General features: G+C 40.5%; 1 protein-coding gene across 3 annotated transcripts; it reads right to left on the reverse strand.

Moving 5' to 3' along the window:
- Positions 1-35,118: 35,118 nt before the first annotated feature.
- On the reverse strand, positions 35,119-60,093 carry MAT2B (methionine adenosyltransferase 2 non-catalytic beta subunit). 3 transcript variants are annotated; one of them, XM_089532006.1, is made up of 8 exons: positions 59,914-60,093; positions 55,592-55,786; positions 53,774-53,888; positions 53,332-53,484; positions 51,263-51,456; positions 43,823-43,936; positions 41,058-41,245; positions 35,119-35,212 (listed from the first exon to the last, which is right to left on the reverse strand). In XM_089532006.1, the coding sequence occupies exons 1-7, from the start codon at positions 59,974-59,976 to the stop codon at positions 41,075-41,077; spliced, it is 1,005 nt and encodes a 334-aa protein (XP_089388132.1). In that variant the 5' UTR covers positions 59,977-60,093; the 3' UTR covers positions 35,119-35,212; positions 41,058-41,074. The 3 variants fall into 3 exon arrangements, with proteins under 3 accessions (XP_089388132.1, XP_089388139.1, XP_089388147.1); XM_089532013.1 differs by lacking the exon at positions 35,119-35,212 and adding an exon at positions 39,785-40,502; XM_089532021.1 differs by lacking the exons at positions 35,119-35,212; positions 59,914-60,093 and adding an exon at positions 59,412-59,583 and having other exon boundaries at positions 40,511-41,245.
- Between the last annotated feature and the right edge of the window lie 1,566 nt (positions 60,094-61,659).

The raw sequence follows: 61,659 nt of genomic DNA on the forward strand, positions 1-61,659 counted from the left end.
GGCTGAGGTTGTGGCTGCCAACTCAGATGGCTTAAAAAGGGCATAAATTTATGAAGGTTAGGGGCATCAATGGCTTCTAGGTAGGGTGACTGTATATTGCCTCCAGTATCAGAGGTAATATCCCTCTGTATATCTGTTGCTGAGGAATTGTAGATGGAAAGTGCAACTCTACTCTTGTCCCACTGGTGAGCATCCCATAGGCATCTGGTTGGTCACTATGTGGAGAGAAGTTTGGATTAGGAGGACTTTCATCTGATCCAACAAAGTTCTTCTGTTCTTATGCATCCCAGCATCAGAAATTCCTGGATGAAATGGATTATGCAGATCGATTTCAGTCTGGCTTCAGGCCTGGTTATATAACACAGATAGCTCTGGTTACCTTGGTAGCTAACCTATGCAGGGAACTAGATAGAGGAGTGAAGTTGAAGGCTTTCATGGCCGGCATCCATAGTGTTTTGTGGGGCTATTCTTAGATTGTATGCCATAGGCAGGCTTTTTCTTATATATTTATTGTTTTATGTACAGCACTGTGCAAATCTACAATGCTATATAAATAAATAAATAAATAAATAATATTTAGTCATTTCTAGAAGAGGAGTGATTTCCATATTAATCTGTGTATTGTTCTGTTGTTGGATGGCAAGGTCTCAGGGTGGGAGGATGTGCAAAGTGAATTAGTGTCTGTTTAATTAGTGATCATTGTCTGCTGGGAAAACTCCTAACCCTGGGTGGTTTTTTGCATTTGCATTTTTCTGGGTCTTGATTTTAGTGTTTTTCAAGACTAGTCGCCAAACTTTGCTAACTTTAAGGATTTCTTCTTTTCCGTTGAAGTTGTCTTGGTGTTTGTGGATTTCAGTGGCTTCCCTGTGTATTCTGACCTGATAGCTGTTGACATGGTCCAGAATTTCAGTGTTTTCAAATAGCATTTATACCCAGGATGATTTATAACATGTTCTGCTACTGCTGATTTTTCTGGCTGGCCCAGTCTGCAGTGTCTCTTGTGTTCCTTGATTCATGTTTAATCACTGCATTTGGTGGTCCCTATGTAGACTTGTCCACAGCTGCATGGTATGCAGTAAACTCCTGCGGTTGTGAGAGGGTCTCTCCTGTCCTTTGCTGAGTGCAGCATTTGCTGGATTTTCTTGATCAGTTTGTAAAATATTTGGAGGTTGTGTTTCCTCACCAGTTTCCCTATCCTTTCTGTGACTCCTTTGATATATAGTAAAAAATACCTTCCCTTTGGGTGGTTGTTTATCTTCGCTCCTCTGGGTTTTTCTGGGTCTGGCAGACCTTCTGATGTATGATCTGGAATAACTATTAGCCTGTAGAGCCCAGTCTAGGTGCTTCAATTCATCTTCCAAGATGTTGGGTTCACAGATCCGTTTTGTCCGGTCTACCAGTGTTCTTACTGTGCTTCTTTTTTGTCCTGGGTAATGGTTGGAGTTCGTGTGCAGGTACCTGTCCATGTGTGTAGGTTTTCTGTATATTGTGTGGGCCAATTTGCGGATGACCAGGATAACCAAGAATGGTAATGTTCCTTCCTTTTCTTTTTCTATTGTGAATTGGATGTTTGGGTGGATGTTGATCAGATGTTTAAGAAACACAGCCAGATCTTCTTCTCCATGGCTACAAATGGTGAAAGTGTTCATGTTTCCACATATCAGAACGGTGTTGTGGGCTTTTTGGTGCTGTTTCCAGGGCTTGTTTTTCAAAGTGTTCCATGTACAAGTTTACTATCACAGGGCTCAGAGGGCTTCCCATGGCATCAAGGACTCAGCTCACTTCATAGGAAAACTCAATAACCTTGAACTTAAACCCAGAGATATACTACTCAGCTTTGATATGGTCTCCTTGTTCACCAAAATCCCCATAAGAGAGACCATGGCTCTCATCCAGCAATTTTTTTCTGGAAGACATCACAGCCCTATTCGAACATTGTGTCACCACAAGCAACTTTCAGTGGGACAGTGGATTCTACAAGCAGAGAGCCATTACATTTTCAGTGTTTACAAACTGTTTTTAACATTAAAAAAAACATTATTGTTAATTACTTTTTAACTTTTGTAAACTGTTTTAGCTTAATCTTTTTAAAATTATAGTAAACTTTCTTGAATGTTGGGAGAAGAGTGGGATATAAATTCAGTAAATACATAAATAAATACACAAAGCATATCCTGAAATTCTTGAAGAAGAAGAAGACAAAAATGGAGAACCACATTAATGAGAAATCAATATGTTCTTGGTGGGAAGAAAAACAGGACTAAAAGGGAAGGGTGAGGTAGGGACATTGTTCTGATAGCAAGGAGAGAATAGAGCAGCTGAATATTAATTTGAGAAAACTAATTAAATATTTGTTGTTTTTTGAAGATTTTTTGAAGAAACTAATTTTCTTGAGAAACCACCAGTAACTAAATCAACACTTCTGCTACCTTTAGATGCACTTGTGCATCTATGGAATCTACTTATTAAAAAGTGTCACTCATGATGTTTTAAATCATGCTAATGACAATTATAATTACTGTTTCATGATGGGGTAGGAATAATTATGCTAGAAGCTCAAAACTCAGTATGGATATTGTGCTGACAGAGCTTGATTTCAGTTTGGCTTGTTTCTTCATGAACTGGCTATGGTCCTAACTTTTACAAATCAATTAAAGAAGAATTAATATAAAACCACCATCATGTTCAAGTGAAACAAGAATTATTGAATTCCCCATTGTAGCATAGCCATTTCCATAAAGAACCTCTTCTGAAGGTATAGCATGTCTGACATTTTAAATACAGAGACTCTGATTTGCTGCTATTGAAATGTCATTTTCTTAGATGCACCAACCCTGAGGCAATATTGCTAGAAATATAATTGAACATATATTCAGTGGCTGAGAAGATTGCTAATGAGAAAAGAGTTTTTAATCGCTAGGTCACCAGTTCAAATCCAGACCAAATGAATCATCTCAAGTCAGTGGGATATCCACTAATAATCATCACTTAGTAATGTGTCTAATACTGGAGGCCTGCATTTCAAAATGTCAGTTGAGGTATTTAATCAGAATGTATGTTGAATAAGTACTGTTTTCAGAAGGGATATTATGATTCTTAAATGGTTGATATAAAAGATGGCATCTGCATTACTTTGGTGATAAGTAATTAGACTGTTTACATCTATTTAACGAGCTTTGCGGCCTCAGTCCAGATCATAATTATAGTATTTCTTCATGTGCCAAGCATCAAGGCAAAAAGACTAATAATAGATACCATTACACTTGTTAAGGACATTGAATTTCCTTAAGATGTGATGAAGGTCACTATTCAAAAAATCTAGGGGAGCATGCCCTAACAACTCTAGGGTTGCATTTGGGGCTTTCTCAAGACTCCCTTTCCTTATTGGTTCCTACTATCCTAGTTCCCCAGTCTTTGGCATGGTTATTTCAGAAGTAAAAAGCCCTTGAACCCAAGGATTAAAGAAGTAGGATCACCACTCTGACTGACATAATAGCCAACAATGCCTCCAGAAAACCCCAAAGCAGGACATGAAGGTGATGACTTTGCCTTTTTCCCTCCCAGCAGCAGGAATTCATCCTCTTTTTCGCCATGGGTGTTGCATATACACATGAGAGCAAAAATCCATTGACAGTCTTTTTGCTGTATGGATTTATCTCTCTCACACTCCTTTCTTTAAAGCCATCTAAGCTTGTGGCAATCACTTCTTGCTGAAGTGAATTTCATAAATTTTATTTTTCAGTTGTATGAGGAAGTAGTTCTGGATCCCATACAGTCACTTAGCAGAATGAAACGACCATTCTGCTACCCTTTCCTACTTATGATTACTGTCAAAGAACTAACACTTTATGCGGGGGGGGGGGGGGGGTGTCTATAAGCATCTAAATGACAGAGGAAACCATTTCTATTGTAATATCAGTTTAAGGCTGATCTGTTTGGGAGTCATGAAACATTCAGAAATATATTAACTGCTGAGCGAATGAAAGTGTCAACTACATAATAGTTTAGCTTCTCTGAGTGAAGTGAAAAGGTCAGTTTGGCTAGAGAAAACACAGGGCAAAAGAGCAGGAGAAATAAAGTGGTGAGGGACAGAGCTGCATAGAAATGGGTCCCAGGAGGCAGAGCTAAGCTAACCAGGCTCCCAGATTCTGATTTAGCCATGATCTAAAAGGCTAATATGGCAGAATGCCTCACTGAACCAGCTATGACCATCACCATTGTGCAATGATACCAAGGGGAAATGGAAGAGAAGAAAGAGGGTAGCTTGTGCCATTTAGTTAGTTAGTTAGTTATATCCTGCCTTTTCCTCAAGGCTGGGAAACAAGGTGGTCTGCAACATTAAAACACATTATGTGGTGGAAATTCCTTGTTGAAATAAAAAAAAAACTATAGAAAGATGGAGTCACCTTTGTCAGCCAGAGAGATGGTTTTTGAAATAAAGGCTTGGAGTTTAGAAAAACTAGAGCAAAGGAATAATGAGTGCATCTTGACCTGGATGGAAGCTGGCACCAGTAAAAAGACATAACATAAACTACTGAGATAAGGATACATTGTTGATGTTCAGAAGCAAGGTTAGGAGGAAAGCTACTAAATTCCTACAGGAGGGGGTAAGGAGTGATGATGCAGTTTTAATGTATGCATGTATTTCTGTTCTGATTGTAAGAATTCTGTATGTTTAAATTGTAATTAGCCAATCAGGTGTATAGAAGAAGCTTCTTTGTCTTGAATAATATAAAAAGAGCCATTTTGTCTTGTTCGGGGTCTCAGCTTTTGGAACTTGAATTCCACTGAGTTCATTGTTTTCCTTTGTCGACAACTGGAAATAAACTTACGGATTTTCAATTACAGTGCTACCTCGGGTTACGAAATTAATTCGTTCCGCAGCGCCGTTTGTAACCCGATACATTTCGCAACCCGAAAAGGCTTTCCGTTAGCGCTGGAAAGCCGCTAGCCGCGCTTCGGATTTGAATTTCGCGCCGAAATGAATTTCGTAACCCGAAAAATCTTTCGTTACCCGGAACAGTTTTTTCCAATCTAACTTTTTCGTACCCCGGAAATTTCGTAACGCGATCAATTCGTATCCCAGGGTACCACTGTACTAGGTCCTCTTGCCAATTCTATTGCTCTGTCAGTCCTAGAAATTTAAGTTTCCTGAAATTTCTGTTACAGTTAGAATGACACCATAGGTTATAAATATTAAAATACATACTAAATTAAAACATCACATTATTATTTTTTTAAAAAAAGATGTCTAGCACCTCCATTTAAATCCTGTTAGTTACTACATAGCCACCTGAATAAAAAGGTCTTTCTCTGCCAGGAGAAGGGCAACTGGAAGAAGACTGGCTTTATCTCCCTGGAAAGGGCATCCCATAGTCTAGAAGCAGCCACTGGGAAGACCCTCTCTTATACAATACAAACCATATAATAGCCATATCTGCAACTGTATGCTACAGAATACTAAGGCTGCATGTATTTAGTGCTATGAAAATCTGGAATTTTTGGTTTTGTAACATTTTTAGCCTTCTCTGTCAGAGAGTCTGCTGCCACAACAAACTACAAATCCTAAGATTCCATAGGATGGAGCCATGACAGTTAAAGTAGTGTCAAACAGCAACAATTTTGCAGTGTGATCGCAACTTCATAATTGCAATCAGTGCAGAAGAACCTTTCACATTACATCATTTTACTTTAAGTGTCATAACAGCATCCAATGGATTCTTGGGATTTGCAGTTTAAGTAGATGTATTTAGAATTCTCAGCCCAATGATTCTAATGCCTTACCAAAGTACAAATCCTAGGCTACCATAGGATGTAACCATGACAGCTAAAGTGGAATCTAAGTACTATAACCGTGGAGTGTAAAGGGGCCAAGAGACCAGTGGTTCCCAAGTTTGATTTGCAACTCCCAGCTATTGACTTATGTTTGGATGATGGAAGTTGTATTCCAACAATTTAGCTGCCTTGGATTGTATGCTGGGAGAAAGCAAGGATATAAATTAAATAAACAAGCATACATTTTGGGTACAAGTCTGAGGATACAACCAATGGCATAGATCCATGAGACTTGCCTTAATTTCATTTATCTCTTTTGCAAAGGATGTGAACAGTTTATTTGTGAAAGAGATAGAAGTGGTGAATTTTAATACAAATTAGCATTTTAATGGTTGGATTTTATCCCCTAAGTAACAAACTACTGAAGTAAGACATGCTTCAAGCATCATGTGTGAAATAAAAACCCCACACCCTTGTAACACAGAGAAATAGCTAAGTCTGACAAACAACTGTTGCCACTCCACTGGCTAATGGGGTAATCTGTTTCCAGTGTTGTCAAAACTAAACCTTTTGATAATTTAAAAACCCTTTAATTTATTTTTTACAAGAAGGAAGAGGACAGCATCTATGGTTAAGCAAGCACTTCATTACCTCCCTATCTTTGGTCATAAATTACTGTTTACCTGTCAGATGAAATCAGAACACCCACAAGGTACACTTTGAAGTTAACCTATTGGATATAAAGAGCTGTTTAAAGAGCTGTTAAAGAGCAGCTTGATCATCAGGAGAGGCCCTTTGAAGTTGTGAGCTAATGGCAGATTATTTCTATTCCGAGTGATCAAGCAATTAATGAGATAAAATAGTGGGAAGACAGACTTAATAGAATTATTGTGACTCAATCACAGGCTAAACCTTCCATCAAGTGCTAAGAAAGGGAGCTGAAAACAAGCAAGAAATTGGGTTGCATAAGTTCAAGGCAGAAAGAAAATAAAGTGGAAGAAAGAAGCCTTCAATTTAGAAAAAAAGCGGCAGCTCTTTGTTAACCTTCTATGGCAGAACTAAAAATATTTAATGCCTGTCTTTTGCATTCCATTTCCAGTAAAGAAAACAGAAAGTTTTCTTCAGAAACACTGGGTATACATGTTTTATACACATGGACAGAAAGAACAATTTTATAAAGTACAGCTACACTGCAGACATAGATGATAGTTGCTTCATGCACCATGGAAAAGTGGACACACATGAAACAAGATGAACAAGAAAGATATGCCTGAGCGCATGCTATTTGTAGGTGCTGTAAATAAACTTGATGAGAATGGATACATTTACTGTTTGAGCAGTATTGACTCAGGAAACAGCAGAATATAGGATGTAAAGGCCAGAGCATCATTTTAGTATATCAGCCTGGTTTAGTGGTTTGAGTGATGAACTCTGGAAAAAAAGGTTCAGTTCCCCGCTTAGGCATGAAATCCACTGGGTGACATTGGGCAAGTCACAAACTCTCAGTCTTAGGGGAAGGCAATGGCTAAGCTTCCTTGAACAAATCTTGCAAAAAACAAACACACACACACACACACACACACACACACACAGGTTCATCCTCCTGTCTCGTCATCATTCTCTCCTAATGACTTTGCTAATTATTTCATCTCTAAGATCACCACTATTCGCTCTGAGATAGTCCCTCCCGATTCTTCTTCTGCTCATAATCTTCTATCGCCCTTGCCTAACAAATTTTCTGCGTTTCCTCCTGCTTCTTTGGATGAAGTCTCTACACTTCTGAACTCTTGCAAACCTGTAACTTGTTCTCTTGACCCAATTCCTACTCGTCTTCTAATCTCTATAGCTCCTTCTTTTCTGCCCTCGCTTCTCCATATCTTCAATCTTTCTCTCTCTACAGGCTCCTTCCCTTCGGACTTCAAACATGCTCTCATTTCCCCTATTCTGAAAAAACCTTCTCTTGATCCCTCCTCTTTGTCTAGCTATCGTCCGATTTCTCTTCTTCCCTTTCTTTCTAAAGTTTTGGAATGGGTTGTTTATTCTCGCTGTCTTGAGTTTCTTGAAGCCAACTCCATTCTCGATCCCTTTCAGTCTGGCTTCTGCTCACAGCACTCTACAGAGACAGCCCTCACCAAGATCTCAAACGATCTTTTACTGGCCATGGCAAATGGCCTTCACTCTGTTCTCATCCTTCTTGATCTGTCTGCAGCCTTTGACACTGTTGATCACTCTCTTCTAGTTAATATACTTTCTGACCTTGGGTTCTCAGACTCTGTTCTCGACTGGTTTCGATCTTATTTGTCTGGCAGATCTTTTGCAGTGGTTGCTGGTGGTCAGACTTCTTCTCCTGTTCCCTTATCTGTTGAAGTTCCCCAGGGCTCTGTTCTGGATCCCCTTCTGTTTTCTCTCTACACACTGTCCTTAGGTAAACTCATTAGCTCTTTTGGTTTTTCCTACCATCTGTATGCCAATGACACCCAGTTGTATCTTTCCACCCCCGACCTTTCTCCAAGGCTTGAACAGCAAGTTTCATCATGTCTCACAGCTGTCTCGCAGTGGATGCGCCATCGGCGTTTGAAGCTCAACATGTCCAAGACGGAGCTTCTTGTCTTTCCTCCTAAGTCCACCCTTCAACACTCTTTTTCTGTCTCTGTGGACAACATTTCTATTCAACCAGTCTAGCAAGCCCGCAGTCTTGGTTTTATCTTTGATACTTCTCTGTCGTGTATCCCTCAGATCCAGACCACAGCCAAGGCTTGTAGATTCTTTTTATACAATATTGCCAAAATCCGACCATATCTCTCCGCCTCTACTGCCAAGATCCTGGTCCATGCCCTAGTGATCTCACGCCTTGATTACTATAACGTCCTCCTGGCTGGGCTTCCTCTTTCTCACCTCCGTCCTTTAATTTCTGTCCAGCATTCAGCTGCACGCATTATCACATCCGCCCACCACTCTGACCACATCTCTCCTGTGTTGGCATCCCTTCACGGGCTCCCCCTCCCTTTTCGTATTCAGTATAAGCTCCTGCTGTCCACGTTTAAAGCCCTCCATGGGCTGGCCCCTCCTTACTTATCAGACCTTATTTCCCCTCACCTTCCCACTAGGGCCCTCCGTTCTGGTAGTCAAGGTCTGCTGTCCCAGCCCAGGATTTCCTCTGCCCCATCTCGGATTTGCCCCTTTTCACTCGCTGCCCCTCACTCCTGGAACCTTCTTCCCCCGCGAGCAAGGGCCATCATTTCTTTAACCAGCTTCAAAACCGAGTTGAAGACCATCCTGTTCAGAGAAGCGTTCCCAGGCATTGCATAATTGTCGCTTGTTATTTGATGTTCTTTTGATGCCTGTTTTATCGAACCATTTCCTGTATTGCTATGTACTTTATATGTATTAGCCTACTAGCCCCACCACCTTTCCCTTCTCCTTTTATGTCGTGTCTCTTTAGATTGTAAGCCTGAGGGCAGGGAACCGTCTAATTAAAAAGATTGTATGTACAGCGCTGTGTAAATTTACAGCACTTTATAAATAAAGGTTAATAATAATAATAATAATAATCTTAGGGTTGCTACAGGTCAGAAATGACTTGAAGGCACACAACAACAACAACAACGTCTCCTTTATTTGAAATGCTTGGAACTAGAGGTGTTTTGGATTTCAAATATTTTTGGATTTTGGAATACCTGTATTTGCATATATATACATATTGAGATATCTTGGAGATGTGACCCAAATTTAAATACAGAATTCCTTGATGTTTCATATATACCTCACACTCATAGCCTGAAGGTAATTTTATGCAATATTTTAATAATTTTGTGCATGAAACAAAGTTCATGTAGATTGAACCATCAGAAAGCAAAGGTGTCACTATCTCAGCCACACATGAAAAAAGTTTTGGTTTTTGGAATATTATGAATTTCTGAATTCCAGAGAAGGGCAACCTGTTTCTACTGCAAGAAACTGTTTGCACTAAGATGTATTAAGTGTTCCAGCAGAATAAGAATCTTCAGTGGCATATGTATGGCACACTTGCAAATGCAATGGTTCAGTTGATATGATTTAGACCAGTCATCCCCCAACTTGGTACCTTCCAAATGTGTTGTCTACAACGTCTGCTATCCCCAGCCAGCATGGGCATTAATATTTGGAGGATATTCAGTAAGGCTGGTTCAGGATATCAGAAACAGGTTCTCAGCTGTCTCAAGTGTAGGTGACCCTCCCCACCTTTTTGCATGTAAAGGAGGAAAGTAAAACGTTCTGCTTCCATTTTAAGAATAATCCATAGTTCCACAGTATGCTGAAACTCAGTAAACTATGGTTTGTTCTAATCAAATTTAGTTTAGAAACCAGGATCATGCTTTGATTTTGGATTCTTGGTTGTTAACAAAAAGAAAGAAAGAAAGAAAGAAAGAAAATAACAAAGTATCTTTTAATTAACCTTAAGAAAGTTGTAGCTCTTGTGGTTATCTCCTCTTTTTCCCCTTCTTTTTTGCTGCTGTTGTTGCTGCTGCTGTATTTTATTGGACCAATTTCTGGGCTATTCAATTCACTAGTATTTAGCACTGGAGAGCTGGCTGAAGTCAGTATTGTTAATAGAACAAGACAGTAGACATTCCTTGAAAATCTGCAGGCTGTTTTGCACACACAAAAGCACATGCATGTTTACAACTAAAGCATTAAAATTGGAGGTCGGTGGGATCTTGTAGCAAACATGCTGCAAAATCTGACAGAAATTGTATTTATTTTAAATCTTTTGAAATGTCCATCATGTTCACACAGGAATGAGTCCAAACGGTTAGGAGTGGCTGCTATTCCTTTGCCTAGATTTCATTTATGTGGCATGGATAAAATCCTAGTTCCTCTACATAACATGGGAGTATAGATGTAACTATGGGAGTATAGATGTAACTATGAGGAGGCAAAAGTGGGGTGGTGTTCCCTAAAAAAAATTCTGCCCCCAATGAAGTTTTCCTTCACTTCCCAAATGTCTAGCATTGCAGTAACCTGAACTACAGTTGATCTTTCAGAAATACAGTTGAGGCATCCAAAGAAAAGGGGGCAGGCAACATTATCAAAGGAATGAAAACAGAAACCAAATGATAGATAAATGTGAAAGATGTTCAGTGTTTCACTCTTTGCAATGCAATGCTACAAATTTGGAGGCTGAAGGAAAATTACACTGGGAGCATATGTGTGTGAAGGGAGGGAAGATATTTTATGGGGAGGTAAACCCCTTCGTTTCACTCCCCCCACTATGCCCCTGGATGGGAGCTACTTTACTTACCAGTTGAATTTAGAGTTTCACAGTAGAGCTGTGAGATACATAAAAAGAGTGGTCTTGCCAAACTTACTATTTTGCTTCCCACTCAGCTGTTGTGTTTTTCTCCCCCTTTCTTTGACTTGCTCCTGTCTACGCACTTCCCTCCCTCTCTGTGATAGACTGTTGAAATGTCAATCTAATTTCCCTCTGTTTTACAATAATGATCACAATTGTTTCTGCCCTTTGTGGCCCCTGACTGGGGGTGGGATTGTCGTTGGGAAAGGAAAGGAAGCAGCCAGGATTTAGCAAGGTTTTTGTCACTGGCATGTCATGGTTTAAGCAACACAGGGCTGAAATCTCCTGCCATTTCAGTGTGATTTATGGAAGCTAGAGTGGAGCACACTAAGATATCAAGCAAGATTGCCTGTTGCTTTCAAGGGCTATTTTCTTTACTCTTTTTGACATTTTGTTTGCTTAAGAAATGTTTCATCTACTCTTCCCCAATTTTTTTTTTTAAAAAAAAACCTAAGTAGTGCTTGGATTGTGTTCTGTCAAAGAAGTGCATCTACTGAAAAGAGGCTTTGGCTTAAAGTTTTCTTTAAATATATGGGCTTTTGTTGCAAAGTACAATATTCTAGGATGTACACAGTGGATGAAGGAATCTCTTTACTGAAGATAAGCTGTATACCCAAACAGCCCAGCATGATATAGATAGAGCTAAGCCCATTTCAGCATGACCCTGAGGTTAGCCTGGGAATGGGGATGTTTGCTGTTGATCAAGCTATTATACTACTTTGAGCTCCTTGGTGTTAGTTAATTAATTAGTCAATGGTTTAATTAGATGGACAACCCACTTTTCAGTGAAGACTAACAGCATCCAGTTAGAAGACATACAAAAGTACAACATAGATATAGGCAGGTCTGTTTCCACGTGTCTCTCTCTTAGCCCAGTTAAGAATCCAGGCTACTCCATCTCAATGATGGCTGTGTGCATGTATGTGCCTTCAAGTCTCCTGCCAACTTATGGTGACCCCAAGAATTCCATAGGGTTTTCTTGGGCATGGAATACTTAGAGGTGGTTTTGCCCATTCCTTCCTCTGAAACATAGCCTAAAGTACCTGGTATTCTTTCGCAGTTTCCCATTCAAGTGCTGAGCCTGCTTAGCTTATGAGATCACATGGGATCTGGTGCTTTCAGGGTATTTAGGCATAGCAATGAAGGCTAGGTGATTGACAAAGATGATCAGTGACATGGACAAGTCTTTTGTATGCTAGTGGTGAATCTAGTCTTGGTTTTGGTTTGAGCTCTAAGGGAGCTATCCAGTGTGCTGACACGTCCAGCCCCTTGATAGTCCTTTAAAAGTCAGAGTAAAATTCTGAGTAGATTGACATCTCCACTGACATGGTAGCCTCCAGCTGTCATTGGTCCTTTAATTGGTCTACAGAATCTTCTGTTCCCTTTAATGATGAAGCTAAGGTAGACTGTTGGCTGTAATAGTAGAGACAAGGAGCAACAGCATATATTTCTACCATCAGTCTGGATTCTGAAGAGAATTTAGAAATATAATATAGCTATAATTTGTTATACATTTTGGCAACCATTTTAAAATGCGGTGCTTCATTTGTTAAAATGCAAACCACATTAACATGTTTATGTTCTACTGGTCATTTTACTTTTACATTTAAATACTATTAATGATTCAAATATATATTAATTTTCATTAAATTTTCTTGATGTTTTAATGATAGTGAATCAACTTTTAAAAAAAATATTTTTAAAAATGACATTTAGTGTTTGTGCTGACATTAATGTTTCCAGCCTCTGATACTGAAGTATAATGTATGGCTTGCAAGCAAAAAAAAAAAGAAGTCCAAAGCTGAATCCACTGTTTCTGCTGCAGGTGGTACAAAGACCTGTGCCACTGGCAGTTAAAGTGGACAATAGTGGATTAGATGGACAAATTGTCTAAGTCAGCTCCTTTTGATCCTCACTTAATGTTCCATATGAGGAGACCCAGCCTGTATGATTGGTTCCTATTTTCTTTTGGAGGAACAATTATGCAAAGGTATAATTGGCTGGTCACTTTGGAGACTATCAGTATGAGAGAAGGGATGGGTTTGTATTACTGCTGTACCACAGCATTACAGTACCCTTCCAGGTGAGTCTATTAATCTGGCACAGTCTATCCACTACAGTAAAATGGCTCAAGATTTTTAAAAGTCATTGATGACACCAGCCTTTCCTAACCTGTCACTCTTCCACTTACACATATTAGACTATAACACCCAGTTGCTGGCTGGAGAATCTTGGGAGTCACAGTTCCACATATCCTAAAGGGCATCACGTTTGGAAGACTGGCAAATGTCACATTATTGTTGTTGTTGTTAACTGCCTTTGCATTGATCTTGACCCATGGCGACCCTGCTGATGAGACATCTCCACCCCCCACCCACCCCTGTCCTCTACTACTCTGCCCAGCTCCTGCAAATTCATATTTGTGGTCTCTTTAATAAAGTCCATCCATCTAGCACGTGGCCTTCCTTCTTTTCTACTTCCTTCTACCTTTCGTAACATTATTGTTTTTTCCAACTATTCATGCCTTCTCATGATGTGTCCAAAGTACTACAGTCTATGATTTTGTCATCTTGGCTTCTAGAGATATTTCTGCCTTGATCTGCTCCAGGACCCATTTGTTTGTCTTTTTGGCTATCCATGGAATCCTCAGCACTCTTCTCCAGCACCACATCTTAAATGAATTGATTTTTCTCCTATCTTCTTTCTTGACTGTCCAGCTCTCACATCCATACATGGTAATAGGGAATACAATGGCTTGTATGATTTTAACTTTTGTGTCGAGTTGTATGTCTTTGCATTTTAGGATCTTTTCTAGCATTTTCATAGCCACCCTCCCCATTCTTAATCTTCTTCTGATTCCCTGGTTGCAGTCCCCATCCCAAACAATGTTTGATCCCAGATATGAGTACTCTTTTACTATTTCTATTTCCTCATTGTCTAGTTTGAATGTGTGTAAGTTCTCTGTGGTCATTATTTTTGTTTTCTTTATGTTCAACAGTAAGCCTGCCTTTGCACTTTCTTTTTTGATCTTCCTTAGTAGTTGTTCCAGATCTGTCAGGTTTTCTGCTAGTATTATGGTGTCATCAACATTGTTGATATTTGATATTTGAGATTGTTGATATTTCTTTCTCCTATTTTCACTCCTCCCTCTTCTGTGTCCAAGCCTGCTTTCCTTACAATATGTTCTGCTTATAAGTTGAATAGGTAGGATAATAGGGTGCAACCTTGTCGGACACCTTTGCCAATTGGGAACCATTCTGTTTAGCAGCTTCATTTATATACCGCTTCATACCACCGAAGCAGTCTCTAAGCAGTTTACAACTGTGACCTACTTGTCCCCAACAAACTGGATATTCATTTTAGCAACCTTGGAAGAATGCAAGTGAGTCAAGCTTGAGCCCCTGTCTGGTACTGCTTCTCCATGTTCTATTCTGACAGTAGCCTCTTGTCCAGGGTACAGATTCCTCATTAGGACTATCAGATGTGTTGGCACTCCCATGTCTTCAAGGGAATTCCATAGCCTTTTATGATCTATGCAGTCAAAGGCTTTGCTATAGTCTATAAAGCACATGCTGATTTTGTTTTGTAACTCCCTGCTGCGCTCCATTAGCCACTGTATATTTGTGATGTGGTCCCTAGTGCCTCTTTCTTTCCTGAACTCTGTTTGGACCTCTGGGATTTCTCTCTACATGCATGGTTGCATGGTTGAAGTCTATGTTGCAGTATTTTGAGCATAAATTTTTCTTGCACGGGAGATTAATGCTATCATTCTATAGTTGCTGCAGTCTCATGTGTCTCCTTTTTTGTGGAAGAGCATTTATACTGATCTTTTACAATCTGTTGGACATCATTTTGTTTTCCATATCTGTTGACATATGTTGGTTAACACTTGACTCTGTCAATGTTTATTGCAACAGTTCTATTGGAGTATCATCTGTTCCTGGAGATTTGTCTTTTGCCATTTATTTTATTTCAGCCTCCACCTCCATTTTTAGAATCTGGGGTTCATCTTCATATGGCTCTTCATTCCATGTGTCCTTCATGTTGTCATCTCTTTTATATAATTTTTCTGTGTATTGCATCCAACATCGTTTTATTCCTTCCTGGTCTTGAATTATTTTCTTTTTTTGTTATAGAGCATCCTGGTACTTGGTCTGGCTTTCCTTGGCTCATGCTTCTCACATTCCATGTCCCTATTTTATGTGTGGTGTTGCTTCTGATGGGATTTGTCTTTCAGAGCATGTTTACTACTTGCTTCATCATTTTTGACTGCCCTTAGTTGTTCTTGCAAGCATGTTTTCATTTAGTTTCTCTCTCTCTCTGTTAGTGTTCTTGTCCTGCTTGTGCGACACTTTCGATGTCTCATCATAGGGTTTTCTAGGAGGGAGGGTTACACATGGAGGACCACCTACACCTCCCTGTCTACAGTGCTAAGAAGTGTTAGCTATGATGTCTGCTTGAAGAGGTGACAAAATTTGCCCTCCTCTAGTCTGCCAGGACTTATCCTGTTGTCCAAGAATTCTCAAAGATTATTGTCAGTGGTTCTGAGATTACATCTGCCAATTCTTTTAATGCACTTGGATGTAGTTCATTGGCCATGGAGACTTTAATTCATTTAGAATGGCCAGGAATTCCTGTACTACCTCTTTACTTATTTTGTTCTGCATTTCCCCTACTGCATCATCTGCTCCATTTACTTCAAGTGAAGCCCTTTTCTCCTTTTGGGAGAAGACCAAGGCAAAGAAGGTGTTGAGTAGCTCTGTCTTTTCTCTGTTCCCTGTTAGCATTTCTCCATCTTCTCCATGCAGCAGCCCTACTATTTCCTTATTCATCCTCTTGCTACAGACATAATGTTTAAAAAGCCTTTTTTAAAATTGTTTATAACCACTCTAGCCAGCCTGAGCTCTTTTTGCACATTTGCTTTTCTGACTTTCTCACTACACATACTGGCTATTTGTTTGAATTCCACTTTGGTGATTTTCCTCTTTGTACATGCCCCTTTTCAGACTTAACTTAGTTAAAAGTTCTTTAGACATTCATCTGGTTTCTTTGGACACCTTCTATTTTTCCTGTTCAAAGTTGTAATTTAATAGCTGATTTTTTAAGAAACTCCTATCCTTCATGAACTTCTCTCTCTTTTAGCATTCCTGACTATGGAAATAAACCCACTATTTTCCTAAATTTACTGAAATGAGCTTACTTGAAGTCTAGAATGCATATCTGACTATGCTTGGCTTCTCCTTTCTGCTGTATAATGAACTCGAGAACACGGTCATTCCCACCTAAGAAGTGTGCTACTTCCATTTCATTAACAAGGTCATCACTGTTGGTTAGGATCAGATCTAACATACTTGATGCCCTTGTTGCTTCTTATACCTTCTGGACAAGAAAATTGTCTGCAAGGCAAGTGCAGAATTTGTCAGACCTTATATTCTTGGCAGAGGTTGACTTTCAACAAATATCATATCAGGATAGTTGAAATCTCCCATTACTACTACATCTCTCCTTTATCAATGTGTGGTTATCTGTTCCAGGAATGCATTATCCAAGTCCTCCAGTCTGGCTTCGAGGTCTGTAGTACACCCCCACAATAACATCCTTGTTCTTTCTGTCTCCCTTAATTTTTGCTTAGATGCTCTCAACCTGACTTCCAGACTTTAGGTCATGGATCTGTTCACAGGTGTAAACATCCTTGATATATAATGCTAATCGTTCTCCTTTCCTATTTGGTTTATTCCTCTAAAATAAATTATACCCCTCTGTTACTATGGTCCCGAACAGACAGGCCAAAATAAAGCTACTTCAGGTCACTTTGGAGGTATGCTGTTTAAATGATGCATGTGCTCTAAGAGGCCAGATACCATGCCAAAGCCACAGTCCAATCCTAAGGACTGGAGTGCAGCTTTGGTGCAGCTTCTGGCCTCTTGAAATGTGTATGTCATTTAAACAGCATACTTCCAAAGTGACCCAAAGCAGCTTTATTTTGGCCTGTCTGTTTGGGCCCTATATTCCAATTAAAAGAATCATTCACCAGGTTTCAGTGATGCTTATTATATCACATTTGCTTTGCTTAGTCAAGAGTTCAAGTTCCTCTTGTTTATTTCCCATGCTATGTGTATTACTGCACAGACATCTAAGATCATGGGCTATTCTCCTTAGCTGCTTATTTAAGGTTTTGTTCCCCCCTTCCCACTGTTGGGTTTTTGTATTATTCACCCAGTTCCCTCTATAACTGTTGGGCTGTTATCTCCAGCATGTGATGCACTCCTGGCCTCAAGAATACTACCACCACCACCACCACCATTCTTTGGATATAGTTCCTTCAAGAAGCTAGAATTTCACTTAACAGTAGTATTGTTTACCACACGTTTTGATCAGCTTGTCAATAAAAGCATTGTGGGGGCCCTTTCTGAAAGCCTTTCTGAATTCAGTTATACTGAATTCCCCCAATCCACATTTGCCAGCCTCCAAATTTGCTATATTTCACCTGTCATATAATACTGTTCAAAAATTATAACCATGTTTGTGAGAGTATATGTGCAGTTCCATTAATTTCCTAGGATGCAGTTTGTGTGGCTCTGAACACCTGCATTTATTTGGAGTAGCTAGGTGCGCCAGTAACATCACATTACCTAATATGGGCTACAACACCTTCTTTTTATCTTTGAATCAGCTTTTGCAAGGTGGAACAGTTGTTTCCCTTGTCAAGGAAGACTAGTGCAAAAGTAGATAGTGCTGGCCTTCTCTTCTGGCTTTTGGTTACTTGTTCTATAAGTGCTAAGAAGAAATTTGCAGCAAGTGTAAATGATAACATTTTGTAAAATTCCATTATTCAGAATAGAGACAGACATGAGAGTAAGGATGACAACAGAAATAAAAAATTAACTGGAGGAGGACAATATTTTTGGGTTAAACTATGCCAGCAAAAATATATCATGAAAAATTTAGGAAACACATATTAAAACAAACCATGCAAGTATTGCCCAGTGCAGACATAATTTAACACAGATATTTGGTGCTGAAAAGTCAAACTCCACTGCCTGAATCAATTTGAGCCCTTTTCACTGTTGATGGCATTTTAAAATATCTGCAATGCTCAGCCACGATATTCTGCACAAATACAGTTGGTGTCAAATGGGTAATTTATGGATGCAATTACCGTAACACTATAAACAACAAGGGTGAAATGCACAGACTATAAAATATGGGCAGATTTCAGAAAGAAAAGGCTGAATAAATTGTAGAGGTGCTCCGGTAAGCTACAATTTGCAGACCAAGATTCCAAAATGAGGTTTTTCACTGATTTGAAAACCATAGATTATTTTCAGTCTAATAACCTTGCTCCTTAAACACAACATGTTTAATTTGTGTCATTTTGAAGACTTCTAACATGCCTTATAATGTCACTAGATATGTAGTAGTGAGTATTGGTCATTAGTATGGGACCAATGCTATGTCTCTGTTAATGAACATAAATATAATAACATGAAATAGGTCATGTAAGCTTGGTCTTGATACCAGACAAAATACATCTTATCCTTGAGTCTTGCAGATAAAAGATAAAAGATTCACGTGGCTGTCAGCAAAGATTGGCAAGCATTGCATTTATTCTCATCTCTGTCCCTTTCTTCCTACACAATGACACTATTGTTCTTACAGGAGAAGACTTTGAAGCACACACCATCACTATCTGATAACTTATGGGAGACTGAAGTAAAACAGTCCTATGACCATGGGATCTAGGCAGTGTACAGATATATCACAATTATTACTGGCTCATAATCTTAGGGTTGCAGTGGTAAGCTCAACACTATGGTACAGACATCTGAAAATTGCTGATTCCACTCTGAGCTGTCACATTGCTATTGCCGTCTTTACTGCCTGCTCCATCTCTTCTTTGCTGTGGGGTGCTGGAGGAACAGCACAGACCAGCTCTGCCATTAGCAGGTAAAGGAAGAGGATAAAACAACAGTAACTATAGCAACACCAGGGCAGAGTATCTCTTTGTGTATGTACTCGAGAGCCTGCAGATTGTTCAGGATAGAAGAATAACCTTCTTGACACATTAGGGAGAGACTCCCCATGGAGAAATCCAGTTATTCTCATACGATTCAGTTAATAAACTCGCTCAGTTCTATCTCTGTTGAAATTAAATAGTTAAAATGCCCATGGAAATGAATGGCACAACATGCCACCTGCAGCTTTGACCAATTAGCCTACACAATTTTCTCCCTGTCAGGGCAGGATTGGCCTTACGCTTAATAAATTTGTTAGTATAATGATAATATTCTGGGGGACTGGATGGGAATATGATATTCCTTCCTCTTTTAAAGCCTTGTACCACATACTGCTACCTATTGTTTTCGGGTAAGATAGCAAACTTCTTATTTCAGGTTTTGAAAAGAGGTATTTTAAAGATGACTTGTACTGTTGTCTTATATGAATGATGTTTACTGAACTGCTTGAAGGCAAACTGGGAGGTCATTTCACCTGTGAACATTTTCCATTCTGAGATTAATACTAGTGTTTGGTGTGTGTGTGTGAGTGTGAGTGAGTGAGTGGGTGTATATGAAAATCACATAATAGTAAGCAAAGTTTCAAAAATATTATTGAAAACATGTGTTACCATTAATCTTTTTTTATTGGTTGCTTGTGGGGAATAAATAATGTTAGTCTTTGGTAAGCAGCTTAATGTGCTACTTTTAAAAGCAGTTTTAAATACAAAAAACGGCCCTCAAATTCTCCCAAATATCTCTCAAAACATTTTGAAGCAATGCATAAACATATGTTAAATGAAAAGTCTAATTATATTAGTCAATATTACATTATCTTCTAAAGTAACATTTTAAATGTTGATACTTGATATATGTTGCTTCTGAACAAATGTATGTTTGTGTGTATGTTATTAATAGCAGGTATAGTTTATTAAAAATCCGCTTTCTCTATTTGTTTGCTACTGTTTACACCTGGATAAAAAGGAATTTGTATTGCTTTTTGCTTGCAGGATGTTATTGCTCCTCCCTGACTAATTTCTCTGTTCAAAAGAATAAAGTGTGAAGAGCCTCTGGCCAATAGCCTGACTATCTGCAGGGATTTTAATTTAGGTGAGGGGAAGTGTGTATATCCAAATAATGTCTATTTGCCATCAAACAGGCATTCACTTCTGTCAACCTTATGAATGAGAGACCTCCAAGACACCCTGCTATTAACAGCTCTGCTCAGATCTTGTGAACTCAGAATTGTGGCTTCCTTGACTGAGTCTATGCACAGGTAATGTTGTATTTCTCTATCCCTAGCTTCCTTCCCCTTTATTGAATTTTATTTCGTTTCCGGTGAGTCATGTCACCTTATGATATGTTCAAATTATAATGCTTTCACTTTAGCCATTTTGGCTTCTAGTGGCTTAATTTCCTTTCAGACCAATTTACTGATCCTTTTAGCAATCCATGGTATCTGTAAAACTCTCCTCCACCACCACATTTCACATGAATCATTACTTTTCCTGTTTGTTTTCTTTACTTTCCAGCTTTCACAGCCAAACAAAAAAAGAAAGGTTCCAACAATTCAGCTTTACCAGATGGCCTCATCCCCAGTTCTAGTATAATGAAAGAGTGAGAAAACCGCCTACTTTCTTCATATATGTGCCTTCAAGCCGCCTGTTGACATATAGTGACCACATGAATTATCCATGAGTAATTCTTACAAACACAGTTTGATGCTGTTCAGTTGTGTCTCCCTCATATTAATTTTTTTCCTGTTCTTAAAAAGCCAAGTCATATGCTCTTTAAAGACACTTGCAGAAATGTCCAAGGAAAAGTCCCCATGGACACAGAGCTAAGGAATCAAACAAAGTAACATATCTGATTGTTTAATTCCTATAAACATTTGGCTTCTCCTGCTTTTTCTCCAGAATTTCTTTAAAAATTCTCATGTTAAACCAAAATCAGAGTATTTATATTATTAAAACCACACAGCTAGTGAAAAGAAATCCAGTGTTAATGTAACACAATTTGCTAATATTTGCAGACTACTGGATTGCAAGCAATGAACAAATGTATTTTCTCTGCAATGTATTTGTGGGAAACACACACAAATACAAGAGGAGGCCAAAAAGAAAAGGGAAGAAAAGCAATCCCATGAATAAATTATTGTTTGCACAATATTTGCTAATCCCTTGCTGATACCTGCCCTGGATTGTAAAGTCAAATGCTTGTGATTTCAGATTTAGCAAATCATTCTCCCCAAGCTCTGGGATACACTGGTGCACAGTGCTTGCTTGTGGCAGTTTTGCTCTTTTCCAATTCTCCACTGTGCAAGAAACCGCTTACAAACTGGGCAGGCTGCCAGAGATAGAATATTGAACATTCAGGGAGAGTGAGTGGCAACATTTATGTAATTGGAATCCATTTAGAGAGCAGTACTGTGCCACTTTCTTCAGCAGGTTACATGAAAATCCAAGAAATGTGTTACACAAGATTTAAGTCAAAGCAAGAAGCACTCTGTGCGGTTCACTCACATCTCGGACTTTCAAATTCTTAAATTTGCCCTTTACTGAAAAAAGTCAATGATTTCCCCAAGAAAGTTTGATTAGTTTCTTTTACTTTCTGTAATGAAGTGCCATCCTTTTTACACTTGAAAGGATCTTTGTAATAATGCAACATTGATCTTTTGAATACAGATGAGCTAACCTAGATAATAGGATTTGGTACCCAAAGATGGGACTCTAGAAACATCTGTAAGACTCCAGTGCCATCAAGAGGATTTGTGAGACGCAGCAGCCATTGATCAAGCAAAATGGTCCTTATCAAAGCTTTCCTTTCCCCTCCTCCATTATGTTGGAGGTGATCTTTTCAACTCAAGGAGCAGCCATTAGAAATCAGCTGAAATTGTAACATAGAAAAAGCTGACATTACTGGGAAAGATGGCCACAGAGTGTGCCTAATTCATGAAGCCATCAGAGGATATTTTGTGTATGGTGTATTTCAACATTTTGCCTTCTTTTTTAAAATTTAGCATCATTCTAAATCATAGTTTTCTAAACTGAAACAATCTTTTTAACAGCCAAAGAAACAACAGGGGCAGCACAACAAATATTTTCCACCTATTGATCTACATATCAGGCAAAATCTGCTTAAAACAAAAAACAAATAATCTTCCCTACTGAAGTGGGGAATCAGATATTGTAGAAGGTACAAAACTCCCAACTATGGAATGGGACTGTGGAATACACTGAGATCCAGCATGGCATGGTGGCTTGAGTTTTTACTGAGACTCTGGAGATCAGGTTTGATTCCCTGCTTGGCCATGAAACCCACTTGGTGACCTTGGGCAAGTCACATGCTCTCACCTCAGGGAAAGGCAATGCTAAATCTCCTCTGAACAAATCTGGCCAAGAAAACCCCATGATGGGGTCACCTTAGGGTCAGAAATGACTTGAAAGCACACAACAACAACAACTGGATTGGGACTGTGGGACATGGGAGGCAGGTTTAACCCTGTGTCTTATATCTTCTACTGAGGTCCTACACCAGGCATTTTCCTTAATGGAGTCTCACAGTGTATAACTCCAAAGGAGTGATGGTTCCAAGTCTTGAAAAGCACCCACACACACAGAGGCATGATGAATGACCTACTTTCAAATATTTTTGACACCAGATTAAGCATATCCTGTAATTGTCTCAATTTGGCAAGTGCAGACTTGATTAATGATGAAAAAGTCATCCCACTTTTTCCCCATTTTGAAGTGTTCATCTCTCCTTCCCTTACTTTCTCATTTTGTCCTCAGCTTACTTCAGTTGTTGCAAACTGTGTTCAAAGTGCAAAAGTAGTTTGTTTTCAATTAATTCAGCAGTGAAGAGAGGAGAGAAATATTGCCCTTTGCAGCAGATTCCATAATCTGTTGTAGCCTCTTCCCAACTTGTGTGTGTCTTTGCCTCATTAAGAGGTTTTGTCATCTTGACACTCCAGTTTTGCTTGGTACATATGCCCTAGTTTGCATCTGTGAAATGTTGGAGGGTATAGATTGAGGATTTTAAAAATTAAACCAGGCATTGTAATGTGCAGAATTTCTCAGTTTCTCCTGTAATTTTAACTTCCTGGTTTTTATGATGACATTTTGATTTTTGTATTTTCTTGCATTGCATTCTGATTTAAACAACCTTATCACCTATGCTGCTGAACACCATGACATTATTTGATACTATTGAGACTGAGGATGGGCAATCTAGAAAGCTTTAAAACAATGAACAAATAAATACTGCCCATCACTAGTGCAAACTACATAAACCTCTGTATAAAGGTGTCATTTTCAACAGGCACAGTTTTTAGGGGCAAATAACAGTTTGGGGGAGAAATATGATGGGAACGTTTTAACATTCCTCTCACCACTTTGTGGCCACATCTGGAAAGGGGCTTGCAGCTCTTTCTTTCTTTTTCTTTTACAAGGAGAAGGAGAATCCCAAGTAAAAGATTCAAAGACATGTTTAGATGTCACATCTAGTATGACCCCAATTCCAGCACAGGTCGGGAACAGCCAAGCGGGTTGCAAAAACAGAACACAAAGTTCTGATGTGGGTCTGCCCCTTAATAAACTGTTTGGGAGCCACTGGTTGAAAAATTGCAGGTTTCACTTTCCTGAAGCTCACTCACCAGACTGCATGGGCAGCAGAGTTATGTTTCTTAAATTAGAAATAAACAGCACATTGCAAAGCCTCCCATGTTTCTCGCTGTCAATTGAATTACACAATAAATGGGCAAAGTCCCTGTCATATGAATGACAGGGATGGATAAACAGTGTCCAGCTTCCTTTCCATCCACTTTGGTGTGCCTATTACAGTGGTGACATTTCTAGCTTTATACCCCTAGTCTGTAATTGCTCTATCAGAGCAGAACTGAGCCACCTATTCAGATTCTTAGCATGTGTCAGTCAGACTGGAAAATGAAGATGAATTACCTGTTTTGCCACTTCCATCACTATAAAACCACAAAGAAATAATATACAATGTAAATTTTTAACTACCTGTCTCATTTTACCTTAAACAAGAAATTCCCTTGCATTTTAATTTATTTATACAAATTTCACCCTCCTTCCAGCAAAATCTTAACAAATAATCTGTGGGCTGTGCACCAGCAGAGCAAAAAGAAAGCAGCCTCTTTGGTGGGGCAGGAATGACCTCTTGTGGTGGAGAGAAAGAAGTACTTCCCATGAACTAACAACCAACAGCTATTGGTTGCAATTTTTCTTAACATTTATTTTTCAAAATATACTATTCAGCCAGCAGAGCAAATATTAAAAATTAAAGCAGACTCCACCCAAGAAGATTTCTCTACATCCACAATACTTCCCTTTAGATGTCATCACACTTTCAGTATACAAAGATTGCATCAGCAGGCAGCTTGATTCAAGTTTGAATTCTTTTCTGTGTTTGCCTGGAAAACAGCTGAGAAACTCCTAAATCTACAGCATTTAGAGGGCCTACTTCCAAGATACCTGTAGGAAGGATGTGAGAGGAATGGATCTTGGAATAGAGTTGTCCGTCAGCTGGAGGAGAAGCACATGAGCTAGCAATGCTAAAGTACAGTCAGCCTTCCATATCCACCATCTGTGGTTTGAAATTTAAAAATATCCCCAAATCAAATCTTGATTTTGATATTTTATATAAGGGACACCATTTTGCTACATCACTGTATATAATGGGGCTTGTGCATCCACCAATTTTGGTATCTACACGAGGTTCTGGAGCCAAACCTCAGCAGATACCAAGGGCCCACTATAGCACCTAATAGTCTCATATCATCTGGATTTCCTTGCATCTGATTTCCTGGACAATTCACTAACCATGAAGAAAAGATAAGATGCAAGAGCATAGGGCTAATCTGACATGTTAACTGGAAGGCAGGTCTGAATCAAGACATTTTATTGCCTGGGGTGAGGAACAAGATAGCACCTTCCTACTGTTATAGACACTCACTACCTTATTGCTAGCAGAACAATTCAGAGCAGAGGTGAGCAACTATGGAAGGCTAACATATTCAGGGGTAACTGTGATGGCCACATAGCAAAATAAAACAAAACAGCGTATAACAAGGATCCACTGTAGCCTCACTTAACAGGTTGCTTATGTCTACACACATCCCATGCAACTTATTGTATTATTATTTTCATCCCATCTTTGATGCCCAAGAAAATTAGGTAAGTGTAAATCACAGCCTTACATTAAAATATAATTTCCATATAATTTAGAAGGACCAACTACAAAGGAAACAGAGGCTCTTCTTGTTTAAGAACTCCATAGAAGACCAATAGGTGCAAATTTTTTGGTTGAAGTAAGTCAACATTATGTGCCTCCCATTGATCTAATGTAGTCGACTCTGGTTGGCACCAGTAATTGAATGTCCTAAATGCATACCCTCCAACTGTCCCAATTTGGGAGGGACAGTCCTGATTAATGACAGTCCTCTCTCATCCCACTTTTTCAGCTGCTTCTAAAATGTTCTTTGTCCTCCTCCCACTTTCCCCTTTTGTCCACATCTTACTTCAATTGCTGCAAATGAGCACGAAGTGCCAAAGTAGTTTGCATTCAATTAACTCAGGTGGGGAGAGGAGGGGGCAGAATCTTGTCCTTCCCATGAGGATTAACCAACACCAAATGGCTATAGCCTCTCCTAGCTTGTGTGTTCTTCTGCATTAATAACTTTCTCCATCTTGACCACACTCCGATGTTGCTTGACCACAGGTGTCCTAGTTTTTATCTGTGAAATGCTGGGAGGGTATGTAAATAACAGCAGCCTCAATGAGGAAGTTGCATCAGCGCTCCCCATTATGCCCTGGCAGGACTTTTGCTACTCTAGAGAGCTATTATTGCTAAAAACAGCTTTCCAGACTCAGGAACTTCCTGGCTTAGAGTCCTGCTCTGCTACTGAAGTACAAGAGGCAGAGATAACAAGCCGGCACCTCTGTGCCACTAGCATCTGGCTTTGCTGTAGAGAGCTAGATGGTTCTATGGTCCCGCAAAGCCAGGCACTGTGGAGGGTGTAACCAGGAAAATCACCTGTGCTGTAACAAAGGTGAAGTCCCTGGTCAGTTCACCCATATGCCAGACCTGGCTCCAAGGTTTTACTGAACCAGATACTTAGGAAGCAGCTATCTCTGTACAGCAGAGCCAGCTGTAAGTGGTAGTAGGTACTTCCACTGCTGCCACCACTTCCTCCTCCTCTCCCTCTTCCTCCAGGAGGGGATTCCAAACTGTTCTTCATTTTCTTGCAGAGCGATGTGCACTCTTCTTCATCATCACTATTGTATGTCTTCAAGTCACTTCCAGTATATGGAGATTCTAAGATGAATCTATCACAGGGTTTGGGGGGGGGGGGGCTGAGAGCATGTGACTACCACAAGGTCACTCAGTGGGTTTCCATGGCTGAGAGGGGAATCAAACCCTGATCTCCAGAGTCATAGCCCATGTTCAGATCAATACACCATGCTGATTGTCACCCACCATTACATTCTCCTTTTTGGAATAGACACTGGGTGGACAGTTTCAAGGAATACCACTGTCTCCCTCTTTGGGTGTGTAGGTGAATTGGGGTCTGTTTTATGCCTAAGACACTGGAAGAGATGGGATGTGGTTGTTCCTGTGAGTTTTCAAGTCGTTTCCAATTATGGCACCTCTAAGGCAAACCTGTCATGGAACTTTCCTATCCCTTCCTTATATAGTTATTTAATGGAGCAGGGACCTAGCTTTGTTCAGGACTACTTTTTCCAGGATAGGCTCAGAAAGTCCAAAGTCTTCACAGAATATTTGGCTAGTATATTCTGCATTGATTTGATCACTGCAGGCTCTGGCTCAGACTGACTAACACAATTCACCTATTTGCCATCATTGTTCTGTGGCCACAGCAAGAGGCCTAAGCATTCAAGGGAAGAATCTGCAGGACAGGAAAAGCCATAAAAAGAAACATTCTGTGTAAGATACACAGCCAGGAAACACTCACTGAATTCCTGAACTCCTGACAAAAGGCAGATAAAAGGTAACAAAACCTTCCGCTTATTAACTGCAGAAGCTGCCAATTTACTTTTTAGAAAGAATGATTTCCCACTCATTAAAGTGTTAATTATGGGGTCTTAATACTTCCAATACTTAGTATCATGTTTGTAAAAAAAAACAAAAAACTAACTGATTCCATTACTTGTTACTCTTCTGCTAGTTGCATTAGTCATTATTTTTCTGTTACTTTTTAAAAAACACTGTTATGGATAAGCAGATGACACACATTGTTAAAAACTGCACTCAGAATGCCTCGAAAATGTTCTTTAAATGGATTTTAAACATTCATCTTTTTCAGTAATATCATTCCAATTTGTTCTACTAATTTGGAAGTATAGCTTTCACCGTTTCCCCCCAAAAGTAACTCATAGCAAGATTATTTATTGTTGTTAACCACCCTCAAGTCAATTTTGACCCATGGCAACCCTGTAGATGAGACCTCTGCAAGACTTCCTGTCCTCCAATGTTTTGCTTAAGTCCTGCAATGTCATACCGATGACCTCCTTAATTGTGTCCATCCATTTAGCATGCAGCCTTCCTCTCTTTCTACTTCTCTCCTCCTTGCCTGGCATTATTGTCTTTTCCAATGAGTCATGTCTTCTTGTGATGTGTCCAAATACAACAGCCTCAGTTTTGTCATCTTGGCTTCCAGGGAGATTTCTGGCTTGATCTGGTCTAGGATCTATGTTTGTTTTGGCTGTCCACGGAATCTTCAACATTCTTCTCCAGCACCACATTTCAAATGAATTGAATTTCTTCCTCTCTTCTTTCTTAACTGTCCAGCTTTCCCATTCATACGTGGTAACAGGGAATGTAATGGCTTGCATGATTCTAACTTTTGTGCTCAGTTGTATATCTTTGCATTTTAGGATCTTTTCTAGTTCTTCCATTGCTGCTCTCTCCATTCTTAATCTTTTTTTCATTTCCTGGCTACAGTCCCTGTTCCTCTTAATATTTGAGCCCAGGAATGAGAACTCTTTTACTATTCCTGTTTCTTCATTGTCTAGGTTGAATTTGGCTAGATTCTCTGCTGTCATTATTTTTTCTTTGTGTTCAACATAAGCCTGCCTTTGCACTTTCTTCCTTGATCTTCTTTAGTAGTCATTCCGGGTCTGTGAGGGTTTCTTTTAGTATTATGGGGTCTTAAATGTTTGATATTCCTTCCTCCTAGATTCACTCCTCTTTATTTTGTGTCCAAGCCTGCTTTTCTTATAATATGTTCTGCATACAAGCAGAACAGATAGGGTGAAAGGATACAGCCTTGTCTGACCCCTTTGCCAATTGAGAACCATTCTGTTTCTCCTTGTTCTGTCCTGACAGTAGCCTCTTGTCCTGAGTACAGATTCCTCATCAAGGCTATCAAATGTGTTGGCATTCCCATGTCTTTAAGGGCATTGTATAGCCTTTCATGATTCTATGCAGTCAAAGGCTTTGCTGTAGTCTATAAAACACATGCTGATTTTCTTTTCGAATTCCCATTAGCCATTGCATATTTGCAATGTGGTTCCTAGTTCCTTTCCTGCTTGGTTCTATGGGATTTTTCTCTCCATTTATGGTTGAAGTCTATGTTGCAGAAATCTGAGCATAATTTTGCTTCCATGAAAGATTAGTGCTATGGCCCTATAGTTGCTGCAGTCTTTTATGCCTCCTTTTTGTGGGTGCAGATATATATTGATAATTTCCAATCAGTTGGCCATCAATTTGTTTTCCATATCTGTTGACAGATGTTAGCTAGTACTATAATTGACTCTTTCAACATGACAGTAGCTTAGAAAGTAGCCCCACTTAACAAACAAGATTGCAGCAGTTCACTGGAATATCATATTTTCCTGGTAATTTGTTTTTCACTATTTCCCTTATTGTAGCTTTCACTTTGCTTTTTAGAATTTGAGGTTCATCTTCAAGCTCTTCATTCTGCATGTCCTTCATTTTGCCATCTCTTTTACATAACTTGTGATTTATTACTTAACAATGTTAATTATTATATAACAATGTTACTTGTGATTTATTACTTCCATGCTTTAAATTAAAGTTCTTGAGGAAAATTAAGATTTAATTGGGTTGATTATTAGAATTGTTGAAATTTGTTGTGATATTTATCTCGTACATTGAATGTTATGCTTCAGATGAATATTTTTAAAAGTAAACAATCTTTAAATGTAGTAAAATAAAAAAATTAGCCATTTCATAAAATATATCTTTAAGAAAAGACTCAATAATTGTTAGAGATTTCTGTTCATTTGTCCTTGGACCAATGTTTTCTTGATTCTACAGATAGAAAGTCCTTTCTCAGGTACTAACATATGTAGGGAATCTATGCTCTCCATATATGAGCCATGCTGATTGCCTATGGCAATTACAAGCCAAAACATCCAAATGTTCGCCAGTCCTGTACTACAGATGTTTTGGGAGTGTTTTTTTTAAAAAAGGTTACTGTGGACATTGTTGTTGTCATTGCCTTTTAAAAAATAGCAAACACAACAATTCAGATTCTTGAGGCTTCTTTAGTTCAAAAGCTGCAAACATTGCACATGCTGCTTACCTGTTATTTCTAAGGGAGCTGTAAGCTAACCTCACATATTTTAAACACTAGTTGAACATGGCATTTAATGCTGGCCTTTAATAGCCCTAATTGCTTGTTGACTCTGGTATAATGATAAAGCCTTTTAGCATCTCACTTGTTTTTGTGTACAGCATGTGACCTCTTTCAGTCAGACTAATGAGTAATGGGCTATCATTCAGGGTCTTAACAACATCAGCATCATCCATCTTCATCTTTCTCCACTGACTTCCTACTGGCTTTTTGCAGCTCAGATGTTTACATGAATAACACTTGTCTCTGGGGCTTCATCTGCCACTGCTGCTCATTCCTTCTCATACTAGATATGAAAAGTCATTTTACCTTTAGAAATGTGCCTAACTATAAGTTTTTAAGAATGCCTCAAGATATTTATAGCCATTTTGTTCAAGTAGAGCAAAAGCACCAAGTATGGAATAGGTCCCAAATTCAGGCTTCCAAAAATCTCAGCTCTCTCACTTACTTTAAGATACCTCTCCTATAGCCTTTGCTATAGCTAGTGAGCAATACTTATGAAAAAGAAGTGTACACATGCTAGAAAGCCAGACAAGTGAGGGTGCTGAGTAAATTGTAGTGCCTCTATATGGCAGAACTTCCACATCAAGTGTAGCTTCCTTTACCTATTTGTGTGTGTGTGTGTGTGTGTGTGTGCATGCCCATCCCCACACAAACTTGATACATTTTCTTAGGTTTGTCATTGCCTTGTTCTGTAATATAGCTTAGAGCAATACTATGCAGTGGTGGTCTGCCAAATCACAAGTTTCAGGAAAGAAAAAAAAAAAAAAACCAGTTGATTCCAGCGACCTCAAATATGGTGTTGGTCCCTGGCACTTAGAAAAAACCCTTCCAGTCTTTGACATTAAATAGCTCTGATAGTTCCCCATTCAGATACTAGGTATTTAGGCCTCTTCCCTGTTACAACATGCCAAAAAGATTTGGCAAGATGGTGCTTAATTTGCAAAATAAATTATAGGTCTACAATTCAGTGTTTTTTTAGCATGGTAATAGATACCTGCCCAAGGGGACAAGGAGCAAAAGAGATGCATGATGGTTTTAGTTACCCCACCTCTTTTTTATTTGAGCACACATTTCAATGAACTACATTTGAATATTACTGGTTATTGTTAACTGATGTTAAGTCAACTTCAGCCTATGGTGACCCTATGAATGAGAGACCTCTAAGTCACCCTGTCATCAATAGCCCTGCTCAGGTCTTGCAGTCTCAGTGCTTCCTCAGTGAGTCTATCCATCTGGAATGTGGTATTCCTTTTTTTTTTTTACTGCCTTCTACCTTACCAAATATTGTTGTCTTTTCTAGTGAGTAATGTCTTCCCATGCATGATATGGCCAAAGTGGTGTAGAGTTGGACTATGACTCTGGAGACCAGGGTGTGATTCTCAGCTTGGCCATAAAACCCACTTGGGCAAATCACATGCTCTCAGCCTCAGGGGAAGGCAACGGCAAACCTCTTCTGAATAAATCTTGCCATGAAAACCCCATGATAGGTTCTCCTTAGGATCGCCATAAGTCAGAAGTGACTTGAAGGCACACAACAACAACAAACAGAAGTCTCAGTTTAGTTGTCTTGGCATCTAGGGATAGTTCAGGCTTGATTTGGTCGAGGAACCATTTTTTTTTTTTTTTTTTTGGCAATCCATGGTATCTGTTCAACTCTTTTCAAAAAGATTTCAAATGAGCAAATTTTCTTTCTTTCATCTTTCTTCACTCTTCAATGAAGAACATAGAAATGAAAAATCCTATTGCATAGACCAGGGGTAGGCAACCTGCGGCCCGTGGGCCGGATGCGGCCCGGCGAGGCCTTGGGACCGGCCCCAGCCCGGTCCTGCCGCCGATTGCCGCCGTGGCCTTTGGCGTCTCACGCGAGGGGCATGGTGGAGCAATTGTCTATAGAAGCCTCAGAAACATGCATTTATCTTAACATTTTTTTAAAAATCAGCAAATTTTTTCGCGTGTCCTCCATTTTTTATTTAAAAAGTGTCCTCCATTTGAAAATTTTGTCCTACATTTGTCCCGGTTTATTTATTTATTTATTTAATTTTATTTATTTATTTATTTATTTATTTATTTATTGGCTTCGGCCCCCCAGTTGTCTGAGGGACAGCAACCCGGCCCCCGGCTCAAAAGGGTTGCCTATCCCTGGCATAGACGATCCTAACTTTTGTATAATATTCAATGATATATCATTACACTTCAAGATCTTGTCTAGTTTTTTCATAGTTGCCCTTCCAAGTCCTAGTCTTCTTCTGATTGCTTGATTGGTCTCCATTCTGATTAATGACTCAGCCAAAGTATGGAAAGCCTTGAACTATTTCAACGTCTTCATCATCAACTTTTAAGTTATGTAAATTGTATGTGGTCATTATTTTTGTTATCTTAAATGTTCAGCTGTAAACCTATCTTGGCACTTTCTTCCTTAAATTTATTCAGTAATCGTTCCTAGTCTTTGCTGTTTTCTGCTAGCATGGTGCCATCATCTGCATATCTTAAATTGTTGATGTTCTTTCTTCTAGTTTTCATGGTTCCTTCCACTGAGTTAAATCCTGCTTTACGTATGACATGGTCAGCATACATGTTAAACAGATGGGGTGATACAGTGCAGCCTTGCCTGACCCACTTACCAACTGGAAACCCTGGTCTCCCGAGCCCTAGTTCAACAAACCACTAGACCACGTTGGATCCTAGAAAATAAAATTATTTCACTACACTACTGTTTCTGAAGCTGGATGGAATTCGGTAGCAGGACTCCCTCCTTTACTGTTAAAATAGCTATTTTCCTGCAAAGGCCAAGAAATCCCTCTCATGTTGTTTTATGCCTTCTTAAATGGATATTTAATATCTAGTTATACTTGAAAAGTTTACACAAGTTTTAAAAGCTTTGGTAGTCTCTCAGAATGGTGTTCCATACTTACTTGAGCCCAATATTAGGTGTGTCTTAAGGGAGCAACCAGCCTTGTTGCCTCATAAGAACAGTGCTAATAGCCAGCAAACTATCCAGTTCACCACTTGACTATCCTAGAATTATAGTCTGTTTTTACCAAATAAGCTGCATTTCTTTTTCAGTTTTCTCCCTTTGGGTCATCAAGCTTATTCCTATCTTGTCATGCAGCTTATAATATGAAAGCTGGGCTAAATGGCTGCCTAAGTCTTGCAGTTACTTCCCTCATCTCATACCCTTAAACTGTCACTGGCAGTGCCAGTCCCATTAAATCTTTGTCATTCACTTTTTCAATTTTTTAAAATGTCCCAATTTCTCTCTCCTCCTCTCACTTTCCCCCTTGTGCCCAGTTTACTTCACTTGCTGCAAACTGAGTTAAAAGTGTAGAAGTAGTTTGTTGTCATATAATTTGGTGTGTGTGTGTGTGCTCTATCCAGTAGGCTCAGGCAAAAATGAACTGCTGTAGCCTCTCCTATCTTGTGTTCTTCCTCATGATTATTTTTTTGCCATTTTGATAACATGTGCCTGTCTTTTTCTGTGAAATGACAGTATATCATGTGAATCCACAAAGAGCGCAAAGCTAACTGCAAAAATGACCAAGATGTCAGGCAGGTGGGCTTCTTGAAATAATGGATCAGCCAGTAGTTTCTTCATGTTGAGTCATATTCATAATTATTAGTAGCTAATCACTGTCATAGAGAAAAACGAAAATGATATCTTGTTCTGTGCCTATGAAGCATTATACTTAACATTGTCAGTAATATCTTTTTTTAAAAAAAACATGAAGGCATTTTAACCTAGGAAAAACTGATGGACTCTACTGACATTCATAAAAATTCAAGTTTGAAATCTCAGCTATATGGAATCTGACATCTGAAACTCAAACTAAATCTCAACAGATTTTATCACCAGTGCAGTAATCCTGCAAAATACCTATTGGATGGGAAAGTGTTTTTATGCTTCAGTGCTTTCTAAAATGTCCTTAAGTGATTTGCTTCTAAACCAGTGAAGTTTTTTCTGATGATTATTGAACGTACGGGAACCCAACTTTCTGGGAAATTGCTGAGAGTTATTCCTTCATGGCTTGGAACTTGCAAGTTCAAGAAGCTTTTGTCCTTTTGATATTTTTGCAGTTTATCAAATCTGTACTATGAAGTTATTGGAATGCATCCGTCTCACTTAGCTTAAGCCAAAACTTCTACTGCAATGTGACTTCGTTCACAGCTAGAGGATTCCTCAAGCCAAGCAATAAGGCATAGAAATATGCAATAGACTTTGAAGGACAACACAGAAGGCCAACTGTGCTTTGCTTATTAATATGAAGTGGAAAAAACACAGGAATGTGGAATCAAGGCTATTGGTGCAAATTACTGCTATAAACCAGTATCTCAGCAGGACACCTCTATAAAGATGATTGCTTGGCATCCACATAACTGTTTAGGCATTAAATGAGGACTTTGTGATTTTATTCTCTAGGACAGCCTCTCCTACCCTAATATGAGTCAAATATTTTGAATTACAGTTCTCAGCCCTAGGTTGGGGATGGTGGGAGTTTTAATTGAACACATTTGGAGGTTAGCAGGCAGGAGAAGGTTTCTCCAGTAATTTTTGTGTAAAAACTGTGTGATGTTAGCTGTTTAAGCCTGATGTTAAAACCCTCACCTTTGCTTTTGTTAGGATTTCAATTCTGTTCTTGAAATATTGGTTTGTATGTAGTATCTTGAGCTACTTTGTGCAAGAACAGTGCAAAAATAGATTTTGAGCACGTATATAAATAAACTTTTGTTTGTTACAGTAACAAATGAAAACAACTATAGATTCTCACTAAATTTGGATAACTGAGTTAAAATAGAGGCTAAGGCCCGTTACAAACGGGCACCCTAGGATGGACTCAGTCTGTGCTAGGGTTACAAAGGGGTGTCTCTTCCAGACGCCCCTAACCCTAGCACAGAATGAGTCTGTAACAAATGGCGGTGGCCGTTCCACACGTTGCGCAGCAGAAGTGACGCCACGAGTGTGCGACTAGCACCTCGCAGCGTCTCTTCTGGGCCGCAAGAAGGAGCGTGATTTTCGCGCTCCTTCTTTGCTGCGTCCGGGAACCGTGCCGTTTGACTGCTGCGGTTCCCGGACGCAGCAACCGGTGGCGGCAGCAGACTGCCGCATTTTGGCGGTCTGTAACCCGCCTATTTAATATGCACAAAATTCACTTTGGAAGGGGCCTAGAGCCTCCATTATAGGCATGCTCTCTGAAGGGGACAGAGACAGATGAACAATGTGAAGAATGTTGATCATGCAAATAGATAGGCACTCATTTTCCAGAACAGTTGAAACTGAATAATCACAGTTGATGATTCTCCTGAGCAATGCTAGATACAACAAATAGTTTTAAACAAAGTATGAGTATAAGACACCTATAATAGAAATAAAGCAACAAAGAGTCTCGCAGAACCCAAAAAGATTAGCAAATTTTATTTGGCATTAAGTATGCTTGGGGTCCAGTTGTTCATCAGATAATGCAGACGCAATACCTAAGTGAAGATGTGAACAAAACCCGAGTTACTATGTCATTTAATAAAGTTGTGGTTTAGATCATTTTCACAATTTAGGACTCATGAAACACAGAACATAAGATGTAAAGTTACAGCTATTTGAGCATTTCTAAGTTGCCTTGAGCTCTAACTTTGAGGGAAAACGTATTAAGCATGCATATGTTCAGCTCCAGGTGATATTTATTGTGCTGCCTTTTAAATATCCACATGAGATACCGTCATAAAATAATTGTTCAGCTGGAGATTGACTCAGTAGAATGTACTGTCATAATGCACATTACTTTTAAAGAGACATTAAACAGCAGCTGGGTTATTAGTCATGTCAAAGAGGAGTGTTTAATGAGCATATACATATATAAAATTAATAAGCATATACAGAAACACTGTCACGGGAGTACCCTTTTACACAGAAGTGCAAGTGAAATGCAGAGCAATTAAAGTGCCTTATACAATCAGCCCTCAAAGCACTCCAACAAAAAGTGAATTTTATCACTGAAGTGATACAGGTTGCATAGCTGGACATGATTTAACTGTATATCCGAGGGGTAGTCAAAAGTGTAGCTCTCCAGCTATTGCTGAACATCACCGCCTACCATTCCTTGCCCCTGGCTATACTGGCTAGGGCTGATGGGACATGCAATTCAGCAACATCTGGAGACCATATTTTACTCATAACTTGTTGCTTTACTAATGTACTTACCTTGTTCTCTTCATCTTAGAACTCTAGTGCAATCATCTGTTCATGTCTGATTAACTCACAAAGGAAACAATGCATTTCAAGACTGAAAGGTTCCCTGACTAGCTTTCAGTTCATCATTTTTACCTCTCCAGTTTGTGTCTGCTTGGTATCACATCCTTGCTATGTAAATTGGTACTGCTGGAATATGAAAGTTCCCCAACTAGCAAACAGGTGAAGGAACTCACTAGCTTACTTCTCAAGAAAATCCTTCCCATGAAAACTAAGCTGCAGGCATATGTATGGCACAACTGCTTCCCCCTTCCTATGTAAGGAGTACATGGGCTATACAGTATCCAATTACCATCACGGAGTAATTTGTTGTTGCCCCCCAGATTCTTCTCCTGCCTTCTGAGATTTTTTTCTTTTCTTTTAAGGGCCTGAAGTCCAAATACAGGAGTCAACAAAAATAAGCCAGCCCAGAGCCATACAACACAGTACAAGCTGTTTCACAGATGCTTCCGAATTTGAAGCACAGAAAATCAATCACCCAAATTAAAAGACTGTGATAACTGTAGCCTGTACTGACAGTGTGGACAAAATTAAAATGGAAAGCATCTCCTAGGCTTTATTTTCAAAAGAAAAATTACCAATATGCAATCAACACATCAGTAAAGAAACTTGGCGGGCGGGGAGAGATTGCAGAAAGCTGCTTTCAAATCTGCCATGAATATGTCCCCATATAGTATGTGCTAATCATGCAGTTCCTCAAATCTTGCTGGATTCCAACATACAGTATTCATTACCATGGCCTATTCTGGCTTGAGTTGTGGGGACTTACAGTCCTACATGTGAAAGGCTACATGATTTCCCCTCCTACTGCAGTTATCTGCATAATTAAAGCAAAGGTATTGATCTGATGAACTACCCACAAACCTCATGTTACGCTGTTTCCCCAAATATAGTAACTTATCCATATGTTATATGGCTGATCCAAGTTTTACACTACTATCAATAAAAGTCTGAGGAAAGAAAAAAGATGTTAAACTTTAATACTTCTTGAAAGTATAATCTACATTATCATCTCCAAATAATTCATAATCTTTCTGTTCCTGGTACTGAAAAAAATGAATTAAAACAAAAGAGCAAATGAATTTGCATTAATAAATACTTGTTTTGACCTTCATTATTCATATGTCATGGGTACCTGACATATTTTTTTTGCCTTGGCTTCATATTTGAAAATGAAAATAAATCTAAAATGAAAATCTATACTCGGAAAATCAAGCCATCTATTTTCAGAAAAAGAATAAAGCCAAGCGAGGGAGACAACAAGAAAGTTGCAAATGTTAAAACAGGTATCAGTAAAAGTTTGGTAAGAGAAATGCTCTGGCCTCTAAATTTGATCACATTTTAATACATCAGAGAATGGAATGTGGGCTGAATGGATTACTTTGTGTTATAAAATGATGACAGACATCTAATAAGGTAGGATCAATTGATAACAGGAAGAAACTGCAAATTGCAACTGAGATGTGTATGTGTCTTTATTTCTTAGAGAACACATCACATTACAAAATTTCTATGTAGGCTCACTACCACATAAGTACATACAAAGCCATGTATGAAAATCTCTGCATGAAATTTGTATATATCTCATATGTGAAAGTGATAGGAATATCACATGTGAGAGCCCACATTTTTATTACTGACAAGCTGTACCCAGTCTGGTTAAATAGAAAAGAAAGGAGAAAGTGCACTTTTCTGAAATATTTAATTTCACAATGCTTGTGGGTATACAATATTTTTGTTGTTTCATTGTCTGTTTAGATATAGAGATTGTGTGGTTTACCAACTGTAGAACATGCAACATATAATTGTCCATGTGAGAAACAATCCGTGTCTAGACCTAAACCACACAATTCTAAAGATTGGCCCTGAGCTTTGTTGATGGTGACTGCAAATGCCAATCAAATATTTAGTATAGCGTGTGTTGCTGTTACCTCCAACAAATGGCACTCTTTTTTTAAAAAAACATATTTTTACCTGTCGCAGGTGTGACATCTATATAATAGTAGGCAGATGTATATAAAAACATGTGTGTATTCGAATGAAATGTTGTGTCAAAATTTCAAAGCAATTGGTGAAGAAGTTTCAGAGATTTAATATTTTGAACAAATAAACATTTGCATTTTTAGATAGATAGATGTGCTTGTCTTTTTAAAGTGTTTTAACCTGTGCTTTAATTTAATTCTGACTTAGCATTCAATCTTAATTCGTTCTTTTATTCAGTGTTACTATAAATTATGCTGAGCCTCATTCTAGTAAGAAAAGTGGGAAAAGTAAGAAAAGTTGTCAGCAGAAACAAAGATATTGTATATATTTGAAATTTTAGCCAAAAAATTAACTCCCCAAAACTGGGTAAACTTATCTATGGGTCATTAAGTAAGTACTGTACTTTTAACACTTATCAAAAAGGAACCAGCCCCTTCTCTGACTGGCAAAGGTGAGGGTTTAGTCCATCTTGGGAGAACCTTTTAAAAAGCACCAACTTCCTCTACTCTCCGCCACAGCACATCTTCTGGCCATTTTGAATGCCTGGGCAGGAAAATGGTGGCAGCGGCCGCTCTATAGCATTTCCTCACCAGGAAGTGTTGGGAGGAATTTGGCTTTGAAGGATCTGAATAAGACATTTGTGTATGTTCCTCATCTTTTCTAGGTTAAAATTGGGCAAAGTTATCAAAATTAACATTAAAGGTTTTAATCACTGCTAACTTGGGCCTGATACACACCATCCTGGCGGCGATAGTAGGGCGCGCAACTGCATACCAACCGCATGGTTCCGAGCCCTACGTGTGGACAGCACCATTACAGTGCAATCCCACCACCAGAAAGGCGTGTGCATTAAGTGTGGGTGTCACAGCGCCCACACATCATGCAAACGAAGAGATATTGTAAGGGCTGTGATGCAGCCCTTATGAAGTCTCAAAAAGGAACCGCTCTAGGAGGCTCCATTTTTGGTCCGCAGCGGTGCCGGGCGGTTTGGTTGCTGCAGCAACGCTGCGGACCAAAAATAGGCGCTTACAGACTGCCCTGAAAGGGGTGGTCTCTACTGCTCCATAGTTGACATTTTCTTTGCTTTGCCTTTACATCCTTTTTAATATGTGCATGTTTTCTTAGCCCCCATCTACATTTGGTCACCTCCCCCAAATATCACACAGCCATCATTTGCCATAGTTCCCTCCTCATCTATCCATCTTTTAGAGTGAACACAAACAATTATGCCTTCCAGAATTCTGTAAGTTATTGGGCATGGTTCTCCTTTGCTTTGTCCTTTACATCCTGTGTTACATGCCCCTAGATTTTACCGTCAACTTACCCATGGGTCATATAAAAATCTATAATTCTGGCCCCCAAACCTAGCCTCTTTGACTTACAGATGATGTCAAATTATACATGCATATATACTGTAGATAAATAAATATATGTTATGACAACAGTCATTTAATGGTTCAAATGAGGGGGTAGCGCTTGCCAGGGCCCATGGCTGTGCAATTTCAAAGATCCAATGGAAAAGAGCTATGATGCAGTACCATTCCAACCAATTTCCCAGTAAGCAACATAAAGGGCAGGAGAAAAAACGGAGTAATCCAGATTTTGCATCCCTCTGACATGGCATTCTCAGCCAGTCACTCAACCCAAAAGAGACAGGACAAAAAATCTGATAATTCTGCTGTGTGGCACCTGATCCTCTTCAAACCTCTTTCTGGGAAGAAAAAAACTTCACACATACAAGTGAGTAATGGTATTTCTCAGAACAATTGAAGATAGAAATATGGAACTCAGAGGTGCTCAAAAAAAGACAACACAAGATATTGTACCAGCAATACATCTTTAATGTCATATTGTATTTTTAACTTATAAAGTGTGCGTCAAGACCTCAAACTAAGATAAAGTTAGAATATAGGAAGTAACTGACACCAAAAGTGGCCTCCAAAAGACAAAAGTGGGAAATGTCAGAAAGTTATCTGCTGTCAATCTGTGAATGTTTTATCTTGAAAGGTCAGTTGATAGAAAGTTGCAGGAGGGAAAGAAGACTGAAAATGCATCACCAGAAGCTGCCTTGCGGTTTTTGTTTTGTCTGTTGTTAGCAGAAAGCTTGTATAGCATACACTCCAGCACTTCCAATACAGAAGTGAAAACACAAAATTTACACAACAGTAAACTGGAGGAGTATCCAGGGTTAAATGTCTTCAATCCAAGCGTATATTTTTGTTCTCGTAAATAGGGTAAATACAGGTATCTGAAGTAGCTAATCCACCTGTGTGTCTGCTTTGGAGGAATACTTGTATTGTTATAGCTCTGTTGCCTGAACTAAACTATGAGATTTTAGATGTTACTTATTAACTCATTTAACTCATTATTACTCATTTAACAAAGAGATTTGGTAAATTTCTGCATTTAATGGGATTCAAATTGCTCAGATAAAACCTTAGCCAGCAAAAGGCAAGGAGAACATCCATGTTTCATACTTCCAAATGACCAAAGAGAGAGTAGAGATAAGCAAATTACTGTGTACACAGAATCATGCATCTATGGTAAAGATAAATAAACCATGAGGTTTAAAATGCAAAATATGGTGAAATTTTATAAGCATCAAAACTATATATTAGTTGCAAAAATAAAGTGTTACTTTAGTATATTTTATCATAGCTAAAGCAATCTCCAATGCTTCCCACTTCAATTTCAACCACAAGAAAATAGCTTCCAAAATGAAATATGGAAGTCCTATGCTTTAATTTTTTAATCTTTTTTTTTTTTTTTTGGCAATTAAGGAAATGAATGTTAAGGGAAATTCTGCATAGCAAATGCAAACACACACAAAAACACACAGCTGTACTTTTCAAAAGTGAGAAAGCAGATCTTCTTATCAATGGTTACTGATGGCTGTAAGAATCACATCACTAGATATTTATGTAAGCCAACTGGCAAAACAGAAAGAAATATCAAACATAATTCTGTGCTATAATTTCACTAGTGCAAGACCATGATTTTACCTGATTTGAATTAAACCTGAAACATACAACACTTAATACAAAACTAGCCTTTCCCCCTGCATTTTAAAAAAGTGCCTCATACCATACTTACACTAAAATATTTACAAACTAATGGAAGACAGTCTGTCTCCATCTCTTGTCGGTCAAAAAAGGCCAAAGTGATTCCTTAATCCCAACCCGAAAAGGCGTTTGTTGTTCAATGCCCAACATGCGCAGTCTGGAACAGTCAAGATGAGCATTCTTGGGACGAAGTGCACCCACTACTGGGCTATCTGTAATCTAAAAATAATAATAGGCAGCAAAGAGATATACGCAGATTCTGTACAATGAAGAGTTCAGGCATTTTTTCCATAGGACCCCCCAATTTCTTTTGTCCATAAACAATATATAATATCATCTTAAATATTTTCCCACAGTAGGACAAAACAGTGAAGAAAAAACTTTGCTAGTACTGAAAGACAAAGGCTTCTCTGCCCCCAAATCCTCGGCTGGGTCTTATTCTTTTGAACTATAATTCCAGTGGCACTATGAGCTGGGATAAACTGGGAATTTTAGTCCACAGTTAATATTTTCAAATGCTGAGCTGACATAGCTGACTAGTATTTTAAATGCAAAACTGAGAAATTACTCATTTTTGGAGGAACCACAAGTTTTGCCTTTTCTTTAGCAGCCCACTGAATTGCTGCCCTGACCATAAAGGACAGGACTTAGCTCTTCTGGCAACCTGCTTAGTTTCTATACTGTGCAAAGAAGAAGGATGGAACATCCTATTCCTTCCTTCATCAAGAATCATAGAGCTGGAAGAGACCGCAAGGGCCATCTAGTCCAACCCCCTGCCATGCAGGAAATCCAGATCAAAGCATCCCCGACAGATGGCCATCCAGCCTCCGTTTGAAGACCTTCAAGGAAGGAGACTCCACTACGCTCCGAGGGAGTGTGTTCCACTGTCGAACAGCCCTTACTGTCAGGAAGTTCCTCCTAATGTTGAGGTGGAATCTCTTTTCCTGTAGCTTGCATCCATTGCTCCGGGTCCTAGTCTCTGGAGCAGCAGAAAACAAGCTTGCTCCCTCCTCAATATGACATCCAGTCAAATATTTAAACAGGGCTATCATATCACCTCTTAACCTTCTTTTCTCCAGGCTAAACATACCCAGCTCCCTAAGGAGTTCCTCATAGGGCATGGTTTCCAGACTCTTCACCATTTTAGTCGCCCTCCTTTGGACACGCTCCAGTTTCTCAATGTCCTTTTTAAATTGTGGCGCCCAGAACTGGACACAATATTCCAGGTGGGGCCTGACCAGAGCAGAATAGAGTGGCACTATTACTTCCCTTGATCTAGACACTATACTTCTATTGATGCAGCCTAAAATCGCATTGGCCTTTTTAGCTGCCGCATTGCACTGTTGACTCATGTTCAACTTGTGGTCTACTTGGACTCCTACATCCCTTTCACATGTTGTCTCCTTAAGCCAGGTGTCCCCCATCCTATATCTGTGCATTTCATTTTTTCGCCCTAAGTGCAGTACCTTACATTTCTCCCTGTTGAAGTTCATTTTGTTAGCTGTGGCCCAGCTTTCTAGTCTATTCAGGTCATTTTGAATTTTGATCCTGTCCTCTGGAGTATTAGCTATTCCTCCTAATTTGGTGTCATTTGCAAATTTGATGAGTATGCCCCAAATTCTGTCATCCAGGTCATTGATAAAGATGTTGAACAGTACTGGGCCCAGGACAGAGCCCTGTGGGACCCCACTGGTCACTTCTTTCCAGGATGAAAAGGTGCCATTGTTGAGCACCCTTTGGGTTCGTCCGGTCAACCAATTACAAATCCACGTAACAGTTGCCTTGTCTAGCCCACATTTTACAAGCTTGTTTGCAAGAATGTCATGGGTTAGGTTAGGTCATTTACCAGCATGGAATACCATGCATTTTTCTCCAAGCAATTTCTTATCATGTAAGGCCAGTGTGGTGCAGTGGTACACTAGGACTCTGAGAGACTAGGGTTGTAATCCTCACTCAGCCATGCAAACTCACTTGGTGATCTTTAGCAAGTCACACTCTCTCAGTCTCAAGGAAAACAATGGCAACCCCCCTCTGAACAAATCCTGCCAAGAAAACCTCATCATAAGGTGGCCCTATGGTGACTCTAAGTTGGAAACAAATTGAAGGCAAAAGAACAACAAGAACCAAATGTTTTGTAAACATCTTGAAAACAAATAAACAAGAAGCCCACCATTCCAGTGTTGCTCAATACAAGCCTAGAACAGAAAGACTGAGGCCAGAATGGAAATTATATTCAGAAAAAAATATATACTATGCTCGTCAATATATGGAGACAATAACACTATCCTAAGCATCTAGCCAATTGTCAGATAGATATTTTTGAAACTACAGGCCCGAATTGCACTCCAGTCCTTAGGACTGGAGCATGGCTTTGGCGCAGCTTCAGGCCTCTTAGGACGCATGCATCATTTAAACAGCATACCTCCAAAGTGACTTAAAGCAGCTTTATTTTGGCCTGTCTGTTTGGGCCCTACATGACAAAAATCTAGAATCATCTCAAAGTAACAAAAAGTTTAGCAATTTGCATGATTTGAAGGTAAATATTGTTCTGCAACATAAAGCAAATCCAAGTATGTTCACAAATAGTAAAATGACCTTCCTGTCTCTGTGTGAAAGGTTTTAGACTATGGGTGGAAATCACACAACTCTCCAGATGCTGTTTGATTGCAGCTCCCAGCAAACCTCATCAGTGGCTATTATGGTTAAGACACTGGGATTTAACCTCCAATGATATCTGAAGAGTCACATGATTCCAACTAGTTTCAGACTATTACAACAATTTTGGCTTTTACTTACTGGTCTCAAGTGGCTACTAGGAAGGTTGAATGCATCAGCCATAGCACGTGCCATTTCAAATTTAGTCATCTGCTCATTACCAGACCAATGGAATGTTCCTTTTATGGAGGGATCCTAGGGAAAGAGAAAAACATGAGACATTTGGATTCTTATATATTCTATTATGCTAAGCTGCTGCAAAAGAAGAATTCTCTAAGGTAGACTGGAGGACATACCAGCTGGAAAAAAATGGAATAGCTAATGTTTTCGGATTAGAAAACTACTTTTTTGTTTAACACAGAGTATTACATATGATTACTGTAAGGTTGCAGGGAACAATTCTGATCCCTTGAATATAAAACGTCCTGGTTAATTATAATTCCTGGCCATATATTATTCTACGCAGTTCAATAGGGTATTTTCACCTTCAATTCATTTACTACGTTTTCTGAAAAAGGACTTAAAAATGTGATTCCAGGAGAGGGGAGGGGTTATTTGTCTTTTAATGGACAACATAGGTTGAGTTTCCCTTATCTGCAACTTGGACCAGAAGTGTTTTGGGTTTCAGAATTTATAGTGGTCCCTTCCCTTATAATAATAATAATAAAAATTTTATTTATATGCCGCCCTTCCTCCGATCAGGGCGGCTTACAACACATTAAAAACAACAAAAATACACGCTAAATAAAATACACATAAACCAACAGTAAAAAGCCCCATAGCCCAACCTCTTGGCCACGAAAGAGGAGGGAGGCCCACAGGATATTTATTCGGGGAATGCCTGTTGGAATAGGAAGGTTTTAAGGTCCTTCCTAAATTGGGCCAGGGTAGTAGACGAGCGGAGCTCTGTGGGCAGCGCATTCCAAAGGGCTGGGGCAGCTATGGAGAACGTCCTCCGAGAAGTGGAGGCTAACCTAGCCCCAGGCACCTTCAGTCATACGGATGCCCCCACCTAGGGGAAATTAAAGCCAATGGGGCTCATGCCCACGGCGGTGCAAGCGCCATTACTCCTTCCGGTGCACGGCACCTCTTTTTCAGTGCAACTTCCAGCGTATGCTGGAAGCCGCATAAGGCGTGCCCGCATATGAAACAGGTGCACTGTATTTGGCAAATCTCTTCTGAACAAGAAAACCCTATGATGGGTTCATCTTAAGGTCTTAGGGTCACCATAAATTGGAAACTAAGGCACACAACAATAACAAATATTTGCATATACAGTTGCCCCTCCATATTTGCGGTCTTGGAACTTGCGATTTTGATTATTCGTGGGTTTCCCAGCTCCCCCTCCCCCTCCTTTCCCTCCCTCCCCTCCCGATGATCGCTGCTTACCTCCGTGTTTAGCAGCCTCTCCTTCCATTCCCTGACACACTCTCTCTGCCTTGCCTCCCCTTCCCTGACACACTCTCTCTGCCTCACTTCCCCTTCCCTGACACACTCTCTCAGCCTCCTAACCTTCTCTGACACACACTCAGCCTCTCCTTCCCCCATAGCCTTGGAGGACACCCAGCTGAGAGACCCCCCAAAGCCATGAGGCAGATGGAGGGAGCAAGTGAAGGGACCCTGTGCTCCTTGTGTCTGCCCCATGGCCTTGGAGGACACCCAGCTGAGAGTCCCCCAAAGCCATGGGGCAGATGGAGGGGGCAAGCGAAGGGGCCCCTCCATCTGCCCGACTGCCTTGGAGGACAGCCAGCTGAGAGTCCCCCAAAGCCATGGGGCAGATGGAGGGGCAGATGGAGGGGCCCTGTGCTCCTTCTGTCTGCCCCCTGGTCTTGGAGGACACCCAAGGCCAGGGGGCAGCGAAGGGACCCTGTGCAAAGCCATGAGGGAGAGGGAGGGGGCAAGCAAAGGGACCCTGTGTGTGCTCCATCTGCCCCACTGCCTTGGAGGACACCCAGCTGAGGGTCCCCCAAAGCCATGGGGCAGATGGAGGGGGCAAGTGAAGGGGCCCTGTGTGCCCTCCATCTCCCTCACTACCTTGGAGGACACCCAGCTGAGCAACCTGGCTCAGTGCCCCCCCCCCAGGACTGAGGGAAGCCCCCTACTAGGTCCCAAGGGGCAAAGTTAGGCAGGGGAGGCTGCTAAACACGAAAGTAAGCAGCGATCGTTGGGAGGGGAGGGAGGGAGGGAAAGGAGGGGGGAGGGACATGAATATTCGCGGAATTTGGAATTCGCAGGAGTCCCTAGAACAGATCCACCGTGAATTCCAAGGGAGGACTGTACATAAATAATGAGCTATCTTGGAGATGGGATCAAAGTGTAAACACAAAATTCATTTATGCTTCATATACACATTATACACATCGTTTGAAAGTAATTTCATATAATATATTTTTAATAATTTTGTGCACAAAACAAAGTTTGTGTACTATGAACCAACAGAAAGCAAAGTTGTCACAATCTTAGCTACCCATGAAAAAAGTTCTAGTGTTTGGAATTCTGGATAAGGAAGACTCAACCTGTACTTACAAGTATTTCCTTGACAAGAAACCACTTTCTATCAGACACCAGTGCCCAGTGCTCACCAGTGCCCTACAGAACTCAATGAAAAGGACAGAAATCAAGCATCTTGTCTTGTATGATTGTCCAAAAATGCTACAAGGTTCCCACCATCTGAAATGATTATATAAACTACAATCAATAAATTCTGTAGTAGACAAAACATATTAGAAGGAAGCTTCTATATAATGCAACTACAACTCTTTCATTTCCCCCCCCCCCCAAAAACATTGTTCCCTTTCATTATTGTGCTCTACATTTCACAGTGCATCATGACTGCTGAAGTTCTGGAACAGCATCAGTTCCACAATGTACTGAACAAAATTCCCAGCTTGTTCTCACTTACTAGAAAATTCAGACATCTCATTGTTCTAAAATCATTTATTAGGAAAGATTGCTCCTCCAGCTACTTAGTGTTATACAAATCAAGGCCATTATAATCTCTTTTGCATGGACAATGTCTAGGACTTACTTTCTAAGCATTTATGCTGGAATTGGCACCCACTTATGGTCAAGGCCACTGGAAGTGAAAAACCTACAAAGATGCGCTTGCTGAGTGCTCAAGAGAAAAAAAGTCAAGTTCTAGATTCTACTGCTTAATGATGTTAAATGTAAATAAATAGTTCTTGCACAAATAGTATTGAGGAAGACAAACAAATATATAGACATCTGAAATATGTCAGATATGCACTCTAGATTTTTGGAGAGCTGATTTCAGTAAACTTAGAGAAATACTGGGAGTGACCCCATGGTCAGAAATACTAAAAGAGAAGGGAGTTCAGGATGGATGGGAGTTTCTCAAAAGGGAGATACTGAAGGCACAATTTAAAACAGTTCTAGTGAGGAAGAAAAATGCGAGGTGTCTCAAGAAACCAGGATGGATGACTAAGGAACTTTCAACGGAGCTAAGTTTTAAATAATAATAATAAATAAAACTTTTATTTATATCCTGCTTTTCTGTGACAAGACAATCAAAGCAGCTACAACATGTTAAAATCCACATTTACAAATTTATGTCCCAAATTCGCCCCCCCTTAAAACAGGATTAAACAAATTACAATTAAAACATCTATTAAAAACACAATAAAATACAGCAAGGACAGAGCAGTGGGCTGATACATGATGCGGGGGGCAGTCATTCTGTGGCTGGGCACTTTTATTCAGGAAAGGCCTGCCAGAAGAGATCCGTCTTGATAGCTTTTTAAAAGCTGTCTAAACTGGCAATTTGACGGATCTCGTCTGGCAGACCGTTCCATAGTTTGGGAGCAATTGCAGAGAAGGCCCTCTGGGAGGTAGCAGTTACTCTGGTTTTTAAAGGCTGCAATAGATTCCTCCCAGAGGACCTGAGGGTGCGGGGCGGATATGGAAGCAGGCGATCCCTCAAATAGGTTGGACCCAAGCCATGTAGGGCTTTAAAGGTTATAACCAACACCTTGTACTGTGCCCAGAAACTAATAGGCAGCCAGTGAAGAGATTTTAAGATGGGTGTTATTCGGTCACTCCTAGTTTTTCCAGCAACCAGCCTGGCTGCCATATTTTGTACTAGTTGAAGTTTGAGGACTAGGCACAAGGGTAGCCCCATGTAGAGCGCATTACAGAAATCAAGTCGTGAAGTTACCAGTGAATGTACAACAGTTTCTAGGTCCTTTCATTTCCAGGAAAGGGCGCAGCTGGCGTATCAGCCGAAGCTGATAACAGGCGCTCCTGATTGCCGCATTCACCTGATTTCTCATGTGAAGCGACGGATCTAGGAGCACCCCCAGACTGCGAACACAGTCCTTTGTAGAGTGTGTGACCCCATCTAGGACTGGAGGTTGCAACCCTATACCTGGTTTGGGAGCCCCTACTGTAAGTACCTCCGTTTTGTCTAGATTCAGCCTGAGTTTGTTTTTCCTCATCCAGCCCATTACTGCTTCAAGACACTGATTGAGGGGAGAAATGCCATCTGTTGTCATAGCTGCTGACTGGGACATGGAGAAATATATTTGGGTGTCATCAGTGTACTGATAACACCCTGCCCCATGTATGTGAATGATTTTCCCCAGCGGCTTCATATAAATGTTGAATAGCATTGGGGACAGTATGGCGCCTTGAGGGATGCCACATTTAAGCTCCGTTTTCGAGGAGCAACTGTCCCTGAGCATCACCTCTGGAATCTACCCGAGAGGAAGGACCGGAACCACTGGAGTGCAGTGCCACCGATTCCTAACTCTCCCAGTTAGGCAACATGTATAACGGAACATGTATAAGAAATGGAAAAATGGGGAAATCATCACAGAGGAATTCAAACAAATAGCTAGCCTGTGTAGAGTTAAAGTCAGAAAAGCTAAAGCACAGAATGAACTCAGGCTTGCTAGAGAGGTTAAGAACAACAAAAAGGGCTTTTTTGGATATGTCCGCAGCAAAAGGCAGAATAAAGAAATGGTAAGGCCACCATGTGCAGAAGATGACAAAATGCTAACACGAGACAGAGAAAAGGCAGAATTACTCAACACCTTCTTTGCTTCAGTCTTTTGAGAAAAGGCAAAGGGTGCTCAACCTGAGGAAAATGGAGGAGAGGACAGAATAACGGAAATTCAGCAGAGAATAAGTAAAGAGATAGTACAGGAATATCTGGTTAATCTAAATTAATATAAGTCTCCAGGACCTAATGAACTACATCTAAGAGTATTAAAGGAACTGGCAAATGTAATATCAGAGCCATGGCAATAATCTTTGAGAACTCCTGGAGAACAGAAGTCCCAGTAGGCTGGAGGAGGGCAAACGTTGTCCCCATCTTCAAAAAGGGGAAAAAAGAAGATCCCAATAATTATCGCCCAGTTAGTCTGACATCAAAACTAGGAAAGATTCTAGAGCAGATCATTAAACAGAGAGTCTGTGAACATCTAGAAGGCAATTCCATGATCACAAAAAGTCAATATGGGTTTCAGAGAAACAAGACATGCCACACAAATCTAATCTCTTTTTTTTTTTGGATAAAATTATCAGCTTGGTAGATGAAGGGAATGCTGTGGATATAGTATATCTTGATTGCAGTAAGGCCTTTGACAAGGTTCCCCATGACATTCTTGCAAACAAGCTTGTAAAATGTAGGCTAGACAAGGCAACTGTTACATGGATTTGTAACTGGTTGACCGACCAAAGCCAAAGGGTACTCAACAATGGCTCCTTTTCATCCTGGAAAGAAGTGACCAGTGGGGTCCCACAGGGCTCTGTCCTGGGCCCAGTACTGTTCAACATCTTTATCAATGACTTGGAGGAAAAAATTGGGGGAATACTTATCAAATTTGCAAATGACACCAAATTAGGAGGAATAGCTAATACTCCAGAGGACACGATCAAAATTCAAAATGACCTGAATAGACTAGAAAGCTGGACCAAAGCTAGCAAAATGAATTTCAACACGGAGAAATGTAAGATACTGCCCTTTGGGTGGAAAAATGAAATGCACAGATATAGGATGGGGGACACCTGGCTGAATGAAACTACGTGTGAAAGGGATCTAAGAGTCCAAGTAGACCAAAAATTGAACACGAGTCAACAGTGTGATGTGGCAGCTAAAAAGGCCAATGCAATTTTAGGTTACATCAATAAAAGCATAGTGTCTAGATCAAGGGAAGTAATAGTGCCACTCTATTCTGCTCTGGTCAGGCCCCACCTGGAATCCTGTGACCAGTTCTGGGCACCACAATTTAAAAAGGATGTTGATAAACTGGAGCATGTCCAAAGGATGGCAACTAAAACGGTGAAGGGCCTTGAAACCATGCCCTATGAAGAACGACTTAGGGAGCTGGGGTGCCTGGAGATGAGAAGGTTAAGAGATGATATGATAGCCTTGTTTAAATATTTGAAAGGATGTCATATTTAGGAGGGAGCTAACTTGTTTTCTGCTGCTCCAGAGAACAGGACACAGAGCAATGGATGCAAGCTACAGGAAAAGAAATTCCACCTCAACATTAGGAGGAACCTCCTGACAGTAAGGGCTGTTCGACAGTGGAACATCCTTCCTCGGAGTGTAGTGGAGTCTCCTTCCCTGCAGCTCTTTAAACAGAGGCTTGATGGCCATCTGTTGGGGATGCTTTGATTGAGATTTTCTGCACAGCAGGGGTTGGACTGGATGGCCCTTGCGGTCTTTTCCAACTCTACGATTCTATGATTCTATGAAATAATGAAAATCTTTATAAGATCTCCAAATGATGTATCTCGCTCTTTGTTTCAGGGCACTGGATTGTGTTTCTTTTGTCCTTTCATACCTGGTAGAGAAACACTCAATGTAAAGATGTCATGTTCAGAGAAGAAGGATCCAACAGAGTTGCACTTGCTGATGAAGGGAACAAAGTTTTTGCAGAAGATAACTGCACTCTCAAAGAAGCAGGATACCTGCATTCTTTCCAGCTATCTTTCCACATCCATTACCATCTACTGACATATTTACTGTCCCTCTGGTAACTCACTCTTGTCTCCTCTCCAATATTCAAGCCCTGACAAGTATTTATATTTTTAACATGAAATCATTCCATAAACCAATTTACCAGTCTCAGTCTGAACAATGATAAGCTTTTCTTGTTACTTGTATTAACATTAAAATGTTACAAGCCTAATAAAACAATTATAGTCAGCCCTCTGTATCCCGGATTCTTTATCCATGGATTCAAACATCCACTGCTTGAAAATATACAAAACATATATAAATTTCAAAAGACAAACCTGAATTCTGCCATTATGTATTAGGGATACCAGTTTAATATGCCATTGTATTTAATGGGACTTGATCATTCATCAATTTTGGTATCCATGGGGGAGTCCTGGAACCAAACCTCAGTGGATATCAAGGGCCCACTGTAACACATATTTTTGAAATCTTGAGTATTCTATGAAACTATGATGGAGTCATTACTGGTACAGCTACAGTCGTAAAAACCAGCCCTTGAAATCATGACTTAATTAAGTGACATAATTTCTCACCAGCATTCTCTTCTCTGCTAGCTGTCGGCAAATACTGGCTACATCCTTGACGTAGGTAGGAAACCTTTGCTGCCAGTGGTCCATATTGGCTGATTTATTGTTGAATTGCACTTTATCAAACATAACTGTCACAGCACTCTCATCCAAACGTTCAACCTCTCCATACAAAATAGGAATTCTAAGCACAGCAGCATCTAAAAGATGAGAAAAGCTATAAATAAAAAATGCATTTATGTACCATGAACTTCTTAAACTGAGCTTGCAAAAAAGGCACAAAATGCCTTCAAATTACTGCAAGATATTTCACCACCTCTGAATGATGATTACTTATGTGAGGCTTTTAAACAGCATTGGTAAAAAGCTGAGATGTCAAAAAGACTTCAGATAAAACTTTCAATTTTATGCTATTATTCCCCCAATAAATGCAGGGTTACATTGAAAAGCACTTTAATGTATAATTGAAAAGACATTAAAATAGGAGTGGGCAATAATTTAGATTCAGTGAGCAAAAGAAATACATAATAGCAAATACTACTTTAAATGTCCTTCCATTCCAAACCCCACTGCTTGAAAATCAAAGAATGATATATGGTAATCATGTATGACAGCTCGGTGCAGGGCAAATGACGATGACTTCCTAACAAGTAGACTACAAAATACCACTGCTTATTCGTCCTTGCATATTAAAAGGCACACAAATTGGCTGGAAGAAACTGTCATCCTAATCATACAATCCTCCAGCTTGTTGCATCTCAGAACTATGAAAAATATTTTGGAAATTAGATCCAAGGGAAACTGGGACCTGGAACAATGGATGCAACCTCCAGGAAAAGATTCCACCTCAACATTAGGAGGAACTTCCTGACAGTAAGAGCAGTTTGACAGTGGAACAAACTCCCTTGGAGTGAAGTGGAGTCTCCTTCATTGGAGGTCTTTAAACAGAGGCTGGATCTGTCGGGGATGCTTTGATTGAAATTTCCAGCATGGCAGAATGGGGTTGGACTGGATTGCCCTTGTGGTGTCTTCCAACTCTATTATTCTATGATTCTATGGCCAACCTGTCTGACATTTTAGGCATGAACAAAACAAAACCTTTGGGTATGGGGTACTATAAAAAATGTGGCAGTACTTTCAGTAATATATTCAAAGATGTTACCAGATAGCTGTATGCTGCCAAAGATCAACCAACAGATGAAACCTATTCCCCTGTGAAATCACATAGGAATGCTTTCACTCAGCTGAGTTGGTAACAGAAGAAACTATTAATATTGGCTTTCAAGTTCAACTGACCCTATGTTTGACAAAGACAGTGGTTGTGCTTCTTCTTTTAAATCAAAATATTGGGGGGGGGGGGGATTACCTCACCGCTCAGTCATTACTATTCAATCCTTCTTTGTTCATTCCATCACCATCTCAAATATACAACTTTTGCTTCTTCTCCACATCAAGCTCTCAAACATTCACATGCATTTGTTTGAGGCTTGGAGCATTTTGTTTTCCTTACCTATGCAAGACTAACATTTTTAAAAAAAAAAAAACAAGAAACTTCCTGTCTTGTATATCTTTCTCTGTTCATTGCCACACTGCTCTTTTATGGAAAGCTGCACCTTTCCAAATCAGCAGTGTAAGTTTTATGTGACTTTCTATTACTCTGGCTTTAAATGAACATGGAGCTTTTTGAAAAAATTTGACTTTCCTCATTATGCTTTTCTCTCTTTAAGGGAAATGGGAATAGGCAGAAGAATTAAACTCTTGCTATGGAAAAAAATGACAAAAGAAGTTTTGTTCACATATGAGAAAAATGGTTTTGTTTCTTCTAAATATATAAAAACGTATGTTCTTTTGAAATATGAACTTTTTAGCTCTCTATTTTATGTCCATATTCTCTTAACATTTCAAAAACACTCTTGTATGTGTCTTATCAAAAGCATATCCAAATGAGTACACTATGTCTTTATCTCAAGTAAACGTACAGAATTGCAGCCACCTCAGTTTAATTAAGAATTTTTAAAAGAAATCATTAAGAAAATAGAAAATGGTTAAAATGTCAGCTCCTAATGTATACTAACCTTTACTGTTCCGTAGAACCGCCTTTTCACCATCTAATTTAGTTTGACCATACAGATTTAAAGGATTAGGTACATCATTCTCCTTATAGGGAGGATCTGTTCCATCAAATACATAGTCTGTACTTATATAGACCAGAAATGCTCCTACTTGTGCTAGGATAAGAAAAAAAAAGTAATCTTAAAGGTGTGCAAAGTAGCAATTACTGTATCTTTCATTAGAAACTGACTTGCTGAAACAGAGCAAAGATTGTCTATCCCCAAATCTATCTCAAGGAAAGGTCAACAAGACCTTACTATCTATTCCCTCTACCAAACTATTTTATTGCAACCATTAGGGACATACATCTCATAGATGGAACTATATTAAAAGCAGGTAGACTGCCCTCTAATGCCATCTAAAATAATGTTGCACCCCAAGAAAAAGAAAAAATCCACTTTTTACCTGCTTCTTTTGCTATGTTTCCTGAAGCAACCACATTGAGCTGAGAAGCAAGATCTGGCTGACTGTCTACAACATCTGGCCTTCTCTCAGCTGCACAATGTATTATCACATGAGGCTGGAAATTAAACATCCATTTCAATACAAAAGAAAAATGCATCTGTAGCAAATCCACACTGCTCAGCCAAGCAGCATAAATGGGCGAATATTTAAATGTTCAGGTATCTCAAGAGAGATACAGAAGGGCCAATAATGTGTAACATTCAAGAAGTTGTTCAACTGCAACTCCCATGATCCCTCACCATTGGCTCTCATGGCTAGGCTGATGGGAGATGAAATCCAACAACATCTGTAGGGCCACTGCAGTCTTCTAGTACTACAAAAAAACCTTACTTTTGTCAAATCTAGAACAGGATTTACATAACCAGACAAGATAAATGTTGTGATTATTTTGCCCTGCTTATTCAGCAGTGTTATTTTAAAGACAATTTTCCAGGCTGGATTCAGTGAGCCTGCACCATACCCGGGCTTCAGTTCTGTGGCTTTCAGCATACGCTGAAGCCACGGGAGACTCTAGTGAATGATGTGCACACCTCGCACCGCCACATGCACACATCCCATTATTTTCAATGGGGCGCGAGCATACACGATTTCCCCTTATGCGGGGAGGGGGGGGGAATGGATTCCCGCATAAAGGAAGGGAGTTCTGTACAACAAAAGCTAACATAAGAGATTTTAGAAAGTTTCTTTTTTTAAAAAAAATAATCCCAATACAAGGCTACTCTCTTACAACACTGGTCTATCTTCTCCTAAGTATTGTAACAAGTTTCCATATTTGCAAGAAAGGCATCTGATTTACTGTTACGTAGGCTATTTACATAGGTTTTTACAGCCACACAACATAAAAACCATACAGAAAACCAAAGCTGAATACTGTGATAGCTAAATGTGGATAATTACAGTTAATTAGATAGAAGAGTTCCTGTGTGCTCCTTTAATAGAAAATTTGGTACCAGAGGCAGAAATAACATTGAAAGAATAGGGAGAGATTCCTATTCCACACACATAAACATATATACAAATACCAGTTCAACACCTTTCAGGAAAATGTTTTATCTAAAACAAACAATACGCACAAGCGAACTGGAATAGTCAGTTCAGGTTAGTTAGGTATTTTATATCCTTCCTCCCAGGAATCTTGCATAAATAAACAAAAACATTTTGAGTTTTCTAGTGACTACTTAAAAATGTCTTCCAAATTGCATCCTGGGATCATTTTTTTGTTGTTTCAACAGCATTCACTTTTGTTAATATTTCCGTTTTGGTAACCAAATTACAATGCTTTTTTAACATGCTGCGGATAGCTGGTCAGGATATCTTATCTGGTCTACCCTTTCTCTGTGTTTTGCTGTTCACATATGTTTAGTAAGGGATTCTGGAGGCAGCTGCTGTTTACCTTCCCTGTTGTAGGCAAGAACCCATAGCTACAGTAGTATCAGCTAAAATAGAATCCTACCTCTAGCTTTTATGGCATTGTTTACTGTATACATACGCTGCAACCTGACACTGAAAGACTGCATTGTCCTAGCCATCCTTCACCAGCCTCCCAATACTGATTTTGCCTAAAAAAAAATTCTAGTTAGACAGAGAAGAGGAGGTTGGGTGGGTATAAAAGCACTTTACACAAAGAAGCTTCTTTGAATGACAGAGCCTTTGTTAACTGAGGTATGCCTGCATTTTAAAGGTAGACTATTGGAACTGTAAGCACCTTCTGAGCAATGTGGACAACAGTTGCTTTCCTCTCCTTGCCACAATTCTTACCTGAAAATCCTGGATTAGTTTATGAACAGCAGCAGAATCCAGAAGATTAACTTGCTCAAACATGGGGCGAGCCCTACTGTACCCACAACCAACAGTGTTCCAATTATTTGCTTTGAATTCCTTATGCACAGCTCTACCAAGGAGCCCTGTGGCACCAGTAACCAAAACACGTCTGTTGGGGATATCAACATCATCCTGTAAAATAAGAACATATGTTATTTACTATTATCAATCATTACAGTAATGTTGTGGTTCCTCCAAGACTTTGGAGTGCAATCCTTTGCTTGTCTACTCTGAAATGAATTCTACAAAAGTTCACAGGACTATAGCCTGAGTACACATCTGTCATCTTTACATGCATAGAAAGCCCAAGAATATATAAATACTGAAGACAACACCTGCAAGTTGCATTGTATTGCTTGTGGCCAAAATTTACACTTTCAATTTTTGAAAAAAAGCAGCCTACATACATTTTTGTGTGTGTCTTCAATACAACTCTGATATACAGCAACCCTATCTCAGGGCTTTCTCAGCAAGATTTGTTCGAGGGGGTTTGCCTTCCTATGAGGCATAATGCAACTAGCCAAAGATCATCCAGTGGGTTTCTATGGCTTAGCGGGGATTCAAACTCTAGCTTCCAGAGCTGTAATCCAATTCTCAAACCACTACACTATGCTGACCCTCTATGGCATCAAAAGTGATTGGTACTACAGGGCACCCGTGTCATACGCGGGTGCGCTTTACGCGGCTTTCAGCATACGCTGAAAACTGCGTGGGGAGAACGGGCGGCACACTGCATAGGGATGAACTGGCCACGCACCCCTGGCGCATGTGTGTCGCCGCATGCACAGGCCCCATTCATTTAAATAGGGCTCAAGCATGGGCAGTATTTGCTTTATGCGGGTGAGTCTGGAACGGATCCCCCGTGTAAAGTAAGGCCGCACTGTAAAAGGCATTTCCTTGTCATTGTTATATGCATTAGAGTCAACTCTGACTTAAGTAAACCCTGTAACAGGATTTTCTTGGCAAGAATTTTTAAAGGTTTACTAAAAGGCATTATTTCAGCCAAAATAGATTATGTGAATAAATTTAATGAATATTTATTTATTTACTTCCTAGCTTTTTACCTTTACGCCACATTTCAAGGCAAAAATGCCCTATGCAGAATGTCTTAATATAATAAATCAGTACTGTTCAATCAGCACTTTTAAGAACATCTCATATCCCAGAATCCTTAGGAGCAATTCAAACAACTAACAAAAATTTAACAAAAAACTAACGTGGAAAAACTGACCACAAAAAAGACTAAGGATCTGTACAGATTGCCCCTAAGGGGTGGCCTGCAGCCGCCCCTTTTAACGCCAGATAGGGGCCATGGCAACAACTCACTGCAGCCCCAATCTCGCCTTTCCATGGCGCAAAAAGCAGCCGCCAAAAGTGGCTCCTTTCTGCATTGCAGAAATGACACCATAGCCGCCGGCGCCACAGCTTTTTGGCACTCCTTTGGCACTGTGTTATCTAGACACAGTGCCAGAGGAGTGCTGTGACACTGCCTGGCATGTGGTGCAGTGCACAGTGTTACTCCGGCCTGGAAGCGGAGTCGGGGTGTGCATCGTGTGGATGCCATTCCCCAACTCCACCCCCAGCCCCTGAATTCATGTGAAGTGTGGTGAAGAGGTAACTTAAGTAACCAGAATAGAATCATAGATTTATAGAGTTGGAAGAGACCACAAGGGCCATCAAATCCAACCTCATTCTGCCATGCAGGAACTCCTAATGTTAAGGTGGAATCTCTTTTCCTGTAACTTGAATTCATAGGACCCGGAACAATGGATGCAAATTACAGGAAAAGAGATTCCACCTTAACGTTAGGAGGAACTTCCTGAGAGTAAGGGCTGTTAGACAGTGGAAGACACTCCTTCGGAGTGTGATGGAGTCTCCTTCCTTGGGAGGTCTTTAAGCAGAGGCTGGATAGCGAACTGTCAGGGATGCTTTGATTGAGAGTTCCTGCAAGGCAGGGGTTTGGACTGGATGACCCTTGTGATCTGTTCCAACTCTATAGTTTTATGATTAGTGACTTAAGGACTGGGGTGCGACAAAGATCAGCTCCCTCTAACATTTTTGGGAATGAAAGGGCTCCATTTGGAAATGTTCCCATGCCAATTATGGAGAAAGACTCCAAAATCCATCCACAGAAATGTATGAGCCAGCTTGCATTTTGCACCATAAGCTTCTCCACGTTCCCTGGGAAGAAATTCCCAATGCTATACACAGTTAGTTTGAGGTAATATTCCACCATAATCAGTAGGGTTCATTCTCAAAAAAAGTTTAGGACTGCATTTTAGACAGTCTCCTTTCCTGGTCAATAGGGTTTGTTGAGAGTTATGTTTTACAGAATAAAGTGGGGCTTATTTCTAAAGCTGTACTTTGTTGTTGTTAACTGCCCCCAAGTCGACCTTGACTCATGGCAACCCAATGGATGAGACTTTTCCAAGATCCCCCACTTTTCTGGTCCTGCAGATTCAGACCCTCTCTACCTGTGTCTGCCTATCTGGCTTGTGGTCTCCCTCTCTTTCTGATTCCCTCCCCCTTTCCTAGCATTATTGTCTTTTCTAGTGATTAGCAGCACCTTCTCATGATGTGGTCAAAGTACGACAGCCTCAGTTTGATCATCCTGGCTTCCAGGGAGATTTCAGGCTTGATCTGTTCAAGGATCAGTTTGTTTATCTTTTTGGCTGTCAGTGGTATCCTTAGCACTCTTCTCTGGCACCGCGTCTAAAACGAACTGATTTTCTTCTTGTCTGCTTTCTTCACTGCCCAGCAATCATGTGCGTAAATGGTGACAGGGAATACAATGGTTTGGACTAGATTCAATACAGTGTTCAGAAATATATCTTTGCAATTTAGGACTGTGGCCATTTCTTTCATAGCTGCCCTTCCCAATTTTAGCCTTCTTCTAATTTCTTGACTGCAATCAGAATGTACCTACGTTACAGCATTTATAGCACTCTGAGACCCCTTTAACAGTAATGGCTTCATCCTATAGGATTCTGGGATTTGTAGTCTGGCAAAGGACTTAGAATTCCCTTCCTGAGTGCTTTAAAGCTGTAAGGAGCAGAGTAGCAAGGTCCAAACTCCTCCCCAAAGAGCACATCCCAGGATGTTTGTGTGTGTGTGTGTGTGTGGGCTATGTGGCTGCGTTCTAGAAGAGTTTATTCCTGACATTTCTCCAACATCCGTGGCTGGCATCTTCAGAGAAAGGCCAGAAAATCCCAGCATGGCCATAGAGTGGAATTAAGTGGCATCAAACTTGCGCATTGTTACTCCTAAGTAAGCAGGGACGCTTTCCTCCCCAGCCCCAGTATGTATCCAGGGGGCCTCTGCTCCCACAGTGGCGAGTTCAGGTTTTCAGGAGGAGGTGCCACCTCTCACCTGAAGATTAAGCCCCACTTGGTTCAAAGGGATCATTTGGCACGAGAGCCAGCGTGGAGTAGTGGTTTGAGAACCTGGACTCTGGAGACCAGGGTTCGATTCACAGCTCACTGGGTGGCCTTGGTGGCCAGTTACACTCTCTCAGCCTCAGAGGATGGCCATGGCAAAACTCCTCTCAGCAAATCTGGCCAAGAAACCCCCACAATAGGGCCGCCTTAGGGTCGCCAGAAACAACTTGAAGGCACATAACAATAATGACTCTGAAGACCATGGTTCAAATCCGTACGTAGCCAGGGAAGCCCAACTTGCTCTCAGCCTCAGGAGAAGGCAATGGAAAACCTGGAGCTTAGGAGCCCTGGTGGCGCAGGGGTTAAATGCCTGCACTCACAAACCGCAAGGGTGCGCGTTCCATTCCAGCCAAAGGGCTGAGGGTCGACTCAGCCTGGCATCCTTCCGTAAGTTTCTAAAACGAGTTCCCAGCTTGTTGGGGGCAATTGGCGGACGCCTCGTAAACCGCTGAGGGAGGGCTTAAGCGCACTGATAAGCGCTGTGGAAACGGACTTGCCAGTGCTATAAAACCTCCTCTGAAGAACCCTGCCTCAGGGTCGCCATACATCGGAAGCTGTTGGAAGCGGCACAGCAAAAAGCCAACTTCATGCTTAGGTCAGGGAACAACAGGAACACGCCCTCCTTCCCCCTCCCCTCCCCTCCCGGGCCTACAACCCCCATCAGCCCCTTCGCCTGGCACACAAAGCGAGGGGATGATGGGAACTGTAGTCCAGCCACATCCGGAGGGCCCGGATGACTCCCCCATCTCCTCCTCCTCCTCCTCCTCCTCCCTGTGGAGCCAAGAGGACGAAGGGCCCGGTTTGTTTACCGCGGAGCCTCACCTCCTCGAGCCAGCAGCGCCCGGGCTCGAAGTGGATCCGGAGCCCCTTCTCCCGCCCGACCATCCCTCCTGCCTCCTCGGTCTCTTCCTCTTCCTGCTTCAAGAGCAGCTACCGGCGACGTCACCCGGAGACCCCCCTCCGAGACCGCAGCAGCTTAGGCTTGGGAGGTGGGGCTTGGGCAACCCGCGCCGCTGATTGGCTCCTTTCCTCCTGGGAGGCGGAGCTCGGGCGCGCGCAGACCTCTCGGGCGCTCATTGGCTCGCCGCCTCGGGGACGGCCGTTGGGGTCTTCCCAGCATCCACCGCGCCGCTTTTAAAAGGAGGGTGGAGGCCCGTTATTATGGACCTGGCCAAAGGGAGGGCGGCTCTGAGGCGAAAGAGCGAGCATGCATGGGTTTCCTCTCAGGGCAGCGCTGGCAGAAGAGGCTGCGGCACCCTCCTGAGACGTTTCTGAGAACATACTTCAGTCTAGCGCTTTTTATCCAATTGGGAAGGTGCGGGTGATGTGGCACCACTGGATTTAGTTGTTTTACACACATGAATCTCTGTATACACTTGTTCCTCCCTATTTGCTTCCTTTGGTTTCATTGTATATCATAGGATCATAGAGTTGGAAGAGACCGCAAGGGCCACCCAGTCCAACCCTCTTCTGCCATGCAGGAACTCTCAATCAAAGCATCCCCTTTGACAGATGCCCATCCAGCCTCTGTTTAAAGACCTCTAAGGAAGGAGACTCTATCACCTTCCGAGGAAGTGCATTCCACTGTCGAACAGCCCTTACTGTCAGGAAGTTCCTCCTAATGTTGAGGTGGAATCTCTTTTCCTGTAGCTTGCATCCATTGCTCCGGGTCCTAGTCTCTGGAGCATCAGAAAACAAGCTTGCTCCCTCCTCAATATGACATCCTTTCAAATATTTAAACAGGGCTATCATATCACCTCATAACCTTCTTTTCTCCAGGCTAAACATCCCCAGCTCCCTGAGTTGTTCCTCATAGGGCAAGGTTTCCAGACCTTTCACCATTTTAGTCGCCCTCCTCTGGACACGCTCCAGTTTCTCAATGTCCTTTTTGAATTGTGGTGCCGAGAACTGGACACAATATTCCCGGTGGGGCCTGACCAGAGCAGAATATAGTGGCACTATGACTTCCCTTGATCTAGGCACTATACAGTGTGCCCTCCGCTTACACAGGGATGTTCCAGAACCCTCCGCATAAGAGGAATTCCATGCACACTGGAGCCCCATTGGAAGTAATGGGGCTTGCACCTGCGGCAACAAAGCAGTGCAGCAGCTCGTGTGCACACCCCATTACTTCTTCTGAGGCACACGTTGGGCTCTTCCACTGCAGCTTTCAGCGTATGCTAAAAGCCACATATGGCACACCCACATAAAATGCAGGCACACTGTACTTTTATTGATGCTACCTAAAATTGCATTGCCCTTTTTAGCTGCCGCATCACACTGTTGACTCATGTTCAACTTGTGGTGTACTTGGACTCCCAGATCCCTTTCATATGTAGTTTCATTCAGCCAGCAAAATGCTGCTTCCCTATGGCCTGCAAAAGGGGTGTCCTTGGGGCTTGATGTCCCTGAACACCCCGGGAGCCAGAGCCATGGGAGAAAGGGGGTGTTCAGCCCCTTTCTCCCTGGCATCGTTTCCGCAGCCGTTTGGTGGCTGTGGGAATGAGGCACACACCCAGAAGAAGCTCCATTTCAGAGCTCCTTCTTGCCCCATGGCACCAGGGAGAA

This window comes from Sceloporus occidentalis, unplaced genomic scaffold (genome assembly GCF_023333645.1).
Source record: "Sceloporus occidentalis isolate IW3139 unplaced genomic scaffold, rSceOcc1.0.p SCAF_1, whole genome shotgun sequence".
Taxonomy (NCBI): domain Eukaryota; kingdom Metazoa; phylum Chordata; class Lepidosauria; order Squamata; family Phrynosomatidae; genus Sceloporus; species Sceloporus occidentalis.

What these genes read in the sequence shown, in the direction of transcription:
- MAT2B (XM_089532006.1), bottom strand. Translation starts at nt 59,976, where the DNA reads ATGGTCGGGCGGGAGAAGGGGCTCCGGATCCACTTCGAGCCCGGGCGC. An exon ending in GGCGCTGCTGGCTCGAGGAG is followed by an intron (nt 55,787 to 59,913) that starts GTGAGGCTCCGC and finishes CTTATTTTACAG; the next exon opens with GATGATGTTGATATCCCCAA. An exon ending in AACTAATCCAGGATTTTCAG is followed by an intron (nt 53,889 to 55,591) that starts GTAAGAATTGTG and finishes TTTAATTTCCAG; the next exon opens with CCTCATGTGATAATACATTG.